Here is a 72,089-nt window from a genome sequence, read left to right as displayed (position 1 = left end):
TGTTGATTCTTACAATCCAAGAACATGGTATGTCCCTCTATCTCTTTCTATCGTATTTGATTTCTTTTATCAGTGTCTTAAAGTCTTCTGCATACAGATCTTTTGCCTCCTTAGGCAGGTTTATTCCTAGGTATTTTATTCATTTTATTGCAGTGGTAAATGGGAGAGTTTCCTTAATTTCACTTTCTGTTCTTTCATTGTTAGTGTATAGGAATGCAAGTGATGTCTGTGCATTAATTTTGTATCATGCTAATTTAGTAAATTCATCAAATACTGCTAGCAGTTTTCTGGTAGAATCTTTAGGGTTTTCTATATATAATATCACATCATGTGAAGAGGGTGATTATTTTTCTTATTTTTTTCCAATTTGGATTCCTTTTATTTCATTTTCTTCTCCAATTGCTGTGGCAAATATTTCCAAAACTATGAAGAATAATAAAAGTGAGAGTGGGCACTCTTGTCTTGTTCCTGTTCTTAGAGGGAATGCTTTCAGTTTTTCACAATTTAAATGATGTTGGCATTTGGATTCTCATATATGGCTTTTATTATGTTGAGGTAATTTCCTTCTATGCCCATTTTCTGGAGAATTTTTATCATCAGTGGATGTTGAATTTTGTCAAAAGCTTTTTCTGCATCTATTGACGTGATTATATGCTTTTTATCCTTGTTTGTTGATATGATGTATCACATTTATTGATTTGCATATATTGAAAAATCCTTGCATTCCAAGGATAAACCCCACTTGATCATCTTTTTAATGTGCTATTGGATTCTGTTAGCTAGTATTTTGTTGAGGATTTTTGCACCTATATTCATCAGTGATATTGGCCTGTAATATTGTTTTTTTGTGTGACATCTTTGCCTATCAGGGTGATGGTGGCCTTGTAGAATGCATTTGGGAGTGGTCCTCCTTCAGCTATATTTTGGGAGAGTTTGAGAAGGATAGGTGTTATCTCTTCTCAAAGTGTTTGATAGAATTCACCTAAGAAGTCAACTAGCACTGAGCTTTTATTTGTTGGGAGATTTTTAATCACAGTCTCAATTTCCGTACTTGTGATTGGTCTGTTCATATTTCCTATTTCTTCCTGGTTCAGTCTCTGAAGATTGCACTTGTCTAAGAATTTATCCAATTCTTCCAGGTTATCCATTTTATTGGAATATAGTTACTTGTAGTAATCTCTCATGATGTTTTGTATTTCTGCAGTGTCAGTTATTACTTCTCCTTTTTCATTTCTAATTCTGTTGATTTGTGTCGTCTCCCTTTTTTTCCTGACATGTCTGGGTAATGCTTTATCAACTTTGTTTATCTTCCCAAAGAACCAGCTTTTAGTTTCATTTATCTTTGCTATTGTTTCCTTCCTTTATTTTTCATTTCTTTCTGAACTGATCTTTATGGTTTCTTTCCTTCTGGTCACTTTGGGGTTTCTTTGTTCTTCTTTCTCTAATTGTTTCAGGTGTAAGGTTAGATAGTTTATTCTATATTTTTCTTCTTTCTTAAGGTAGGACTGTATTGCTATAAACTTCCCTCAAAGAAGTGCTTTTGCTGCATCCCATAGGTTTTGGGTTGCTGTCTTTTCATTGTCATTTGTTTCTCGGTATTTTTTGATTTCCTCTTTGATTTCTTCAGTGATTTCTTGGTTGTTTAATAGCATACTGTTTAGCCTCCATGTGGTTGTAAATTTTACATTTTTTTTCCTGTAATTGATATCTAGTCTCATGGTGTTGTGGTCAGAGAAGGTGCTTGATATAATTTCAATTTTCTTGAAATTACTGAGGCTTGATTTGTGATTCAAGATGTGATCTATCCTGAAAAATGTTCTGTGTGCACTTGAGAAGAAAGTGTATTCTGCAGTTTTTGGATGGAATGTCCTATAAATATCAATTAAATCGAGATGGTCTAATGTGTCATTTAAAACTTGTGTGTCATTTATTTTCTGTTTGGATGATCTGTCCGTTGATGTAACTAGGGTGTTAAAGTCCCCTACTATTATTGTGTTACTGTCAATGTCCATATTTATGGCTGTTAGCATTTGCCTTGTGTATTGAGGTGCTCCTAGGTTGGGTGCATAGATATTTACAATTGTTATAAGTTCTCCTTGGATGGATCCCTTGATCATTATGTAGTGTCCTTCTTTGACTCTTGTAATGGTCTTTACTTTAAAGTCTAATTTGTCTGATATGAGTATTGCTACTGCAGCTTTCCTTTGGTTTCCATTTCCATGGACTATCTTTTTCCCTCACTTTACTTTCAGTCTATATGTGTCCCTTGGTCTGAAGTGGGTTTCTTGTAGGCAGCACATATAAAGCTCTTGATTTTGTATCCATTTAGCCAGTGTTTATCTTTTGGTTGGAGTAATTAATCCATTTACATTTAAGGTGATTATTGACATGTTTGTTCCTATGCCCATTTTCTTAACTGTTTTGGGTTTGTTTTTTGTATGTCTTTTCCTTCTCTTGTGTTTCCTACTTAGAAAAATTCCTTAAGCAATTGTTGTAAGCCTGGTTTGGTGGTGCTGAATTCCCTTAACTTTTGCTTCTCTGTAAAGCTGTTGATTTCTCTGCTGAATCTGAATGAGATTCTTTCTGGGTAGAGTATTCTTGACTATAGGTTTTTCTCTTTCAGGAATTTCAGTATATCCTGCCATTCCCTTCTGGCCTGCAAATTTCTGCAGAAAGATCAGCTGTTATCCTTATGGGTTTTCCCTTATATGTTATTTGTTGCTTTTCTCTTGCTCCTTTTTTATATTTTTTCTTTGTGTTTATTTTTCATAAGTTTGATTAATATGTGCCTCGGTGTATTTCTCCTTGGGTTTACTCTGTATGGGACTCTCTGTGCTTCTTGGACTTGATTAATTATTTCCTTTCCCATGTTGGTGAAGTTTTCCACTGTAACCTCTTCAAATATTTTCTCAGATCATTTCTTTTTTTCTTCTTCTTCTGGAATGCCTGTGAATCGAATGTTGGTGTGCTTAATGATGTCACCAAGGTCTCTGAGATTGTTTTACATACTTTTTATTCTTTTTTCTTTTTCCTGCTCTGTGGCAGTTATTTCCCCCATTCTATCTTCCAATTCACTTATTCATTATTCTGCCTCAGTTATTCTGCTGTTTATACCATCTAGAGTATTTTTAATTTCAGTTATTTTGTTACCCATTACTGTTTGTTTGCTCTTTAGTTCTTCTGAGTCCTTATTAACTGTTTCTTGTATTTTCCTTATTTTGTTGTTGAGATTTTGGATCCTTTTTACTATCATTACTCTGAATTATTTTTCAGCCAATTTTCCTATTCCCTCTGCATTTATTTGGTCTTTTTTTTTTTTTCTTGCTCCTTTGCCTGCAAGCTGTTTCTTTGTTTTCTTGTTTTGTCTAATTTATAGGTTGTGCTGTCTCCTTTCCCTATGCTGCCTAGTAGGAATTCCTCTTTTTCTGCCCTCTGCCCCCTGTGGTGGGGTTTGTCTAGCATCTTGAATAGGCTTCCTGTTGGGGGGGTCTGGTGTCTGCTTTCTGATATGTGGCTCTGTGTCTTTTCTCTCTGATGAGCTGGACTATGTCAGGTAGTCTGTTTTAGGGTATCTGTGATGTTAATATGGCTTTAGGTAGTCTGTGTGTTAATGGGTGGGTTTGTGTTCCTGTCTTTTCTGTAGTTTGCTGTGAGTTGTCCAGCACTGGCAGTTGCAGACAGTCAGATGAAGCCAGATCTTAGACTCTGATACAGGGCTTCATGAGAGTTCTCTGCAGTTAATCTTCCCTGTGAGTGAGGACTCCCTAGTAGTCTAGCATCTGGGATTCAGTGCTCCCTCCCCAGAGCCTCCTACTTGACTTCTGATGGAGTAGTCCAGACTTCAGAAGTTGTTTGTCCTGGCAATAAAGAGATTTAAAGAAGACAGTCCAAGCCTCAGACTAATGGCAGAGTGCTGAGTCAAACAAATACCAGTTATGTCAGGATCTTTGCAGTCCTTTCTGGTGTCCGAGGTCATCCGTTGCTGTTCAGCTTGCTCTCTGTGGGAATTATTATCTCATTTGATGTATTCCTGATGCATCTGTGGAGAGGGATGCATTCCACATCCTTGTGCTTCACCACCATATTTTTTCTTTCTTTTGATGTCAACCAACGGATGTGGTTATCTCCTGCTCACCAGGGATGGGCCTAGGCCGCACCAGATGATGGATGGAACTTCATGGTGAAGAGGGCCACTCTTCTCCTTCTGCCTGGGGCCCCTCACCTCTCCCTCCTGCACATTGGTGGTGTTGGAAGATAGGGGTTGGCGTCTGGCCCAGCCCGCAGTCTCTGGACCCCCGCCTCAAGGCCTTGACAGGGCAGGATCTCTGACACTCCTGCTTTGCCGCCTCAGTGTCTCAATGTAAATTTTAAAAAAGAGAGTACAGTAATTTAGAACATTGAACTTGACTGGTCAAGGATAAGTAGAAATCCTAGATATCTTTTCTGTAAACACTAGTAAAAATGGTTTATCCATCTAGATAGGTGACCTTGATTTTTTCCATCTGCCAGAAGCCCAATTTGAATCCAATCTCTTGTAACTGGTAGGGTTTATGGTGTACCTGACTCAGGACTGAAATTTTGGAATGGGAATGCTGATGCCTCAGTGTTTCTGTGTGTTTATATGTACGTATGTGTGTGCCATAGATGTACGGTAGTGCCAAAAATTAATTGGTAAAACAGCTGTATTTAATTGACTTAAATGAAATTAAGTGCTTATATAAATACTCAGAAATAGAAAATAATCTGGTTGGAATGCATTTCAGGTTCATGTCACCTGGAAAATATTCAGTACTAGAGTGATATCTGGTATTGAAGGTGACTTAAACTTGTTGGTGTGATTAATATAGACGTGTCTTTAGAGTCATCTATATTGAGTATCATACTTTCTTTGTATCTAGGTTTACTAAATGTCAAATAACACCTTATTCTGCTTTAAATTTGTCAACCAGAAAAGTAATAGTATATGAAAAAAAAAACTTTTAAGGAAAGTAAGATGTATGTTTTAGGTAAAAGAAGGTGACAGGAATGAAAAATATTGTTCTGGAAAGAGGAGTGCATAATTAGGATTCTCTGAGATTGGAGTAAATTTCCTTGATAAATTGATTTTATTGCGAGTATGCTGGGCCAAGACTAAATATGGTTTCTCCCTCCAAAGTTGTCTTGAAATGCTGCTTTTAATAATAGATAGTATGAGTGTCTCTGCCTTTAAGTGATGTGTATTTGCTTTTGAGATCTTTTGTAATGTTGGTTAAGTGGTTCCTAGATCAGGCATCCAGAGATTTTTCTCCCTAACAGTTGGAGAGACATACCATGTTCTTGGATTGGAAGAATCAACATTGTGAAAATGACTGTACTACCCAAAGCAATTTATAAATTCAACACAATCCCTATCAAATTACCAATGGCAGTTTTCACAGAACTAGAACAAGAAATATTATTTGTATGGAAATGAAAAAGACCCTGAATACCCAAAGCAATCTTGAGAAGGAAAGATGGAGTTGGTGGAATTAGGCTTCCTGGCTTCACACTATACTGCAAGGTCACAGTGATCAAGACAGTATGGTACTGGCACAAAAATAGAAAGGAAGATCAATGGAACAAAATAGAGAGCAAAGAGGTAAATTCAAGTACATATGGGCACATTATCTTTGACAAAGGAGGCAAGAATATACAATGGAAAATAGCCTCTTCAATAAGTGGTGCTGGGAAAATTGGACAGCTACATGTAAAAGAATGAACTTTGAACACTTCCTAACACCATACACAAAAATAAACTCAAAATGGATTAAAGACCTAAATCTAAGGCCAGACACTATAAATCTCTTAGGGGAAAACATAGACAGAACACTCTATAGCATAAATCAAAGCAAGATCATTTTTGAGCCCTCTCCTAGAATAATGGAAATAAAATCAAGAGTAAACAAATGGTGCAAGAATTCATGGGAGCAGTATGTATAGTTTTGGAAAGTTGCGACCTAAGAATATTTCCCAAATTTTCTGTCTTTAAAGAGAAAATTTTTCTCAGATTGAAAAGGGCCTCCCTTTAAAAAAAATTACTCGACTGTGCACGACACTAAACAGACAAATGAAGTCATAGCAGGAATTCTAGAATGAAGATTTCAAGTTATAAAAAGACTTGAAAGTCATACCTTTCTGTTTAGCCTATAAACTCCAGATCCATTTGAATTATATTGCTACACTGTCAGAGGGATATTACAGCCTGGGGTGAGGATGTGGCCTGCATTAAGCTGTAGCTTATTTCTACTTCCTCTCTTTTGTAAAGAAGAAGAAGCATTTTCTTTAGCCATATTCTTCCTTCCCTCCTTCAAAGGGCATAACTTAGCATCTTTGATGTATGTTTAAAACAACTGTATAGCCCATCCAAAATGGTTGTTATTTACATGTTTTAGACACTGCCAGGATAATTAATAAATAACCTTTTTTTGTTAAAAAAAAAAAGGATAGACAAATGGGACCTAATGAAACTTAAAAGCTTTTGCATAGCAAAATAAATCAAAAACAATACAAGAAGACAACACTCAGAATGGGAGGAAATATTTGCCAAGGAAGCAACTGACAAAGGATTAATCTAAAAAAATATACAAGCAGCTCATGCAACTTATTACCAAAAAAGCAAATAACACAATTCAAAAATGAGCAGAAGGTCTAAATAGATATTTCTCCAAAGAAGACGTACAGATGGTCAACAAACACATGAAAAGATGCTCAACATCTCTAATCGTTAGAGAAATGCAAGTCAAAGCCACAGTGATGTATCACCTCACACTGGCCCGAAAGGCTATCATCAAAAATTCTAGAAAGAATAAATGCTGGAGAGGGTGCAGAGAAAAGGGAAGCTTCCTGCACTGTTGGTGGGAATGTAAATTGGTACAGCCACTATGGAAAACAGTATGGATGTTCCCTGAAAAAATAAAAATAAAACTACCATATGACCCAGTAACCCTGAGCATATACCCAGAGAAAACCATAATCCTAAAAGAAATATGTACCACAATGTTCACTGCAGCACTATTTGCAATGGCCAGGACATGGAAGCAACCTAAATGCCCATCAATAGATGAATAGATAAAGAAGATATGGCATATATAAACAATGGAGTATTACACAGCATAAAAACAAATTAAATTGGGTTACTTTTAGGGAGGCAGATGGACCTAGAGTGTGTTGTAGAGAGGGAAGTAAGTCAGAAAGAAAAAAACAAATACTGTATGTTAACTCATATATATGGAATCTTAAAAAAATGATGCTGATGGACCCAGTAACAGGGCAAAAATTAAGATGCAGATGCAGGAAACAGACTTGGGGACATGGAGTGGGGAGTGAAGGGGAAGCTGGGATGAAAAGAGAGAGTAGCACTGACATATATACACTACCAAGAGTAAAATAGATAGCTGGTATGAAGCTGGTGCATAATACATGGAGATCAACTCAGTGATGGGTGATGACTTAGAGAGCTGGGAAATGGGGAGGGGAGGGAGTCGTGGGAGGGACAGAATATGTGGATATAATTAAAAATACAGATGATTCACTTTGGTGTACAGCAAAAACTGGCACAGCAGTGTAAAACAATTATATTCTAATAAAGGTCTTAAAAAAAAAAGTAAGAGGTGGTGAAGTCATTAATATAGGGCAGTTTTCCTGGTTTTGTTTATGGTTAGTCAACCATCTGGTTTCTTTCTTCACTCCTGACGTGTCCCAGAACACTCCCCATCATGAGTGCACAAATTTTTTCCAAGATCGATTTCAGCCCAAAGGCCTATGGGAATGGCTTACCATGGCATATGATGGTGTAGCTCCTCTTGACCTCCAAGGAGCCTTTCTGTGCATGTGAACTCTCTCCCTTGTCTCAAGAATGGGGAATTTATGACCTCTTGATCTCTTAACAGGGTTTAACCCCTCTCTGCCAATGCCAGAAAAGTGTCCAATATTCAGTTATTTACATTATTTGTGTTGCTCTTTCTTATATCCTAGTGCAGATATCAAAAATATAGACAGGTGTCTGGTCATAAATACATAGTCCTGAAGCCCATTTGTCTCTTGCCTCATGAGATGTAAATAGGGAGCCAGTTTTAAATGCCTAGCCTGGAGCCCATCTATCTTGTACCTCAGTACATCACATGCCAGGTATGCTAGGGGGAATGCTCTGCCGATGTCTGATCTTCTTCGGCTGACGTGTCAACCCTCTATGTGTGTACACATTCAACAGCAAGTTCAGGAGAAAATTGTTAATCTGTATACTCTTCTCCTTGACTCTGAGGTTTTTCTCCTACATTCTTACATGCTTATGCATTCCTGCTCCCTCTCTTTCTCATTCTTTGTCTTCCTTCCTTCCTTCCTTCCTTCCTTTCATTAACATCAGAAGACCTGTGTGACCACCAAGGTGTGCTCTATATTGCTTTTACTCCCCTCCCTCTGACCCTTACAATGGTGACCCTTTATTCCCAACTTATACCTAGCATAACTCTTGCTTGTCATCAACACCATTGGGGACATCTTCTGTTCCATTTTTTTGTGAAGCTTTTGACACTAATACCTGTTTGGGAGACTACCTTGGAAGGCATAGCATCTAAAATCATAAATGCCAAACTTGACAATATCGTGTGGTTCATTGTGACTTAAGAGGGGAATTTCGGATAGCTCGGAGGTCAGAGATGTCACTTCAGGCTTGTCTGAAGTGGACTAGGCTGCATCAACCCCAACCAATACTGCTCTGGTCCATATACTCCAGGATTGGGAAAGATTTGGAAAACAGGAATTCAAAGAAAAAAATCTTAATCAGGTATGGCACCAGGTTTGGCCACAATATAAGCAAATAAGTTTAAAATGCAGTGAAGTACCCTACGTTCAATTTTTCAGGGCCTTGTATCTAGACAATGGATTCCCAAAGGAATTTAAGATGTGTGTAGCTCAGAGGCATAACTCCAGGAAGGACACTGAGGACAGTTTAACTTACAACCCCCGCCCACCCCGCCACAGGGCGATGGATCCTGAGTAATAGTGGATCCTTCCTCCATTGAGGTTCAGGCCTTTTTAGCTATGAATTTCCTAGCCCAGTGTGTCCCAAACTTCAGGTGCAAAATTCAAGTAACAACGGTGATCTTCAGAATTTGTGGAACAATTTGTTCCAAAAGGCTAATTTGGTTTTCAGTTACAGGGATATGGTGCAAAATGTTGAACACAGCCAGAGAAATATGCAAATGGCCCAAATGATGGCTGTGTTATCATCTGCTCAGAATCCACTAAAGAGGAAGCTGTCTGTTCCATCCAATGTGGCCCTGGCAGACCATAAGGCCTATGGGGTATACATACAAGGCCAGTAAACTCTATGTGACAAAAGGGACACTGAGGAAGGATTATGATCCAAGTGCCCATTGCAAACAGCCAGGGATTGGAAGAGGGAATGCCCAAGAGACCAGAAAGTGATGGAGTCCATTCAGCCATTGATGGATTTGCAATCAGAAGACTGTAGGGGCCCAAGACCAAAAGTGGCTCTGACTAGAGCTACCATGTATATAACTAATGTCGAGCCTCCTGTGTTCATTGTTGTGGTGCATCAGTTGATAGAATATCTCATAGACATTGGCACAACCTTCTCAGTCTTAATCAAAAGGATTGGAAACCTTAGCTGTCATTAGGAAAACATAATGGGGTTGTTAGGAAAGAGACAGAGGACAATTTCCTGGAACCCCTTTTTTTGCAAGATCAATGGCCAACTGTTTTTACATTCCTTTCTTTTTGTGTTTGACCATCCCATCCCTTTAATGGGAAAATATTTATTAACTAAATTAGGGCTCAATCTGTTTCTTGAGGGGCAAGGGAACCACCCTCATCACCAAATGGTTCTAAAAGAAAGCAAAGGGGAATGGATAAACTCTGAAGCTAAAATAGAAGTTTTAATAAGGAACTTGGAATGTGGAATATCAAGGTTCCAGCCTTGGCCAAAAATATCCATCCAGTGATTATTAAGTAAAAAGGGTTATATAGTGTCTAAACATGAGGTACAGACTTCTTAGATCTAGGGAAGTTCCTCAAAAATATTTGAAAATACATTACCAAAATAAGAGGCCACTGGTCTGACTAAGCTGACCATGTCTGATATTTACTTCCTGACAGGTATTTTGGAAGAGGCCTTGTCCCCAAAGCTAAATGCAGAAAGGTAAGTGTTACAACATATGTGAATGGGTATGTCAGGCTTTCAATATCATTTAGGTAACCATCCAATTCTTTGGAAAAAAAAAAAAAAGGAAAGAAAGAAAAGCCAAAACTCTCCTTGTTATGCAAATGTAGTCTTTACAGGACCAGATGTGTGGCTCCAAAACTCATCTGAAGCTCACCAATCCTTTGACCACTTACCAAATCTTCCCTATTTATCTTAAGAGGCCTGTAAGAATTTTCCTTCAATATACAATTTTTCTATCCATTCATTGGCTATATTGTGTCTCTGTTGCTACACACAGTCTTTGTCTAATTTTGATGAGCAGGGGCTAGTCTTCATTACAGTGCACTGTCTTCTTAATGCGAGGGTTTCTGTTGTTGTGGACCCCAGGCTCTCCGTGTGTGGGCTTCATTATTTGTCACACATATGCTCAGTAGTTGTGGCTCACAGGCTGTAGAGCACAAGCTCAGTAGTTGTGGACCATGGGCTTAGTTGATCCACGGCTCATAAAATCTTACTGGATCAGGGCTCGAATCCATGTCCCCTGCATTGACAGGCAGATTCTGAACTATGAACCACCAGGGAATTCAAGAGGCTTGGAAGTATTAAACAAAGGGGAAACAAAGTCAAATTAGGAGGAACTGGGTTGTATTTTGAGGTCCAAATGTCCCATTAGGTCTTCTCGGGAACACTTATGTCTGCAATCATAAACACAAATTTTTAAAAAAAGAGGGTAAATGCATTTAGAACTTGACTTGTCAAGGATAAGTAGAAATCCTAGGTGCCTTTTCTGTAAACACTAGTAAAAAGGGTTTAGCCATCTAGATAGGTGACCTTGATTTGCTCCCTCTACCAGAAGCCCAATTTGAATCCAACCTCTTGTAACTGATAGATTTTATGTTGTGCCTGATTCAGGCCTGAAGTTTTGGAATGGGAACTCTGAGGCCTCAGTGTTTGTTTGTGTTTGTGTGTTCATATGTCTCTCTGTGAGTCATAGATGTGTGGTATTGCCAACAATAAATTGGTAAAAGAGCTCTATTTAATTGATTTTCAGGAAATTCAGTGCTTATATAAATCCTCAGAAATAGAATATAATCTGGACAGATTGGATTTCAGGTTCATGTCATCTGGAAAATATTCAGTACTAAAGTGATATCTGGTACTGAAGGTGGCTTAGCCTTGTTGGTGTGATTAATATTGACGTGTGTTTAGAGTCATCTGTATTATCATACTTTTGTTGTATGTAGGTTTACTAGAGATCAAATAACACCTTATTCTGTTATAAATTTGTCAACCAGAAAAGCCTACATTAAAAAAAAAATAGCTTTTAAGGAACCTAAGATGTATGTTTTCAGTAAAAGAAGGTGAGAGGAATGGAAAAAAAGGTACTGAAAAGAGTTGTGCAAGATCAGGATTTTTTAAGATTGGGGTAAATTTCCTTGGTAAATGGATTTTGTTGGAAGGGGCCTGAGCCAAGACTGAATTTGGTTTCTCCCTCCAAAGTTTTCTTGAAATGCTGCTTTTAATAACAGATAGTGTGAGTGTCTCTGCCTTTAAGTGATCTGTATTTGCTTTTGATTTCTTTTGTAACTTTGCTAAGAAGTAACTATTGTTTCACAGTGACCAATGATCTTATTTGACCAAGTGTTTTAAAATCTTTTGACAAACTTCACAAATATCACATTTTAATTGTTTCTTTTGCTTTCCAGCTAATTGTTGGGTGTTTCAGAGGGCCCCTGAGGCATCTTAAAGAGAAATATTTAACTAGGATTATTTACTGTGTTAAGTGTAATCATTCACAATTCTGATTATTGTAAACAAGTTTATTTTTTACACTCAATTGAGGTTTTTAACCATTCCTTTTAAGTCTTCTGTCATTTATCGATATTTTTGTACCCTAATGCAGGTATAAAAAGTGCTTCTTCATTAAGGACATTCATAGACAGGCTATGGAAGCAACTACAACAGTTCCACACAAAGATGATGGCTACATGAGGATTTCAGTGTATACTAAGTTAAAATAATAAGCTGTCCTGTTGTGGGGGCTTCTAGATTGGGCATCCAGAGATTTTTACTCCCTGACTGGTAGGGTCAATGCCCTATTCAGACTTGAAATGGTTACAGGGGATGGATCATTGCCCTTCTGCTTCACATAAGTATATGGGAGTAGGGCCTACCCTCATGGCACAGAGTTTAAGAACCTGCCTGCCAGTTCAGGGGCACAGGTTTGATCCCTGGTCCAGGAAGATCCCATGTGCTGTGGAGCAACTGAGCCCATGTGCCATCACTACTGAGTCTGTTCTCTAGATCCTGGGAGGCAAAACTATTGAGCCATTTGTCAAACCAAATGAAGGCCCCTTGCATAGAGTCTGTGCTCCACAGCAAGGGAAACAACTGCAATAAGAAGCCTGTGCATGGCAACGAAGTACAGGCTCCACTCACCGCAATTAGTGAAAGTCCATGTGCACCAACAGAGACCAAAAAGCAGCACAGAAAAAAAATGTATTAATAAAAAAGAATACATGAGTAAAATCACTGTGGGTGGAATGATACAAGAGAGAAGGGGGCAGGGCAAAACTCTGAAAGAATGACATAGCTTGAGGACATGAAATAAATTGAGTAGAGCCAAATAGGTCCAAGATGGTGAACAAGACAATTTTGACTAGACCTTAAGCCTCAGGAATACAACCATAAGGAACAAGAATTGGGTGGTGGCCCAAATCCTGGATATCTTTGCCCTTTCCTCAAATAGCTGGAACACTCCTCCCACTCATTATCTTATGAAATTACCCACCCCTTAAAAATTGACAACCCCATGGTCTATTTCCTTTCTCATCTTCTGAGATGGCACACTGCTGTTTGTGGAGTGTGTTTCTGTGTAAATAAATTCAGTTTTTACCTATCAGATTGTCTCTCACCAAATTCTTTCTGCGATGATATATCAAGAAAATGAGCTTAAGTAAGTCCTAAGACCAAGTGTGTGATCTCAGTTGGGAGACCTTGTGTTTGGGCTGGATTTGAGTCCCAGCCACCTGGGTTCAAGTCCTAATCTGAGGTGCAAGGTGTCAATTTTAGCATTATATCAAATTGATTAAAATAAATTAAATATATAAACATCCATGACTGTGAATTTCCTGGTGCACAGTGCAGAAGACTCCAGGCTCCCAATGCAGGGAACCTGGGTTTGATCCCTGGGGAGGGAAGGAGATCCCACATGCCACAACTAATAGTTCAAATTCCACAACTAAAAATCCTGCATTTCACAACTGAGGATCCCAGGTGATGCAAATTTGACCTGGCAAAGTAAAGTAAATGTATAATTTTTTTCTTAAAAAACCCGAATGATATTCCTTTTTACATCTCTACCAGTTTTTCTATATCCATTCAACTGTTGATGGACCTATGTTGTTTCTTCATCTCAGCTATTGTGAATGATGCTGAAAGGTACTTGATAGGACACATGTCCCTTTGAGATCATAATTTTAAGTTTTTGGGATAAATACCCAGATGTGGAATTGTTGGTTCAACTATACATACTCTTTTTAATTTCCTGAGGAAATTATGTTCTCCAGCAGCGACACCATTTTATATCCCCACCAACAGTGTACAGGGTTCCACATTCTCGTCAACACTTGTTTTCTTTTGTTTACTGACAACGACCATCCTAATGGTGTCTTACTGTCATTTGATTTGCATTTTCCTGATGATTAGTGAGGGATGAGATATCCTTATGTCAAATTTACAAAATAGGAAACTGATGTGCAGAAATGAAGTTATGAAGGTCCTGTGACTGGTAGGTGTCAAGGGTGGGATTTGAACCCAGGTAGAAAAGCTACAGGATGTACATGCCTGGCAAGTATGCTGCACTGACTTCACTGTGCTTAGCAAACCTGGAAACATGCTGTTTTGTACTCTTTTCTTTTCTCTGAATGTCATATCAAAATGATTTTTCTTTACATTAAATTTTCTCCTCAAACATAATTTCAAAGCGGTTGTTTGCATGATGGGCTATCTGTGTTGTGGATGCTTTATGTGTAATGTTTCTTGGGATTCCCAGATTTTCCCTTCTGTCAGAGATTCTGAGGACTACATCCTTGCTTTTTTATATCTTTGGGGGCTCCTGATCCTTGCTTAAAAAAAAAAAAAAAACTTAGGAGCAAAATTCCTGGGACAAAGACCACACATATTTTGAGAACAATTCTTCTCCAAGAAGATTGTACTAATTTACACTGTTTCAAGAAGTATTGTGATCTATCTTTTTCCTGTTTTTCTTTACCTTTTCTCTCACTGGTGGCTTTTCCACTCTCTGGTCTGCAATGGGGAAATGATAAAAAGTGGAAGGTGGGGGAAGATTGTTGCTTTGAAGATCAGACTTTGGGACATTCTTGACTGTCCAGTGGTTAAGTCTCTGTCCTTCTAGGGGACGTGGGTTTGACCCCTGGTCAGTTAAGTGAGATTCCACATAATGTGTGGTGTAGCCAAAAAAAAAAAAAAAAAAGAAAAAGAAAAATTGATAAAGATCAGAATTTATCCTGATGTTGGTAGCAGAGGCTACAAATATAGAATCTCAGGAACAGTGGGCTCACTAACAGACACAGCTCCAGTCTCAGCCATCTGCTCATTTGGGGCAGCAAATCCTGAGTTTCTCTGGTTGATGTTATCCAATATGCCATGTTGGCACCATATGTCTCCCAAGAGGGAGGCAGCAGTGTGTTCTAGTGGAAGTATCTACGGATTCATCCATTTAATTATTCAACATGTATTTATTGAGGGCCTACTATGTGCTTTTCACCAGTCCTCAGACCAGAAGTCTAGGGGAGACTTCCTTCATCTCTATCAGGGGGTCATGCCCTGCAGCAGCTCATGGGGAGAGAGTGACATGGCGTATGTAATTAACCAGAGCTGTTATTCTTACTCTTATTGGTGGTTTCTCACCAACAGGGAGAGATTGCTTATGCTTCCATGAAGAACACTTGGAAAATGAGTTTGAGAAGCTGTTCATGTGAGTCTTCATGATGTCCAGATCATGATCTTTAGTATTAAAAAAAAGTACTGTTTCTTCTCTCATCTTTCCTCCCTTTTTCAGCTCTGCAACTAATCTTCTTACACTCCCCTTAAGCCTATCATATCCCAGCCCTCTATCCCTGGGATCCACCACAGCACATCACACAGAGTAGGTTCTCAGTGAATTTGTTGTGAATGAAGAAATGAAGACGGAAGGGAGATGTCCCTTTCCATGATGTTGGTCTTGCCTAGTAAAAACCTATACTATGTAATGTGTTGGAGTGTGTTTTCCACCTTTTGTATTGTTTCCTTCTCCTTCTCTCCTCTGGGTCTCCCTCCACCTCTGACTATTGCTATTACCAGCCTGGGCATCCTCCTAGGGTCTCCATGTGGATAGAAGTGATGCTTCTACTCCAAATGTGCCAAATCATGTCAGCTTGATCCAAATGGTTTGTGGATCTCCTCACAGAGGATGCTCAGAAAGGCTGAAGACTTTGTACACCCTGGGTCCCCCTTTACATGCAGGGCATCCTCCCCAACAGCATTGGAGGCCAAGGGAAGGGCCATTTGGGCCCTGGAGTGGGGTGCTGGCTTAGGGACTCACATGGTCTACCTCTTGGGAAGTGGGACTGGAAAGGACACTGCAGGTGTGGGTGGCAGAGAGCTTGTGACTTGGGTGTGCGGACATGGGGAGCTATGTTAGGTTGAAGGACCTCAACCAGAACTCTGCTGGAGGAGAAGCCCATTGCCAAATGTCCTCTGATATTGGAAGAATAGAAACTATTTTTATTACCCCTTATTATTCTTATGAGTGAGGAGGTCATGGAGTTGGTGGTGGCATCACTATGTCTTCCATGGTGTAAAACATCCTGCTGCCACTTCCTTTGGGGCTGCCTCTCCCCAGCCCTGTCCACTAATGCTGGAGGAAACTGTCAATCACATTGGGCAGGGACAAGTAACCACGTAAAGCCAATCATAATACTCCATGGCCCTACCCAGGATGTTTGGTCCAGGGCTGGACACATGACCTGAGGAGGATCCATCAGAGCCCTCCCTTGTACCTTGATATTTTCTGAGTTTCTCTCCTTATGGGTTAGACCACATGGGGATATATGTGTAGAACCCTGAAGGAGGAATGCTGTCAGGCTAAGAGAATCAAAGATGGTAGTGGGAAAGTGGGAGGGAGAGAAAGAGTGAGCCGATGGTTTCTGATTTATTGGCTCCATTCACTGAGATGTGTGGATCTGCTCTTGTGTGTGTGACCCAGATTCCCAGCATCCTTCCCAAAAGTCTCCCCTTCCTTGAAGCCAGCTGGAGTTGGGCTCATCTCACTAGTGTTTCATACGAGGTTCTAGATCCTGCTGGATTATGAAGCAGCTTCTGAACACAAAGAGAGGCACCTATTTGTACTAGCACCATTGGGAATGATATCCCTTATTCCTTACTGAAAATAGGGCTTTGCAGAGCACCAAACACAGTCCACCACCATTCCTGGGCAGGAGTGCCCTACATGTGAGTGAGAGTGTGTTTTGAGTGGGACTGATTGATACCTGAAGCAGCCCCAGCATTTACACAGCAGGAGCCAGGCCAATCCTGTTGTTTCCCTGATCATAAACCAGGAAATACAGTCTCAGAAAGACATCACAAAGAATCCAGGTCTCTGGCTGGTTTGAGTGCTCTGGGTGCTCTTGAAAGTTGCAGACACAGAGGCCCTGAGGACTCTGGGGGAGATGGCAATACATCCCTGCCAGCCTGAGTCCTCACCTTCCAAGCTCCTCATTATCCAGAGATGGCAGCTTCTCAGATTTATCTACCTTCTTTACTAAGAACTAAGTGGCTTTGTTAGAAGGTGAGAAAAGGGGGGGTGCCCATCCAAGAACAAGAATGGCCAAGATATGTGGTTCCCCTGAAGGACAGGGTTTGAGCTGGAAAGGATTGGAGTTTTGGATTAGCAGATGCAAGCTACTCTTCAGAGGATGGATAAAAAACAAGGCTATCCTATATGGCACAGGGAACTATATTCAATATCCATTGAAAAACATAATGGAAAAGAATGGAGAAAAGAATGTATATATGTATATATCTGAGTCAATTTTCTGTATAGCAGAAAGTAACACAATGTAAATCAACTATACTTCAATAACATATATTAAAAAAAAAAAAGGACAAAGATGGCCAGTAGTTCCCCTGTTTCTTTCTTTCTGACATATGCTCTGTGTTTCCTCTGTGGAGAACGCCTTTTCTTCTCCGTCTTCCACACAACCTTTCCTTTAAGATTCCTCTCCCTCTAGGAAGACTTCCTGGACCCATGCTCACCTTCGCTGGTCAATCCAGGCCTGGTTGTGTGACTTACCCTGGTGCTCCCCTTGTCTGTAGCCCTCATCACCCCTAATGTGGACCAGGCACCACTTGGCATCCCGGTTTTGCCATTTGTATGGACTCCAGTGTACATTTTCCTCAACCCAAGCATCCCCCCTCATACCTCCATGAGGCTGGGAGTTTCAAATTACTGAATTTCCCTCTGTTCCTCAAAGACTTCTTTGATCCCATTAGCCTCCTCTGAAGTTCCACAGAGAGCCGACATTAAGCCTCAACCCTGCATCATGGCTGTGCAGTCACTGTGCACCCTTTACCCACGTGAGCATCCAGCCTCCCCACAGAGGGGTCTGGTAGCCCAACTCACAGAGGGGGAGCTGGGGCTTAGCAAGGGGAAATAACAGCTGATTAAAGGGGAGCCATGTAACTGGTAATCCACCAGGACCCTCTTGAGATGGGAAGGGAGACTATAAATCATTATGGTGGGACAACACTCTGAGACTCTCCCCAACCAGCACCACTGCTCACGTGGCCTATTTCAGGGATTGCCCTAGCTGACTTTCTGTGTTCATCCACGTGAGGGCTCTGGTGGAACTGAGGCTGTTTGAGGGCAGAGGCACTTAGTGTTCCCCTCTCCTTGTGCCTCACATCAGGCCTGCACAGGATGATGTCTCAATGTATTTCAGGTTGATGGATATTCAGACTGCCCACTACTCTCAAGTGGTTAGTTTTGTGGGAGGCACTGGACCAACCACAGGGGCTCAGTAGCATCTGCAGGGGTGTGGCTTGGCCTGCAGAGGGCCCCCTCCTCCCAGCAGTAGCCCAAAGGTTCCTGCCATCCCAGATTTGAGAACTAATCCCCCAGGTTTAGCCTCTCACCTTCCAGATGTAAGCTTCAGCAGTTACTGAATAGTCAGTGCCATTGATGTTTAGGGTGAAAGTAGGCAGTTTAGTGATAGAGACACATGGAACCAAGTACTATTAAAGAAAGAGGAGAGAATTTGGCCCAGCTGATCCCTGATATGTGGAGAGCCCCAGAGTGACCCTGTAGCATGTCACTGCACCTCTCAACCAAAAGTTATGGCCTTGATGATTTTCTGGATGGTGGTGACCAGTGTAGTTGGGTGAACAGCAATGATATACTGGTATCCAGAACGGTCTGGCAGCCATTGAAACATCTTATAGCCATTCCATTCATGGAAATTCTGAGAGACAGTGGGACAAAGTGGGCACCAGGATCACTCTGAAGTCTCCTCCCACGACTGCCCCCCTCCCTGACTGTCTCCAGAATAGCCCTTCTGCTCATGCCTTGACACTGTTTTCCTTTGCTCTGGTCATGTAATCTTCTTTGAGTTCCTTTCAATTCTTGAATGCACCAGGCTGTTTTTTACCTCCGGGTCTTGGCATTTGATGGTCGCCCTTTGAAGGAGACTCCCATGTTCCCGATCTGTGAGAGAGGAGTTGTTTCCCACTTAAAGGTGTGGAAATTGGGGCTAGCAGTGGGCTGGGCTGGAGATGCCATGATGACCACAGAGAAAATCTGAGGCCTGGTGACATCCTGGGTGGATCTCAGATGGATAGACCCAGCTGGGAGAGGAATTCAATTTCCATTTGCACAAGGCTGTGCATTGTAACAAACAGCTGCTCGTCCTGCACACACCATCTGAAGGGAGTCAAATTGGCCTCCTGCCTTCTGTAAAGGTGAGGAAACTGAGACTCAGGGCAGGACCAAATGGTTCCCACTTGAGGACAAAATGAGTGGAGAGCAGGGTAGTCTTGTCCTTGGCATCAATATGATCAGATGACAGAAATGGAAATAATTCATTACAATGCGTTATGGATTCTGCACCTGCCCAGGAACACAGAAGCCCATTATACCATGTTGCTGTGAGACTTATGAAAATTCTGCCTGATAAACATCTTTTTTGGGGATATGTGTGCCTTAGAGAGAAAGAGAGACAGACAGAGAGAGACAGATACAGAGAGAGACAGAGAGTGGAGGGCACTCAGACCCATTGGTGGAGGCAGGCCATAGATTTTATTGGACTCTCATAAGCCGCCTAGAGTGAGAATCAATTTATCAGGCCCCTCCTCTGGCCCCTGCTTTCCCTGCCCAGATGCCTGAAGACCTCAACTGCCCCAAGGAGCCCAAGATCAGTTTTATGCTCTCTCTCAAATAACCCACAGCTGCATGAATCTTAACTGGACAGCACAGCTCTACCACTTACCAGATGCCTGCTCTTGAATAGGCCCTGGCTCTCTGCACCTCAGCTCCCTCCTCTGTATAACGGAGCTAATCATAGTCTTGCTTTGTGGGGTTGTTGTAGGATTAAACATGTTATTTCCATGAAAGTGCCCAGCAAAGTGTGAGAATAGAAATGTGGGTGCTTTTCCTCTCTGTATTCTTCCAGCAAAATGAACCTTGAGCTGCTCATGGGCAAAGGAGCTGCAAATCCACACCCCAAGGCACTCTCTGGGTTAGCCATTCTGGGAGTTAGTGTGTCAGCAGGAGTGCTCTCTCCCCAGGGACAAGTTTTATAATGTGGAGGCCAGACACTAGGGGACTTTGGGAAAGATGGGGCTTCCCAGGTGGTCCTCCATGTGTTTCCCAGAACTAGTCCTGACTCAGCTTCTGATTTCTAGTTACCCGTATGATGTCATAGCCAAGAGATCCAACAATCATCCCACTGCGGTATTTGAGGTTGAAGAGCCGGCTTGTACACTGGAAGGTTTTGGACAAGTGAGGGTTGAAGAGCTTCTTTGCACCTGAAGACACAAGAGATGTGTCCCTCAGTGCCAATGATGGGTGGATTGAAGAGTGAGTTTAAGATGTGTGGGGGTGTGTGTTCACATCAGGTATTCTCAGCAGGGGTGACTGGAGCAGAGGATGGAGGGCACGCACAAGTCAAATGAGCTGGTGTCAAAGACGACCATGAACTCCTTAGAGGGTGTTCCAATGGTGCTGTTTCTGAAGTAGACCAGTTATGGGGGTGGGGGGATCATTAGGGCAGGCCTGGCTGCCCTAGCCACCTTCGATTCTTGAAATGCTGCCTCTGTCCAGGCACCCCAAGTCTCCTGAAATCACGTTCCAAACACCCCAGCTCTCAGACTCTGCTCAGCCCAGTGACTTCATTTGATTTTTTTTTTTTTTTGCCATGTGTGATCTTACTTCCCCAACCCGTGATTGAATGTGACAGTGCAGTTTTATCACAGAGTCTTAACCACTATTCCTCCAGGGAATTCCTCGTGCCATCATTTGAAAAGCTTTACTGTCTCCACTTCAAGGTGCAGCCTGAGTGTCTCCTTCTCCAGGTGTCCCTCCTCGGTCACCCAGGCCACTTCCTCTAGACTCGGACCATGTCCTATCAACACCACGCAGTTGGCCCTTTTGTTGTGCATGTATTTACTCTTTGCCTATCCCTCAGGCTGGCCTACGCATTCTTGAAGAATAGAATAGACCCTTTTAAAAATCAATAACAATAAACATAGTGTTATATTTTTATGGCTTCACAGCCCATAGGGGTCCATAACATTTTTCTGGTGTCCTTCTTGGATCTATGGAAGCTGATCTTCCTCTGCCTGGGGTTTCAAAGCTAATGTGCATTGGGCAATATCTTTTGATCAGCCATGCCTCACCTTTCACCTGTAACACCGTGGCTCTGATAGTTCAGAAAGAACAACCTCCCTCAAACTAATGACATAACTTTAGCACAGAAATGAATGTTTACCTGCTGCCTGGTCAATGTTGGGCTGAGTCACCACGGACCCAGAGTTCAGGAGGAGAGTGCCTTCTCCTCTGACAATGGGGTCCTTGTTCCCCAGTGGTTCTGCTTCTTTCAGGAACCCTATCACAACATCTAGCCTGGTACTTCCAGGTGAGCCCCAGTGCTAGGGCAGGGCACCAGCAGGCACTGTGGAGTGGCATCTTCCCAAGATATTCACATTCAGGTGGTTCTTCATGGGTAAAGAGAAATTTTTGGGTCACCAGTGGCATTTTGTGACCTGTCGTCAATGTTTGCCTCCAGGAAATTTGTCAGCAGGTTTTTCTCCCTGAGAGTTTCTTGCAAGGTCTTGATCTTCGTTAAGGGGATATTTTCACCAAACATTGGGAAAAGGAAACAAAGAAGGGGGAACAATCAGCTGTTCATGTTATTTTATGAATGTCAGTCTTTGCATCATCGTGTATTTTCCCAGCATTTTTATGAGTGTCATGTTATTATCAGGCTGCCATGCAAAAAGTAGGGCAAAGACCTCTGTTTGAATATTGGTTCTGTTGTGTAATCTTGGGTCAGACATATGACCATTTGAAGTCTCAGTTTCCCCATTGGTAAAAAGGTGGAATATAATAACTCCCAACTCTACATAGAATGTTTTGAGTATTAAGTGAGATGATGGATATAATGTACCTGATATGTAGGAAGTCTCAACAAGGACAGGCATTACCATTGCTATTGTCATCCCACTGTATCTTTTACAAAGAAACTCTGGGAAAGAGGTAGAAGGAAGATCATTATCTTCTTTTTAGAGGGGAGGAAATGGAAATGCAGGGTACTTGTGACTTGGCTGTGGTCACCCTGTTTGTTAGAGGTAAAACAGCCTAGAAGTAGCCTCCCTGACCTTTCTCCAGGGCCCAAGCAGAAGAGAGGGTTGAGAGAGGAAGCCAGGAGATGTGGTATAAATTAGGAAATTAAGAGGATAGAGAAGCAAGGAAGAACCAAAAGAAGAAGAGAAAACTCAGAGATTTCTGTACGCACAGAAACAGCCAAAGAGTTGGAGAGATGAAAGAGAGACATACAGAGATGAAGATACAGACACATTCACACAGAAATGGAGAGGGAGCAGATAGAAGACCTAGAAGCAAATACAGAAGAAGTGCTCTTCCATTGGACCACACTTACAGTTGCAGGTGTGGTGCACTGAACAATTCGGAGTAGTACCATTTTCACATAGGTCTGGATGTGACTGACAACCCCAGAGTTGTGCAACCCTGCAGGCCGACCCCAAGCCCCTTGGGCCTTTCTGTGCTCAAGGCAATGTACTCATTAATAAGTGTGAATTGAACTTGAAGAGTGTAAGGCAATAAGTATATTTTCTTCTAACTCTGACCAGTGGAAGAATACAAGGACAATGAAAACCACAGAAAGAAAGGTGATGACACTTATAGTCCCTGTACTTACATGACTAGGTACTCTGAGAGGGCCAGCAGCCAAATAATTGCAAGTGACTTCATGTTCCTTTCCTGGCTGCAATTACTCTGGAAAGAGCATCCAGTGATGGCTAAGAGCTCCTAGTTTTATATGCTCTAAACTGCCTTAATTGTACCTTTTTGGCCACCAATGGATCTGAAAAGAAATATGAACCAGTTGATAAAATCTTTACCCCCATTGGTGTCCTACAGGTGTGCATGTATAAAGTTCTCAGAATACAGAGGTTTCTAGTGTAATTTCTTCCTTGGGCCTTTGCTGAAAAACCAAAATTAACTGCATGCACTAATTAAGAGTGGGGAGACTCTTGCCAACTTGACAATGAGGCACAGGTAGTAACGTGATAAAAGTAAATGCTAGTGGCCATGCTTGACATTTGTGATTACATGTGGTCTTCCTAGCAAATTCATGAGATGCGCATTGCTGCCCTCAGTTTGACAGGAGATGCTAGCATACAAGAGGTCAAGTGGCAAAGTGAAGACTTGAGGGGCAGCCCAGTCGCATGAGTGAGTGGCTTTAGGTAGTGGGACAGATAACATAGATCAGGGCCCTTATGATCCTAATCTGCATCAAAAATCTAGGCTAGGGTAGTATTACAATTGCAGAATTTCACTATTGGAAGAACTATGATGCATGCATCCACAAGGTACGTCATATCACTGAAAAAAGATATATGGAGCAACTGGTGTGCTGGGTTTTGGGTTAGATGCTGGAAAGTTAAAGTTGAGTAAGGCACAGGTGGGCCTTATCTTCAGGGAGACAACAGTCTAGGGCAGTTCTCACAAACTCATAGAGGGAAAAGAAATGAATGGAAGGGCTAGGAAGGCATCATGGACATGGGGCAGGACACACACAATAACCACTTAGCTCAGTCATTCTAATTCTAGGCCTTTTTACCAAAGATACACTGGCAAAAATCCAAAATGACATATTCACAAGGTATTCACTACAACATTGTTTGTAAAAGCCAATGATTAGAAACATAGCTGAAGTGCCCATCCACTGGGGAGCTTTGAATATGGCATAGGGCAACTGAACAATTGGGTATAGTGGAAATAGAGGGAGGCCTGGAATGGGTGAGATCTTCAAGGTAGACTGTTTAGTTTTGAAAAAGAGGGACCAAAATGGTGCTTATAGTTTGTTGCTTTTCCATATACATATATGTCTATTTTCAGTAAGAAAGAGTGGGAGAATAAACCAAAAGCTAATAAAAATTGTAATTTATGGGGAAGGGACAGAGACAGAAGTTATATATTTCTTGTTCCATAGTTTGACTTTGCAACCATATAAATGTGTTACAGAATCAAAAAAAAAATAGATAAATAAACACATCTACAGAACTTGAGATCTAAGACAAACAAACCTAATTCTATCAAGTTGGTGATATAACCACACAGAACAAAATATTACTTTAGTGGCTTTAAATTGCAGAATTTTGACTCTATATTCAGAGTGCAGTATCTTCTAAGGACAAAGACAAAGAAACAAACAAAACATCCTCCCTAAAATACAAAAACGAAAGAAAAAGCCAAAGAAATCTGAAACTGTATCGAACACCTTATTGTTGGTGATATTGCTGCTGTTGTTTTGAAACTGTCCTAAGTATGTGCATGCAAGTTAAAGAAAGTAATTAATTAACCCTCATGTATTTATGAAGCAAGACTTTCACTGGAAGAGACAAAAGCGATTTAAGTGCAAAATTAAAAAGCTTAAGTAAATCCCTGTCATCTTAACACTTGGAAGTATATGCTTGTTCTAATGAATTGTTTTCCCTTTTTTTTTCTTTTTTTTTTTAAAGGAAATATGTAGTTCTTGGCTTCTACCAGTAAAAGCCTAGAAGCAATGGCAACTTGATAACAGTGAGTTTTTCTGATTCCTTGGGTGTTTGATTATAGGAGAAAGTCCTGAACAATAGAGAATCTCATTCCATTTTCCCATTCTGTGGCAATAAAGATCTAATTGTAAGAGACACATTTTCAGTCCATTTTTCCACCCCCCTACTTTAAAAAAGGCCAGGCACTGCTAAAGTGAAATCTAAGATTTTCCTTTTTCTCAGCCCAACTGGGTTAGAAAAGGGATCCTCCCATGTCAAGTAACCTGCAACCCAGAACAAGACAACATTCATAGAATGAAATCCAGAGTCCTAGAATCACTTATCAGGAGGCTCATGCATGAAAGGATTTGGGGTGGCCACTAATTCCTTTTGAACCTGGTGGGGTTTTAAGTATATTTGCTCACCAAATCCTGACCATATATCTCTGGACCCCATGAAAGACTCATGTAAGACACCCAACCCACCAGGGACAGAGACGGGCTTTTGAACCAGTGCAGACCGCTTGCCAGAAATTTTCTTAGGAGGGATCCCTTGTCTATAGAGCTTACTACACTGGAATGTATTCCTAGAGACCGAGAATCTATAAAGCCTAGTATGTCGGCTGTTTGGATGTGACCAGCATGGTAGGTATTCTGTTATAGGCTATGTGCTCTTAAGGCCTGGAGTGAAGGTGGAATTCCTGGAGGACCTGGAGTTGGCCACAATGGAAAGTGCCACAGTGGTCAGGATTTGAGGGCTGAGAGATAGGAATATTTACATAGAGGATCTTTGGACACAGAGTAAGATGGGAGAGTAATCAGCAGAGGAACCCAAAGTTTTTCTGTTACTGTGTAGAGTTAAATTGGATTCCATGTTGGATCTGTTCCTTTGAATTTAACCTTTGCTTTTCATTGCTTTAATCATACACTATGGCCTGCCTCAGGGAACCCTACCCACTAGTGAAATTAACACATCCCTTCCCCTGAGGCTAGTCATTCCAAGAGATGTTTTGCAAGACTGATAACTCTTTTTACTTTACTTCCCAGCCCCTCCCTCTCTGATTCTATAATATAAACTGGCATCCAGAGCCCAATAAGATTTTTTTTTAGGAGACTTTTTTCTGCCATCTGCATGGTTTGCTGGCTTTCTGATTAAAGTCATATTCCTTGCCTCAACACCTCATCTTTCAGGCATTGGCCTGTCATGCAGCAAGCAGAGCGAGCTTGAACTCAGTAGCAAATCTGGTGAGCCAGCCAGGAGACTTGCTGCTCATGGCTAGATGGTCCCATTCAGGGTATATTGGGGCAAGGCCCTAGCAGCTGCCAGTACCATTTATCCTGAGGTTCTTCCTTTCAAAGTTCCCTGAAGTGGCACCAGCTACCCCAGTGCTTGGCAGTTGAAGCAAGGAACCAACCAACTTCTGTGAGCTCACAGACTTGATTTTGTAGGGTAAGTCTACCCAAGTCAGTAACTGGTTTGTTTGTCTTGATGTTTCCTTGATTTGGTTTTGTATATCCTTCTGTATTACGAGTCAAATGACTCGATTTGATTCTGGGACTTTGGTCCCATCTGGGGGATTTCAGTCCCATCTGGGGAACTTTGGTTCTATCTGGGGAACTTTGGTTCATCTGGGGGACTTTGATCCCATATGGGGGACTTCAGTCCAATCTGGGGAACTTTGGTTCCATCTGGGGGACTTTGGTCCCACCTGGGGAACTTTGGTCCTGTCTGGGGTACTTTGGTCCCATCCTGGGGACTTTAGTCCCATCTGGGGATATGAGTCAATGGACTCGATCCAATTCTGAGGGTAAATCACTCCAGCATACATGCAGGGAACATATTCCCCCTGAATCTGGGATTTTCCTTTATGGGAGAAGCAAATCTTCTTGGGGTACCCTGATGAAGGGGTGAATTGTTGTAGGACTCTACCTGATTCTGGGAGCTGGCTTGCTGGGAACTAGTTCACTTGGTTTTGTCTTGGTTCTATGTGCATCAATGCTAGAATTTGTTTAGACTTTTAGTGTTGGAATTTGTTTGCATCTTTTGTGTTTTGGTGTTATCATACTTATAAAAATAGGAAAAACTCCATCAATCCCAAAGGAGAGCTCTTTCGGGTGTATATTAGATAAATGGGCAAAGCATAGCCATGAGCCTATCAGAAGAACAATGGCCCCTGAATAGCTCACTCAATTATTATACCATCTAGCAGTCAGAAGTGTTTTGCAGCAGAGCAGGGAAAAGAGATGAGATTCCATATGTAGAAGCATTTATGCTATTGCATCAGGAAGAAAAAGAGTCAGAGGCCTGCCACCTCATGGTACAGTGGTCTGAAAGGAAACCCAAGAGGAAACCTGTTCTACAAGGAAAAGGAGAGAAAATGAGAGTGGGGACATGATATTAACCCTGGAACACAGGTACTTGGCAGGGCACCCAATTTGGACCAGGAGCCACTTCTACAGCAGGGCAATTTCCCTTGCCTGATATCTGGTAAGAGACCAGGAGACTCCCTTGGACTTGAGGCATCCAATTCTGATTTCCCCACAGCAGTCCTGGGTAACACTGACAGTGGGGAATGAGTTGATTAACTTTCTAATAGATACGGGTGCCACATATTCTGTGGTAAACACCAGTGTGACATGGAAAACATCTTAGTCTATCCTGATCATGGGAGTTTCTGGAGAACTACAACACTGTTCGTTCTTACAACCTCTAGAAGGCAAACTAGGGGACCTCACCCTACAGGGCCATGGATCCCAAACAAACATGGATCCCTCCTCCCCCAAGGTGTAGGCCCTTTTGGCTAGGCATTTCATGGCCCAGTCTGCCCCAGGCATCATGTGCAGAATTCAGAAAGAAACTGCCAGTCCTCAAGCTCTAGTGTCCAATTGGCTTATTCAGTTTTCAATAATAGGGATATGGCTGAAAAGGCTGAACACACTCAGAGAAATAGGCAAAGCACCCACATGATTGCAATGGCTTCGTTAGTCTCTGAATCTGCTCAGAGACCAACAAAGGGGAAATAAAGTCATCCTAGGAGACAGTAATTTAGAACTTGACTTGTTTCCCATAAATATTAGTAAAAAGGGTTTAACCATCTAGATGAGTGAGCTTGATTTGTTCCATCTGCCAGAAACACAATCTTAGTCCAACCTTTTGTAAACTGATGGGTTTTACATTGCTGTACCTGACTCTGGGCTGAAATTTTGAAATGAGAACTATGAGGTCTCTCTGTTTGTGTGTTCCTATGTGTCTTTAGATAAAATTGTTGAGGTTAATCTGTATATGAGCTCTATTTAATTGGCTTAAAGAAAAGTAAGCACTTAAAAACCAAATACTTCTAAATACAAGAGAAATTAAGCTAAATGAGTTTCAGGTTCACGTGAACTGGGAAATAGTATCTAATTTATATAGACATGTCATTAGAGCCATCAACATTAAGTATGGCACTTTCACTGCATGTAGGTTTAATAGAAGTTAAATGAAATAGTGCTATCTGTTGCAGATTTGTCAGCAAGAAAAATAACTTGATAGTATAATGTGTTTTCAGTTAAGAAGTTATGAGAAATGAAATTACATTTTACTGATAATGTTTTGTATATGGTCAAGATTAAAGTTAAATTGAAGTTAACTAAGTAAATGGACTTTGTTAAGTAACCTAATACAAGACTGGAATTTTATCTGTTAAGAATGCTCTTTCTTTGATAACTGATTGTATGAGTTTCTGCACCCTTAGGTGACCTGTATTTGCTTTCTTTAAATCATTTTGTGACTTTGATTAAATGAATAAGTATTGTTTCACAGTAACCTATGATCCTGCTGTATTTTAAAACCCTTTTGATATTTTTAACAAACTGCCCAAATATCAAAATCTGACTAAAGCTTTTTAGCCTCCACCTGACTCTGGGATACTTGGAAAGAACATCTCTGAGACATCTCAGAAAGAGATGCCAAGCTAAGTTTATTTGGTGTTTCAAATTATTTCAAAAACATTGTCAAGTGATTGGAGATGAACCTTAGATTATAGTGTATGGATAAATGTCATTTATATGGATATTCCAAAATTTATATGGAATCCCTAACTTCTGATATGTCCTGATGCTTTAAAAATAAATTTTTAACAAATGTAAGTTTCCTTTAGATAGTATTACTAGACTGGGTAACAAATGACCAAAAAGCTTGATTATTTCATCCAGATCAATGGGAATTAATTACATGAGAGTGAGTAGACTGGAAAATATTGAATTATAACTTTATACGTTTGGGAAATATACTGGCTTTAATCCTTGTTTTTGAAAAAAAAGAAAACAACTTTTATGTTTTGACCTACAGCAAGGTGATAAAGTATGCCTTTGTAAACAAAGACAAAACATTTTTTTTTCTTTTTTCTCTGTACCTGATCCTGCCAGAATTTGGTGTCTCCAGCTGTCTCTCCTGTGGGCTTGGTATTTTATTGCAGCTGGATTACAACTAGTTATACTAATCATTGTTTTAATTTGTTCTTTGTTTACAAATTGTTTGTGTTTTGTGTCTCCCTGCTGCAGTATGTCTTTGTCAATGTTACTAGCTGGGTTGCTTATATCCTGCCCATTTTATGATTCTTGTCTCTTGTAGTACCCAATGTGTAACCAGGCCTCCAACAAAACTTCTATGGCTAAAAGTGTAATAATGTGATTATAGATATGGGAAGAAGCAACAAGGGTAAATGTCTCCTGGATCATAGTTAGATAGAGTCCATATAATTTTTATCAATAGGGTCTAATCTGAAATTAGCACCTGGAGTGGCATATCAAGAATATTTTCTTGACCTGGGATGAGACTCCCAGCACCGTGGGACAAAATTTCATCATGAAACATCTCCCAAATACTGGTCAAATTCCTGACCAAGAGGAGAGGATCTGTCATTGGTGGCTTCAGGCCACCAATGTGAGCTGGTGAACCCTGAGAAAACTCAGGAAGAGAAGACCTGCCATCTAGCAGCCATCAGACTGCAACCACTTTCTATGGTGAGTCCTGAGGAAACTCAGGATGTGAAAACACAGGATACAAGCCCTAGACAGCTGTGGTACATATGAAAAAAAAAAAAAAAAAAAAAAAGATTTCAATGAGCACAGCCTCTTGCATCTTCCCATACATAGAAAAATACTAGATTCTTTAACTTGATATGTGGCCACTTGGGTTCAAGTCCCAATCAGGGTTTTGGCCGGGTTGAATTCCCAGCCACTTGGGTTTGAGTCACAATCTGAGTTTAGCTGGGTTCGAGTCCCAGAAGGTCAGTTTTAGGCCTCAAAATTCCTGATAACTCTCAACTTTTAGGTTGTGAATATTTTTAAGTTTACAGGTTTACACTTCCAAAGTGGAACAAAAGACAAGTCTCAACATTTGGAATACTGACACCGATGGTGGACACTCCCCAAAAGATCCATCTGATGGAGGGGTTAAAACATTGCCACCTTTTGTCCACAGATTGTGGAGTGGACAATGACAGAGGGGAAATTTTACCCTGTAGAGCTAAATCAGACTCCATGTTGTATTTTTTTCTTTGACTTTAACCTTTGCTTTCCATTGTTTTAATCATACACAATGGCCTGCCTCAGGGAACCCTTTCCACTTGTGAAATTAACACATCCCCTCCTCCAAGGCTAGTCATTCCCAGGAGATGTTTTGCAAGACAGATAACCCTTTTTACTTTACTTCCCTGCCTCTCCCTCTCTGATTCTATAAAACAAACTGGCATCCAGAGCCCAATAAGATGGTTTTTTAGGAGACTTTATTCTGTCATCTTCATAGTTTGTCAGCTTTCTGAATGAAGTGATATTCCTTACCTCAATACCTCGTCTTTGATGCATTGGCCTGTCATGCCTTGAGTAGAGTGAGCTTGGACTCTGTAACATTTCACCCTTTTGTTTGGCATGTAAAGTACAAATGAAGGAGACATAGGCTTAGGTGAAAAAAAGACCTTGTTTCCTGAGTGGAGTAGGTTAGAAAATTGCAGGAAAAAAAAAGCAAAGGGAGGGGTTCACGCCTAACAGGCTGTTTGAGGAGAAAGACAATGGAAGGCAGTGGGACCTGTGGGAAGCAATTTTTCTCCCCCTCCCCAAATAAAATGTGTCATGCAGCAGGGCAAAACTGGTAGGTGACAGCTGCAGGCACTGAATCCCAGCTCCCTGCCCATTGCTGGCAAGTTTGATGATGAGGAACTGTTTGGGCATGGGGAATGCTGGGAGTTGTAGTTTAGGCAAAGAGAGAGAGAAACAGAGAGAGAGACAAAGGCAGAGACAGGGAGAGAGACAGAGAGACTGGGAGAGAGAAGGAGACGGGAGTTTTTGAGCCAATGAATGAGAGACTGAGTACAAGTGAAAGTCGGAGAGACTCCTTGGGCTCCTGAACTGAGAGAGCTGACATTAAGCCCTGAGAGTCCTGGAAGAGACCAAAGCAGAGAGGTGAGAGCAAGTAACTTCTCATGGGAGAGAGAGTGAAAGCCAGAAATCTCCAGCCAGCAGTTTGTGCAAGACCTGCCCTTTACCTTGAATTCCTGGGATTCAGCACCACCTGATCCCAGAGAAGCAAAAGTGAGTAGTGGGGTAACCTGAGGTCTTAATTTCATGCCCAGGAAGTGAACCTGGGTAGCCTGCATGGAAACTAGGCCTCCTAGGAACCAGACAAGCAAGGGCTAGAGGCTAGAAGGTAGTTTTCCCTGGCTCTTGCCCCCAGTGAGAAATGCATTTCTCACGCAGACTGAATGTATAAAAGCAGGTACAAAGTTTACTATTAGAGACATAGCATAACAACAAGTGGGAGAGCACACAGAGAAACAATTTGTTTAGTTAAGAAAGGAGCAAGGCAGGGATGCACACCCAGAGAGAAAGGGTGTGGGTATCCTCCTTAATGAGGAGCAGTGGAGTAAAGAGGCAGTTAAGTCATTTATATAGGGCAGTTTTTCCTGGTGTTTGTTAACTTTTGGCCAATTATCTGTTTTTTTTCCCCCCGCAGGTGACCTGTCCCAGGACCCTCCCCATCATGCGTGCACACCTCTTTTCCAAGATGCATTTCAGCCCAGAGTCCTATGGGAAAGCCTTAGCATGACATTATGGGGTGGCTCCTTTTTTACCTCCAAGGAGGCTTTCTGTGCATTTGTACTGTATCCCTTTTCTCAAGGGTGTGGATGATATGACCTCTTGATTGCTTAACAGCATTTAGCCCCTCTCTGCCCCTGCCAAAACAGTGTCCAGAATTCAGCTATTTACCCTATTCCTGTTATGGTTATGTATATGGAAGTGCAGATATCAAAATATAGACAGGTGTCTGGTAGTAAATATGTAGTCCTGGATCCAGTGTGTCTCTTCCCACAGGATAGGTAAAGAGGGGGCTGGTAATGGATGTCTGGCCTGGATCTCATCATCTTTTCTGCCCCCTGAGATGTAAACAAGAGGCCAGTTGTAAATGCCTAGCCTGGAGCCCATCTATCTCCTACCTCAGTACCTCACATGCCAGCTATGCTGGAGAGGACGCTGTGTCGATGTCTGCTTATTTTTGACTGACATGCCAAACCTGTATGCTTATACACATTCAAGAGCAGGTCCAGGACAACATTGTTAATCTCGTTACCCTTCTCCTTGACTCAGAGGTTTTTCTCCTTCATTCTTTTCTCCCTTCCTTCCATCCTTCCTTCCTTCCTTCCTTCCTTCCTTCCTTCCTTCCTTCCTTCCTTCCTTCCTTTCTTTCTTTCTTTCTTTTTTTCTTTCTTTCTTTCTATCTATCCTCTGTTAACCTCAGAAAATCTGTGTGACAACCAAGGTGTACTTTGTATTGCTTTTACTCCCCTCCCTCTGACCCTCACAAGCGCTGACCCTTTATTCCCAACTTATAGCTAGACCAACTGCTCGTCAGCATCAAGAATGTCTTCTTGATTTGGACTATTTGGAATGTCTTATGTGCCATTTCCTTGTAACAACTTTTTGGCACTAACAGCTAGTTGGGAGACTACCTTGGAAGGAGTCACATCTAATTATGTACATGCAAAATTTGACCATATTGTGTGGTTAATTGTGACTTAGGGGAATTTTGGATAGCTTGGGAGTTAGAGATGTCACTTCAGTCTTGTCTGAAGTGGGTCAGTCTGCCTCATTCCTAACCAAAACACCTATGGACCATATACTCCAGGAATGGGTAAGATTTGGACCACAGGAATTAAAAGAAAAAAACATAATAGATTATGTCATCAGGTTTGGCCATGATATGAGTTAAGAAATTTAAAATGGTGTGATGTACCCTATATTCAATTTTCATGGCACTGTATCCAGGCCATGGCTGCCCAAAGGAATTTAAGGCATGTATAGCTCAGAGGGATAACTCCAGGAAGGAGACAGAGGAGTGTTTAACTGACACACCCTACATGGCTATGGATCTTGAGCAATAGTGGATCCCTCCTCCCCTGAGGTTCAGGCCTTTTAGCTATGCATTTCCTAGCCCAGTTTGGCCCAAATCTCAGGCACAAAATTCAGGATAAAATGGCTGGTGCTCAGACACTGATGAACAACTTGTTCCAATTGGCTTATTTGGTTTTCAGTAATAGGGATATGGTGGAAAATGCTGAATGCATCCAGGGAAATATGCAAAAAGCCCATATCATGGCCATGGCTATATCTGCTCAGAGACCAGCAAAGAGGAAGCTGGCATTTCAGGGCCAATGTGGCCCTGGAAGATCACAAGGCCTATAGGTACCCATACGAGGCCAGTGAACCCTGTGCTGACAAAAGGATTGTATCAATGTGCCCCTTGCAAACAGCCAGGGCTTGGAAGAGGGAATGCCCCAGACACCAGAGAGTGATGGAGGCCACTTAGCCTTTGATTGTTTTGCAATCAGAAGACTGTGGGTGCCCAAGGCCTAAAGTGGCTCTGCCTAGAGATACCATATATATAACAAATATCGAGCCTCCAGTGGTCATTGATGTGGTTGGTTGCTTGATACAATTTCTTGTAAACATTGGTGCAACCTTCTCAGTCTTAACTAAAAGGATTGGAAAACTTAGCAGTCATAAGAAAAACATAATGGAGTAGTCAGAGAGGAGACTGAGGCACACTTTCCTGGAAACCCTTTTGTGAAAGATCAGTGGCAATCTGTTTTTACATTCCTTTCTGTTTGTTCCTGACTTTCCCATTCCTTTAATGGGAAGAGATTATTAACTAAGTTAGGGGTCACTCTGTTTCTTGAGGGGCAAGGGGAACACCCTTATCACCAAATGGTTCTAAAAAAATGCAATAAGGATTGGATAAACTCTTGAAGCTAAAACAGAAGGCTTAGTAACAACCCTGGAATGTGGAATATCAAGGTTCTAGGCTTGGCTAAAGATATCCAGCCAGTGATTATTAAGTCAATAGGTTTCTATAATGTCTAAACATGAGGTACAGATAATTTTTTTTTATCCCAAAGCATTTTATTTTATTTTTAAGCTCTTTATTAGAATATAATTTCTTCACACTGTTGTGCCAGTTTTTGCTGTACAACAAAGTGAATCAGCTTTATTTATATGTGTATCTCCATATGCCCTCCCTCTTGTCACTCCTTCCCACCTTCCCTATCACAGCCCTCTAAGTCATAATCCAACATCTATTTGATCTCCCTTTGTTATGCAGCAGCTTCACACCTGGTATATATTTTATATTTCATAATGTATATATGTTAATACTATTCTCTCACTTCATCCCAGCTTCCCCTTTGCCCCCCTCCCCTGCCCCTTGTCTTGAAGTCCATTCTCTACATTAGCACCTTTATTCTTGCCCTGTCACTGGGTTCACTTGAACTGTTTTTTCAGATTCCATATATATGAGTTAGCTGAAAATATTTGTTTTTCTCTTTCTGGCTTACAATGCTATGTATGACAGACTCTAGGTCCATTCACCCCACTGCAAATAACTTACTTTCATTCCTTCTTATAGCTGGGTAATATTCCATTGTATATATGTGTCACATCTTCTTTATGCAGTCATGTGTTGATGGGCATTTACATTGCTTCAATGTCCTGACTATTGTAAATAGTGCTGTAGTGAACATTGTGATACATGTATCTTTTTGGATTATGGCTTTTTTCAGGGTATATGCCCACAAGTGGGATTGCTGTGTCACATGGTAATTTTATTTTTAGTGTTTTAAGGAACCTCCATAGTGTTTTCTAAAGTGGCTGTACCAATTTACATCCCCATCAGCAGTACAAGAGGCTTCCCTTTTCTGCACATCCACTCCAGCTTTTAGTACTTCTAATTATTTGATGATTGCCTTTCTGACTGGTGTGAGGTGATACCTCATTGTGATTTGGACCTGCATTTCTTTAATGATTAGTGCTGTTGAGCATCTTTTCATGTGTTTGTTAGCCATCTGCATGTCTTCTTTGGTGAAACATCTATTCAGGTCTTTTGCCCATTTTTGGACTGGGTTATTTGCTTTTTTGATATTAAGCTGCCTGGGCTGCTTATATATTTTGGAGTTTAATTCTTTGTTGGTTGCTTCATTGGCAAATATTTTCTACCATTCTGAGGGTTGTCTTCTTGTCTTGTTTATGGTTTCTCTTGGTATGCAAATACTTTTAAGTTTCATTGGGTCCCATTTGTTTATTCTTGATTTTATTTCCATTAACTAAGACGGTGGATACAAAAGTGTCTTGCTTTTATTTATGTCATAGAGTGTTCTGTCTATGTTTTCCTCTGAGTTCTATATTGTCTAGCTTTAGATTTAGGTCTTTAATCCATTTTGAGTTTATTTTTGTGTATGGTGTCAGGAAGTGTTCTAAGTTCATTCTTTTACATGTAGCTGTCCAATTTTCCCAGAACCACTTATTGAATAGGCTGTCTTTTTTCCATTATATTTCTGCCTCCTTTGTCAAAAATAAGGTGCCCACGTGTACATGGGTTTACCTGTTGGCTCACTATTCTTTTCCATTGATATATGCTTCTGTTTTTATGCCAGTACCGTACTGTCTTCATCACTGAAGCCCTGTCATATAAGGTGAAGTCAGGGAGTGTGCTTCCACCAGCTCCATTTTCCATCTCAAGATTGCTTTAGGAATTTAGGGTCTTTTGTGTTTTCATAAAAATCTTAAAATTTCTTGCTCTAGTTCTGTAAAAAATGACATTCTTAATTTGATAGGGATTGTGTTGAATCTGTCAATTGCTTTGGGGTGAATATTAATTTTCACAATGTTGATTCTTCCAATCCAAGATCATGGCATGTCCCTCAGTCTCTTTGTATCATCTTGATTTCTTTCATCAGTGTCTTATAGTTTTCTGCATACAGCTCTTTTACCCCTTTCATCAGGTTTATTAGTAGGTATTGTATTCCTTTTGTTGTGATGGTAAATGGGAATGTTTCCTTAATTTCTCTGTCTGCTGTTTCATTGTTAGTGTATAGCAATACAAGAGATTCCTGTGCTTTAATTTTGTATCCTGCTACTTTAGTAAATTAATAGATTAGTGCTAACAGTTTTCTGGTAACGTCTTTAGGGTTTTCTACGTATAATACCAAGACATCTGCAAGGAGTGACAATTTTACTTTTTTTTCAATTTGGATTCCTTTTATCTCATTTTCTTCTCTGATTGCTGTGACTAAAACTTCCAGAAATACGTTGAATAATAGTGGTGAGAGTTGGCATCCTTGTCTTTTTCCTGTTCTTAGAGGGAATGCGTTCAGTTTTTCACCATTTTGAATGCTGTCTTTTTTTTTTTTTTTTTTTGTCATTTATCGGTTTTATTATGTTGAGGTAAATTCCTTCTATGCCCACTTTCTGGAAAGTTTTTGTCATGAATGCTTGTTGAATTTTGTCAAATATTTTTTTCTCTATTGAGATTATCATATGTTTTTTTATCCTTCAATTTGTTAATATGATGTACCTCTGATTGATTTGCATATATTGAAAAATCCTTGCATTCCAGGGAGAAACCCCACTTGATCATGGTGTATGATCTTTTTATGTGCTGTTGGATTCTGTTTGCTAGAATTTTGTTGAGGATTTTTGCATCTATATTCATCAGTGATATTGGCCTGTAATTTTCTTTTTTTGCAACATCATTGCCTGGTTTTGGTATCAGGGTGATGGTGGCCTTGTAGAATGAGTTTGGGAGTGTTCCTCTTTCTGCTATATTTTGGAAGAGTTTGAGAAGCATAGGTGTTAGCTCTTCTCTAAATGTTTGATAGAATTCACCTGTGAAGCCATCTGGCCCTGGGCTTTTGTTTGTTGGGAGGTTTTAAGTCACAATCTCAATTTCAGTACTTATGACTGGTCTGTGCATATTTTCCATTTCTTCCTGTTTCAGCCTTGGAAGATTGTACTTTTTAAAGAATTTATCCATTTCTTCCAGGTCTCTGTTTTCTGACTGTGTGTCAAGCCAGGGAGGATAAATAAAGCAGGTTTTGAGTCCATCTGATTTTCTCTCATATTTGGTTCTGTGATGGGATCCCTGATTAAGGCCATGATCCAATTGAGAAGCTGTGCTTCATGGGGTTTCTTCTGAGGGAGATTGTCCAGCTCTGTTAAGGGGCTGATCCTCGCAGGAAGATCATATCCAGCAGCCATCTCTCTTAACAAGGAGAGAAAATGAGGGTTCCAGCGCCAAGTTGACCTAGGACAAGGGCTGTGGATTTAGCCAGCCATAGCTTGGGGCCTAATTATCTGGCTGTGAAAGCCCTGGTGACAATGAAGTTCCCTATCAACCTTGAAATACCCTCTGCTACCTTCCAAGTTTGAGTTTCCTAAGCTTTGGTATTGCCCTTGCTTCTCTGTATGGTCCAACTGCCAGAGTGTGGTCCTGAGACTTCCTTGGGGCTCTTTGGGTCTGCTTCAGTGAGGGTTTAGTTTATTGTTCTTCTGCAGACACAGCTGTGTGGGGAGAGGGAGGCTTTGATAGTGGCTCCTCTCCCTGCATATGACTCCACAGTAGTGCCTTGCTTGGATCACAGAAGCCCCAAGGATGATGCCAAATGTGCCATGATGCTGGCAGCCATGGGTATAGGCAATCTGGCCCTAGTGTAATTCTTTACTGGTAGCTGGCACAAGGCGCCTGGTGAGCAACCCTTGGGGGCTTTTTGTATTACTCTGTGACCAGCAGAGCTTCCTTTATTGTCTGTCTATAGGCACTGGTTTGTGGGGAGAGAGGGGGTAAAACATTGGCTCCTTCTCCTGCATGTGAGCCAGAAGTAGTGCCCTGTATGTGTCACGGGAGTGCTGGCAGCACCAGCAGTGCCAATTGCATAGGGAAGCTTGTGGGCTCAGGTGTAATAGGAATGTCTCCAGAAATGTCCTTCTCTGTGACCTTCTTCTGGCTCTCAGCAGCAGGCACACCAGGCCATCCCTCCACCCCTGGAGTGTTTTTCTATCCCTTAACAACTGTTATAGCTAGGCTCAGAGGGGGCCTCCCTGTGTTCATTGCAGGTGCTGAAAGAGAGGCTGCAACAGTGGCTCCTTCCCCTGCATGTGAGTCAGCAATAATGCCATTCTTGGTTCATGGGCAGGCTGGAAGCAGCAGCAACAATTACAAAGGGTAACCAGTGGGCTTGGGTGTACCAGGGATGTCTTCAGAGATGTCTTTCTCTGTGGACTTCTTCTGGCTCTCGGCTGCAGGTACACCAAGCCAGCCCCACCGGGGACTTTTTATATCCCTTGTTGACTGTGTCATCCAGGTCCAAAGGGGGCCTCCCTTTGTTTCTTGCAGGTGCTGAAAGAGAGGTTACAATAGTGGCTCCTCCCTGCTGCGTGTGATTCAGCAGTAGCACGCCACCACCATAGCAACCCCACTTTCTGTGGTGGGCATTCTCCCTGTGGATTTCTTCCCTCCTGTCCCCGCAGTCCATCTCCGCACAGCCAACAAGATCTCCAGTTCCCACATTCCAGCTCACAGACCCCTGTACAGCTGTGAATCCACCTCTCAATCGGGACATGAAAAGCCATGGTACGGACCCTCTGTGTGTTTCTCAATCTTTGCTGTCTGCTACAGATAGGCCACTTCACCCTCTTTGAACAGTCCCAAATCAAATTTCCCATTGGAGAGGGGATTTCCCTGTCAGATTAGGGGTGTTTCCCCCAATTTAGCAATCTCTCCTCTGTTTCAGCTCCCCCAACCCAAGGGTATAAGACTCGTCCCTTTCCTTTCATCCACTCCTCTTTCTCCTCCCCTCCCCCTTTTTTCCTACCCAGCTATGTCAGGATCTTTGCAGTCCTTTCTGGTGTCCAAGGTCTTCTGCCTGTGTTCAGCCACTTTTCTGTGGGAATTATTGCATCTTTTGATGTATTCCTGATGCAGTAGAATTCCAGTTTATTACACAAAGATATAACTCAGGAACAGCCAGATGGAAGAGATGCATGAAGAAAATATGTCGGATGGGATACAAAGATTTGATGCTCTTTCTAGTTGTGCTAATCTCCCCACATTTCAAGGTACAGATTTCTTAAACCTAGGTAAGATCCTCAAATATGATTGTAAATAGATTACCAAAATAAGAAGCCACTGGTCTCACTAAGATGACCATATCAGATATTCAGGGCCTGATAGGAATTTTGATTGAGGCCTTGTCCCCAAAGCTAAATGAGGGAAAGTAAAATATTCCAACATAGGTGAATTGGTGTGTCAGGCTTTCAATATCATTGAGGAAACCAATGAATTCTTTGGAAAAGAAAACAAAACTGTCCTTGTTTTGCAAATGTAGTCTTTATAGGACCAGATGTGTTTCTCCAGATGTAATCCAAATCCCACCAATCCTTTACCATTCAATCCAACTTCTTGAAACTGATAGGTTTGTATTGCCAAAAATCAATTGGGAAAACGGTTCTGTTTAATTGACATAAAGGAAATTAAGTACTTATATAAATATGCAGAAATAGAAAATACTCTAGTCAGAATGTGTTTTAGGTTCATGTCATCTGGAATATATTCAGTACTAAAGTGATGTGTGGCATTGAAGGTGGCTTAAACTTGTTGGTTTGGTTAATATAGATGTATCTTTAGAATCATCCATGTTGAGTATAATACTTTTGTTGTACCTAGCTTTATAGAGGTCAAATAAACCTTATTCTTTTGTAAATTTGTAAACCAGAAGTAACTATGGAAACAAAATAAGGAAAGTAAGAAATATTCATCCAGTAAAAAAAAGGTGTGAGGAATGAGGAAAATAGTAATGAAAAGAGTTGTGTATGATCAGGGTTTTCTAAGAATGGAGTAAATTTAGTTTGGTAAGTGGATTTTATTGGAAGTGGATGGGTGAAGACTGAATTTGGTATCTCCCTCAAAAGTTTTCTTGATATGCAGCTTTTAACAACAGATAGTATGAGAGTTTCTGCCTTCAAGTGATCTGAATTTGCTTTTGAGATCTTTTGTAACTTTGTTTGCAAAATAAGTATTGTCTCATAGTGACCCATGAACATATTCGACTAAGTGTTTTAAAAATTTTGACAAGCTTCACAAATATCAAATTTTAATTAAGTTTCTTTTGATTTCCAGTTAACTGTGGGGTGCTTCAGAGGGCCCCTGAGACATCATAAAGAGCAATACTTAACTAGGGTTATTTGGTATGTTAGTTGTAATCATTCATAATTCTCGTTATTGTAAACAAGTTTATTGATTATCATGTAAAGAGAAGCTTAACCATGCTTTTTAAATATTCTGTCATGTATAGATATTTTTGCACTCTGATGCTGGTAATAAAAGTGCTTCTTTATTAAGAAGATTCATGGACAGGCTATGGAAGCAATTACAATAGTTCCACAGCAAGATGATGGCTATGTGAAGATTCCAGCTTATACTGACTTAAAACAAGGAGCTGTCCTGTCCTGGGAGCCCCTAGATCAGGCACCTAGGGATTTGTACTCCCTGACAGGCATGGTGGATGCCCCTACTCAGCCATGAAACAGTTATAGGAGGTGGATTATTTCCCTTCTGCTTCCCATAAGGATATGGAAGTAGGGACTTCCCTTGTGGCCCAGAAGTTAAGAGTCTGCCTACCAATGCCAGGGACATGGGTTCAATCTCTGGTCTGGGAAGATCCCACATGCTGTGGAGCAACTGAGCCCATGGGCCACAACTACTGAGTCTGTGCTCTAGAGCCCATGAGCCACAACTACTAAGGCATTTGCCAAAACTACTGAAGTCCATGAGCTTAGAGCCTGTGGTACACAACAATGGAAACCACACTGCAATGAGAAGCCTGCGCACTTCAACAAAGTGTAGCCACCTCTTCCACAATAATAGAAATTCTGTGCACAGCAACAGATACCCAGTGCATCCAATAAATAAATAAATAAATAAATAAATAAATAAATAAATGTATATAAAAAAGAATATGGGAGTTACATCTCTGAGAGGGGCATGAAACAGGAGGGAACTAGACCAGGCACAAGCTTTGAAAGAATGACACAGCCAGAGGACATGACATAAACTGAGTTGAGCTAAATGGGTCTAAGCTGTTGCAAAAGTCAATTTGCTCCAGACAATAAGCCTCAGTCATACAATCATAAGAATCAAAAAGTGGGTGGTGGCCCAATTCCTGGAAATCATTGCCCCTTCCTGAAATAGCTGGAATACTCCTCCCATTCATTAGTCTATGAAATTACCTACCGCTATAAAAGTTGACAACCCCATACCTGCTGGCTTCCTCACCTTCTGAGATGTCACATAGACTGTGGGGTGTATTTCTGTGTAAATAAATCCACTTCTTACCCTTTTAATTTGTCTCTCATTGAATTATTTCTGTGATGAGATACAAGAACCTGAGTGTAATTAAGTCATGAAACCAGGTGTATGATCTCAGTTGGAAGACCTTGGATTTGGGCTGGATTTGAGTCCCAGCCCCCTCGGTTCCATCCTAATATGAGGTGCATGGTTTTGATTTTAGCATCGCATCAAATTGATTGAAAGAAATTAAATATGTAAACAGCTGTGACTGGGACATTCCTGGTGGTGCAGATGAGAAGACTCCATGCTCCCAGAGTAGGAGGCCTGGGTTCCATCCCTATAGAGGGAAGTAGATCCCACATGTCATAACTAATAGTTCATATGCCACAACTAAGGATATTGCCTGCAGCAACTGAAGAGCCAACATGATGCAACTATGACCCAGTGAAGCCAAATAAATGTACAAATTTTTTCCTAAAAAAGCCCGAATGATATTCCTTTGTATGTCTCTACCACATTTTATTATCCATTCAACTGTGTATGGATTTAAGTTGCTTCTACATTTTGGCTATTGTGAATGATGCTGTAATATACATGACAGGACGAACATCTCTTTGAGATCGTGATTTTAAGGTTTTGGAATACATACCCAGTAGTGGAGTTGCTGGATCAAATCATAATTCTCTTTTTATGTTTTTTAGGAATCTGCATTATGTTCTCTAGGGGCTACACCATTTTTCATCACCACCAACAGTGTACAGGGTTCCATATCCTTGTCAACACTTATCTTTTGTTTTTTGACAATGACCACCCTAAAGAGTGTGAGACAGTATCTTATTGTCATTTGATTTGCATTTTCTTGATGATTAGTGAGGGACAAGCTATCCTTATCTCATTTACAGAATAGGAAACATGTCCAGAAATGAACTTATGAAAGTCATATAACTGGTAGGTGTCAGAGGTGGGTTCTGAATTCAGGCAGAAAAGCTCCAGGATGTACCTACATGGTGAATATGCTGCACTGTCTTCCATGTGCTTAGCAAACCTGGGCTCATGCTGCCTTGTATTCTGTTCTTTTCTCTGAAGGTCATATTGGAACAATTTCTCCTCACATTAAATATTCTCCTCAAACACAATTTGAAGGCAGTTGTCTGCATGATGACCTATCTATGCTGTGGACACTTTATGTTTAATGGGCCTTTGGATATCCCAGATTTTCCATTTTTTAAGAGGAACTGATGACTCTATCCTTGCTTATTTATGTCTTTGGGTGTTTCTGATCATCACTTTAGCATAAACCTTAGTAGCAAAATTGCTGAGATAAAGACCATGCATATTTTAAGCAGGAGTCATCTCCAGAAAGATTGTACCAATCTACACTCTTTCAAGAAGAGTTGTGATCTATGTTGCTCCTGTTTTTCTTCTACGTTTTCTCTCACCAGTGGCTATATATGTCTCTGTCTGCAATGGGTAAAGGATAAAAGTGGATGGTGGGGGACGACTGTTGCTTTGAATATCAGACTTTGGGACTTCCCTGGTTGTCCAGTAGTTAAGACTCCTCACTTCAAAAGCAGAAGAAGCAGGTTTCACCTCTGTCGGTTAAATAAGATTCCACATAGTGTGTGGTGTGGCCAAAAAAATAATTTTGATTAAGATCAGAATGTATCCTCATGTTGGGAGAATAGGCTATAAATATAGAGTCTCAGAAACAGTGGGCTCATTAACAGACACAGGTCCAGCCTCAACCTTAGGCTCATTCAGGGAAGCTAAACCTGACATTTTCTGATTGATATCATCCAATAAGCCATGCTTACACCATATGTCTCACAAAAGGAATGCAGCAGTGTGTTCTAGTGGAAGTATCTATTAATTCATCCATTCAATTATGCAACATGTATTTATTGAGGGCCTACAATGTGCCTATTACCAGTCCTGGGGCCAGAAGTTTGGAGTAGACTTCCTTCATCTCTATCAGGGGGTCATGCCCTGCAGGGGCTCATGGGGAGACAGTGAAATAGCAATATGTAATTAACCACAGCTATTACTCGTACTCTCATCGGTGGTTTCTTACCAACAGAGAGACATCACTTATGGTTCCATGAAGAGCACTTGGAAAATGAGTTTGAGAAAATATTCACATCAGTCTCCATGAAGCCTAGATCATGATATTTACTATTAAAAAATTACTGGTTCTGCTCTCACCTTTCCTCCTTTTAACAGCTCTGCCACTGGTCCTCTTTCAATCCCCTCAAGCCTATCATAATCCAATGCCATCCCATAGGGATGAGGCACACGTAACCAAGGACATATGGCAGAACAACACACACAAGGTAGAGGTAAGGCTTAGGGTAGGGTTGTGTTTCAGGGTGGGGTGGCAAGACTGAAATAAATGCCCCCCTTGCTCTAACTCAGGCTTTCCATGGCTCCCTGAAGAGGAAGGCCCTCACTCCTCTGGCCTCCTACAGACACCTCTCTGTTATCTCCATCTGGACCTCCCCATTGGGGGCTGTCTCTTTATCTGTCTCCCTGAATCAGTGGAGGGTTCCTAACACAACCCTCTATCCCTGGGGTACACCACAGCACGTGCCACATAGTAGGTGTTCAGTCAATTTGTTGATGAGGATGAGAAGATGAAGATGGAAGGAAGACATTCTTTCAGTGGTGTTTGTCTTGCCTGAGTAAAGGCCCATATTATGCATTGTGTTGTGGTGTGTTTGCCACCTTATATAGTCTTTCCAGTTCCTTGTCTTATCTGGGTCTCCTTCTACCTTTGACCCTGCTGTCCACAGCCTGGACCTCTGCATACAGTCTCCATGTGGGAAGAAGTGATGCTTCTATTCCAAATGTGTCAGATAATGTCAGCTTGATCCAAATGATTTGTAGCTCTGCCCCTAGAGGATGCTCAGAAAGGCTGAAGGCTTTGTGCACACTGTGTCCCCGTTTACATGAGTGGCATCCTCCCCTATAGCATTGGAGGCCAAAGGAAGAGACATCCCAGGACCTGGAGGGTTGGGGCTGGGTCAGGGATTCACATGGCCTGTCTCATGGGAAGTGGGATTGGAAAGGACACTGCAGGTGTGGGTGCCAGGGAGCTGGTGCTTGGAGTGTGGGGACAAGGGGAACTATCTCAGGTTGAAGGGTCTCATCTGGAAATACCCTGCAGGAGAAGGGCACTGCCAAAGATCCTCTGAGATGGGAAGAATAGAACCTATTTTTATTACCCCTTATCATCCCTATGAGTGAGGGTGTGGTGGAGTTGGCTGTGCCATCACCTTGTCTTCCATGGTGTAAAACATTCCCCTGCCACTTCCTTTGGGGCTGCCTCTCCTCAGCTCCAGTCCCGTGATACCAGAGGAAACTGTCAATCACATTGAGAATGGACAATTAACCAAGTAGAGCCAATTATAATACTCCATGCCCCCAGGCAGGATGGATTTTCTAGGGCTGGACACATACATGAGGTGGATCAATCAGAGCCCTGTTTGGTACCTTGATTTTTTTCTGAACTTCTTTCCTTATGGGTTAGACCCCTTGGGGACATATGTGTAGAAGCCTTAAGGGAGAAACCTGTGAGACTAAGAGAATCAAAGCTGAGAGAAGGGAAAGCAAGAGGGAGAGAAATAGTGAGCTGATTACTTCTGATTTCTTGGGTCCATTCACTGAGATATGTGCATCTGCTCTGGTGTCTGTGTCCTGGATCCCCAGTATCCTTCCAATAAATCTCCCCTCTCCTTGAAGTCAGTTGGAATTGGGCTCCTCTCACTAGTAGTTCACACGAGTTTCTAGATCCTGCCGGATTATGAAGCATCTCCCCAACCCAGAATGAGGCACCTATTCGTATTAGCAGCATTGGGAATAGACTCCTTTATTCTTTACTGAGACTAGGGCTTTGCAGAGCAGCAAACATAGTCCATCACCGTCCCTGGGTGGGAGGGCCCTATGTGTGAGTGAGTGTGTGCTTGAAGTGGGCCTTATTGATTCCTGAAGCAGCCCCAGCATTTACACTGCAGGAGCCAGGCCAATCCTGTTGTTTCCCCGATCATAAATGGAGAAATACAGCCTCAGGAAGACTTGGCCCAGGATCCAGAACTCTGGCTTCTTTGAATAGCCCATGTCCCCTCGAAATGTGCTGAGGCAGCGGCCCTTGCGATTCTGAGGGAGACGACAATACACCACAGTCACCATTAGCCCTAACCTGCCACCCCCCTCATTATCCAGTGGCAGCAACTTTTGAATTCTATGTCCCCTCTTTAGTAAGAACCAAGTGGCTCTCTTGGAAGCTGAGGAAGGGTTGTGCACATCCAAGAACAAGAAAGGCCAAGACATGTGGTTTCCCTGATGAAGGAGCATAGGAGAGGGAATGATTGGAGTTTGGGATTAGCTGATGCAAGCTACTATATAGAGGGTGGATAAAAAATAAGGTCCTCCTGTATACCACAGGGAAATATAGTCAATATCGCATGACAAACCATAACGGAAAAGAATAGGTAAATGAATATATATCAATATACCTATATCTATATCTATATCTATATATATAACTGAGTCATTTTGCTGTACAGCAGAAAGTATCTCAACATTGTAAATCAAGTATAGTTTGAAATGATCAAAAAAAAAAAAAAGTAAAACAAGAATGGCTCCTAGTTCTCCTGTTTCTTTCCTTCTGACTCATGCTTTCTGTTTTCTCTGCAGAGAATGCCTTTTCTTCCCCCACTTTCCACACCCTTTTCTTTAAAACTGTGCTCAGCCCCCCTAGGAAGACTTCCTGGACCCATGCTTACTGTCCCTGGACACTTAAGTTTGGGTTGGGAGACTTACCCTGATTCTCTCTTTCTCTGTAGCCCTCATTACCCCTAATCTGGCTGCTGCACTTCTTGGCACATCTCCCAAAGGTTCTATTTGCATGGAGTCTACAGTAGATTTGCCTCAGTTCAAGCAGGCCTCCTCATGCCTCCATGAGGCTGGGGGTTTCAAATTACTGAAATTCCCTGTCTTCCTCACAGCCTGCTTTGAGCCCATTAGCCTCCTCTGAACTTCCACAAGGAGCTGACATTAACCCTCAACCGTGTGCTGGGGCTGCTGCAGTCACTGGGCACCATTCACTCACATGTGAGCATCCAACTTTCCCACAGAGGGGTCTGGTAGCCCAACTCACAGAGGGTAAACTAGGGCTTAGCAAGCAGAAGTTGCAGCTGAGGACTAGGGGAACCATGTAATTGATCATCCACCAGGACACTTTCAAGATGGGAAGTGAGACTGTTCATCATTACTGTGGGACAACACACTGAGACTGTCCCCTGCCAGCGCCACTTGTCACTGGGTCCATTTCAGGGATTGTTGAGCTGACTTTCTATGTTCATCCATCTGAGGGCTCTGGTGGAACTGAAGCTCTTTGAGGGCCGAAGCACTTAGTGTTCCCCTCTCCTTGTGCCTCACACCATGCCAGCATGGGGTGGTGTCTCCATTTATTCCAGGATGATGGATGTCCCAGACAGCCCTCTACTCTCAAGTGATTAGATTTTTGGGAGGCACTGGACCAACCACAGGGGCTCAGCAGCATCTGTAGGGATGTGGCTTGCCCTGCAGATGTTCCCCTCCCCTTGCAGCAGCCCAAGGGTTCCTGCCAGTCCAAGATTTGAGAACCAGCCCCCAGGGCTGGCCCCTCACCTTCCGAATGTAGGCCTGAGCAGGCACTGGATATTCATTGCCACTGATGTTGAGAGTGAAGGTAGGCAGTTGAGTGATGGAGCTACATGGAACCTCGTACTGTAAAAGAAGCAGAGAGAGGTTGGCCCAGTTGATCCCTGGTGTGTGGTGAGTCCCAGAGTGACCCTGCCACATGTCCCTTCACCTCTCGATCTGAAGGTGTGGCATTGATGAGATTGTGGATGGTGGTGACAGGTCTAGCTGGGCCAAGCAGCAATGTGGTCCCAGTATCCAGAATGGCCTGGCAGCCATTGAAACAACTAACAGCCACTCCATCCATGGTAATGCTGAAAAACAGTGGGAGAAAGTGGGAATCAGGATTATTCTGATGTCTCACACCATGACTGACCTTCTTCCCCTGACTATCTCCAGAACAACCCTTCAGCTCCTGCCCTGACTCTGTTTTCCTTTGCTTTCGTCACATAGCCTTCTTTGACTTCCTTTCAGTTTTTGAATGCACCAGCGTTTTTTTTTTTTTTTTGCCTGAGGGCCTTGCCTTGTGCTGGTCGCCCTTCCTAAAAGACCCCCACCCATTTACCTAGCTAATTTCTCCTCCTCTTCCATGTTCCAGCTTAAATGTCACTTTTTCAGGGAAATCTTCCCCCAGACTAGATCAGGCTCCTGTCTTGGTCACTCTGTCTAGACTCTATCTCATTTGTAGCATGTATCAAAGTGGTAATTCATTATGTATGTGACATTTCATGCACATCTGCCTTCCTAGATGTGAGGGCATGTTGTATCTGCAGTGCCTCCCTCAAGTACCCAGCATGCAGTGGATGCACAGTGTATGTTTGTGGAGTGAATGAATGAGTGAGTGAGTGAGTGAAGAAATTAATGAGGAATAACCAGAGACCTGTGTGTGGTGTCTGAACAGCAATGTGTCACCCCACACAGTGAAGATGGATGTTTTCTGGGGCAGCAGATGCTCATAGTGTTGAGGAGGGGAAAACAGGCTGCCCTGGGAGAGGTTGGTTCTCACCACTGCCCTCTCATCTGGCTCAGACACTGAGACTACTGGCCAGGAGATGCCCATCTTAAGCCAGGGGGCATCCAAAGGAGACGTAAGCTTGTGTTTGAGGGTATCACACAAAATCCCATCAATTATTGCCCCTTGTTCTCAGGCCACTCCTGGATACCAGCTTCCTGATTCTTTCTGTCACAGCCCCTGCCCCACTCTGTGCCCGGGATATGGGTGTGGATGGCAATGGTTAGGGGGTGTGTCTCTTTGTGTGAGCTGCTTTCAGGTCTCAAGAATGCAGCCAACCTCTCTCCACTGCTGGCAAGCTTCTCCCTAAGGAGACCACTTTTCCCAGTTTGTCCAGGACTTTCTGTGTTTTTAAACTAGCAGTTTTGTGTTATATGAAATCCCTCAGTTCTGGGTAGCCCTGGAGAGTTGGTCATCTTATGACAAGCATGTTTATGCTGGTGAATTTCTCCCTGATCCTCTTTTCCTCACACTTTAGGGTCCTCACACCATACCACCTGCCTCAAAGCACAGTGCGTGCCGGCCTCTTCAGGCTGCACATGTCTCTCAGGACCCTGTTCAGGATGCTTGTCATAGTCATAGGGGGATATCTGGGGTGATAAAAGCCCATGGGTCATGTGTGTATCTCTGTGTTTATGTGTCTGTGTGTGTGTCTGTATGTGTATCTGTGTGTGTTTGCATGCCTGTGTGTCTCTATCTGTGTCTGTTTGTGTTTCTGTGTGTGTTTAGGTGTGTATCTGTGTTCCTGTGCATGTTGATATGTGTGCCAATGTGTGTGTCTATATTTGTCTCTGTGTTTGTTTATATGTGTGTTTTTGTGAGTGTAGCCTATGTGTCTAGTGTGGCTGTGTGTATTTGTGTGCATTTGTGTGTGTCAGCATGTGTCCGTGTGCACGTGGGAGTATATCTTGGGGTGACCCTCAGTGAGAGAAGCTTACCGGCTCATGGTTATCTGCCAGAAGTGGGGTTGGGACACTGGTATCCAATTGAGCTGTCCTCTGTGGTAGCTGTGGTCCACACCTCCAAACATCACCACACTGCCATTCTCCTTCTGGCTGAGGAGAGAAGGAAGAGGGAGGGCTCTTTGTCAGAGAATAACAGCACTCACTGTCTGAGGGCTGTGCTTATCCAGCCATTGGAGGCAATAGTATGGATCTTCCATTTTACAGATGTGGATATTGAGGCAAAGAGGGATTGATTAGGCCACCAAGCAGGTTACCCACTAATGAATAGCACAGAAGAGGTTTGAAGCTTGGCAGTCTGGCTGGGCTCCAACTACTCACCCTTCTGAAGAGAGTCTGGTCCTCTCCAGCAACCAGAATGCTCAGAGATACCCACAGAGGACACCTTGCTGGGGAGGTCTTGTCTCCCATTTGTGTAGCCTGTCATTTTTCACAAAAGCCAAGCCTGGAAGGCTCTAAGGGCATGGGTTCAGGCTAACTTAGTGTTGGTTTCACGGGCCTTGACCATGTATGGGACCCCAGGCTCAGCAGGGATGCACATCTTTGCTATCCCTTTCTTGAAATTCCTAATACTTTTTGAATAGGAGGTCCCACATTTTCATTTTGCACTGGCTTCTGTCAATTGTGTAGCTGGTCCTGGTCTCCGGGTTAAATATTACTGAGAAGGTAAACAGTCCCACCATACCTCTCCTTCCTTCCATACAAAATTCATGGAGAAATCCTGTTGCTTTTTCCTCCAACCTGTATCTTGACACCTTTCATTGCTCTCCTCTTCTTACCTCCCCATCCTAGACCAAGCCACTTCCCTTGAGCCCATGACCATGTTTGTGTTCCCATACAGGTTATTTAGGGAAACCAGTGCCTGGGCCATATGTGGCCCGGGGGCCATAGTTATGTTGGTCTAGGCAGTCTCTGGAGACTTCTGGGTCATAAAGTCTATAATTTTTCATGCAACTGAGAGGATCTTACAGCTGATTTAGACAGAGTGCTTGTCCAGGTGAGACTTACTTGCTCAAGTAGAAGGCAAAGATAGGCTTAGAAATGATGCCTTGTATCTTCATGTTGTCAAAGACGGGGGTGGTCCCTTTAAAGGCGAGGCTGGGGTAAGCCAGGCCCAGGATGCCATCAAAGGGTGCATCATCGAGCCCAATCTGTCTCTCGCTCAGGCCAAATGCCTGGCCCAGGTTGACAAGGTTCCCGATCTGCAGAAGGGGAAAGGATACCCACACAAGGATTTGTGATGTAGGGTTGGGACTGGCCTGGAATGAAGATGCCATGATGACCACAGTGAATACCTGAGACCTGGCTGTGCCCCGAGTTTACCTCAGATGTTTAGACCAAGCTGGGACAGGAATTCATGTTCCATTTGTGTAGGGCTGTGGATTTTAACAAACACCTGATCCTCCTGCACACACCATCAGAAGTGAGTCAAATTGGACTCATGTCTTTCGTACAGGTGGGGAAACTGAGACTCAGGACAGGATCAAATGGTTCCTACTTGAGGACAAAATGAGTAGAGAGCAGGGTAGTCTTGTGTTTGGCATCACTATGATCAGATGACAGAAATGGACTGAATTCATTGCAGTGCACTGTGGATTCTTCACCTGCCCAGGAACACAGAAGCCCATAATACAGTGTTGCTACCAGGGTTCTTATGAAAATTCTGCCTGGGAAACATAATTTTGGGGATGTCTGTGGCTTAGAGAGAGAGAGACAGAGAGACAGAGAGGGAGAGAGAGAGAGAGAGAGAGTACTCAGACCATTTTGGGGAGGCAGCCCATAGATTTTATTGGACTCTCAAAAGCCCCCTAGACTGAGAAACATTTTATCAGGCCGCTCTCACATCTGTGCTCCCCTGCTTTCCATACGCAGATGCCTGAGCTCTGGGTTGCCTCCAGGAGCCCAAGATCAGTTTTATTCTCTCCCCAAATACCCCACACCTGCATGAATCCTGATTGCCAGCCCAGCTCCACTGCTTACAGCATGCTTGACATTTACAAGGCCTTGGCTCTTTGCACCTCAGCTCCCTCCTCTGTATAATGGAGCTAATCATAGTACTTGCTGTGTGGGGTTGTTGCAGGATTAAATATGTTATACCCATGAAAGTGCCTGGCACAGTCTGAGAATAGAAAAGTGGGTGTTTTTTTTCCCCTCTCTCTCTGCTCCCAGCAAAATGAACCTTGAGCTGCTCATGGGTAAAGGAGCTGTGAATTACACCCCAAGCAAATCTCAGTTAGCCATTCTGGGAGTTTGTGTGTCAGCCAGGAGGCTGTCTCCCTAGGGACAAGTTTTACAGGGTGAGGGTCAGCCACTAGTGGCTGCTGGGAAAGACAGCCCCTCCCAGTCGGTCTTGTATGTGTTTCAGAAGCAGAGGTCACTTCCAGGGCCAGTCCTGACTCAGCTTGTGGTTTCCAGTTACCCCAACGGTGTCATAGCCAAGAGATCCAATAATCGTCCCAGAGCCATATTTGAATTCGAAGACTTTGCATGTGCGCTGGAAGGTGGTGGACAAGTAAGGGTTGAAGAGCTTCTTTGCACCTGCAGACACAAGAGGTTAGCGTTCCTCAGGTGCCAAGGAAGGGTGGGTGGGAGAGTAAATATAAGATAGGTGGGGGTGGAGGGACAGGTCAGGTACTCACGGCAGGTGGGACTGGAACAGTAGATGGAGGGCACCCACAAGTCTGATGAGCCGGTGTCAAAGATGACCCTGAACTCCTGAGGTGGTGTTCCAATGGTAATGTTTCCAAAGTAGACCAGCTATGGGGACCGGGGAGGGTCATTAGGGTAGGCCTGGCTACCCTGGCCTCCCTCAATTCCCAGACTTCTACCTCTGCAGGTGTCCCATGTTTCCTGAAATCACTTTCCAAACATCCTCCTTCACAATTTCTGCTCTGACTGGTGCCTGCATTTGATTTATTTTTTCCATATGTGATCTTTCCTCCCTGACCAGGGTTCGATACTGCATCAGTGCAGTATTACCACAGAGTCTAAACCACTGGACCTCCAGAGAAGTCCGGGTGCCTTCATTTGAGAAGCTCTCCAGTCTTGTCTTCAAGGCCCAGCCTGAGTGTTTCCTTCTCCAGGTGGCCCTCTTAGGTCACCCCAGGCCACTTCCTCTAAACTCAGACCACGTCCTATCAACACCACAGAGTTGGCCCTTTTATTGGACATGTGTTTACTCTTGCCTATCCCTCAGAATGGCCTATGCATTCTTGAAGGAGTGACAAGACATTTTTAAAAATCAATAACAATAACCAGAGTGTTAGCTTTTTGTGGTGTCACAGGCTATAGGGATCAGTAACTTTTTTCTTGTGTCCTTCACGGATCTGCGGAAGCTGATCTTGCTCTGCTTGGAGTTTCAAACTTGATGTGAAATTGGCTTTATCTTTTGATCAGACATGCTCACCTTTCACCTGTAACTCTGTGGCTCACTTAGCTCCAAAAGAACAACTCCCTCAAACTAATGACATATCTTTGGCACAGATATGGATGTTTGCCTTCTACCTGGTCATTGTTCGGCCATGTCATCACAGACCAAGATCCAAGGATGACAGTGCCTTCTCCTCTGGGAGTGAGGTCCTTGTTCCCCATTGTGTCTGCTTCCCGCAAGAGCCCAGCCCCAACATCCAGCCTGGTACATCCCAGTGACCCCTAATGCTAGGCCAGAGCACCATAGGGCCCTGTGGAGTGCCATCCTCCCAACACACTCACACCTCGGATGCTCCTCAGTGGATGAAGGGAAAATGTGGGGTCATCAGTGGCATTCTGGGACCGTACATCTGTGTTTTCCTCCAGGAAATGTGTCAGCAGGTTTTTCTCCCTGGGGGGTTCTTGCAAGGTCTTGATATTCATTAAGGGGATTCTTTCACCGAGCATTGGGAAGAGGAAACAAAGAAGGGGTTGTAATGCTCTGTCCTTGTTATTGTATGACTGTCATACCTTGCATTGTAATTGTGCTGTGTATTTACCCAGCAATTTTATGATTGTCTTGTTATTATCGGGATACACTGCAAAGAGCAGGGCTAAGACCTCAGTTTCAATACAGGTTTCATTCTGTAATCTTGAGTTATATAAAATATGCATTTGGAGTCTTAGTTTACCCATTGGCAAAAAGGTGGAATACAATAAGCCCCATCCCCCATATAGGATGTTGTGGGTATTAAATGAGATGACGGATATCATGTTCCTAATATGTAGGGAGTCTCAACAGTGACAGCCATTACCATTGCTATTGTCATCCCAGTATATCTTTTTCAGAGAAGCTCTGGGAAGGTGGTAGAAGGGGGATCATTAACTCTTTTTACAGGGGAGGAAACTGAAATGCAGGGAGTTTCTGACTTGGCTGTGGTCACCCTGCTTGTTAGAGTTCAAATAGCCTAGAAGTAACCTTCTTGATCATTCTCCAGGGCACAAGCAGAAGAGAGGTTTGCAAGAGGATGTCAGGAGATGTGAAGGAAATGAAGAGGCTAGGGAAGGAAGTGTCATAAGAGGAGGAAAAAGCTCAATGATTTCTGCATGCACAGAGAAAACCAAAGAGATGGAGAGTTAAAGAGAGTGATACAGAGATGTAGAACAGACACTTTCACACAGAAACACGAGAGAACAGAGAGAAGACATAGATGTAATCACAGGAGAAATGCTCTTCTATTGGACCACACTTGTAGTTGCAGGTGTTGTGCCCTGAACAATTCCAAGGAGTGCTATTTTTACATAGGCTGTAATGTGACTGCACCTCCATAGTTGTGCAACTCTGCAAGCCAGCCCAAGACCCTTAGTCCCCTCGATGCCCATGGCAAGGTACTCAATAAGTGTGACTTGAACCTGAAGACTCTCAGGGAATGATTAAATTTCCTTCAACTGTGACGGTTAGAAGAATAAGAGGAAAAGGAAAATCACAGAAAGGGATAAGATACCACTTAACAGTCCCTGTACTTACATTACTAGGCACTCTGAGAAGGCCACCAGCCCAAGGATCCCAAGGCACTTCATGTTTCTTTCCCAGCTGCAATTACTCAGGAAAGAGCATGCTCTGGTGGCCAAGAGCTCCTAGTTATATATGCTCTGACCTGCCCTAATTGCCCCCTTTGGGCCCACAATGGATCTGATAAGAAGTATGAACCTGTTGATAAAATCTTTACCTCCATTGGTGTCCTAGTGTTGTGCATGTAGAAAATTCTCAGAATATAGAGGTTTCTACTGTAATGTCTTCCTTGGGGATTTGCTGCAAAACCAAACTGAACCACATTGACTAAGATTGGTAAGACTCTTGCCAACTTGAAGATAAGACACTTACAGTAATGGGATAAAAGTAAACACTAGGGGCCATGCCTGACATTTGTGATCTCATGTGGTCTTCCTAGCAAATTAATGAGATGTGCATTGCTGTCGTCAGTTTGACAGGAGATGCTAGAAGAAAAGAGGTCAAATGGCAAAGTGAAGACTTGAGGGGCAGCCCAGTGGCATACGAGTGAGTGGCTTTATGTAGTGGGACAGGTCGAACAGATCGGGGGCACTTATGATGCCAATCTGCATCAAAAATCTAGGCTAGAATAGTATTATAATTGCACAAATTCACTACTGGAAGAAATGTGATGCAAGCATATCATCTGACAAACATTTGTGGAGCACCCTGTGTGCTGGGGTCTGGGTTAGATGCTGAAAAATTAAAGTCCAGTAAGACACAGGTGGTCCTTATCTTCAGGGAGATAACATTCTAGGGTAGTTGTCACAAACTCATGGCCAAGGACACAAGACAAATCAGTGGAAAATCTGGGCAGGCATCATGGACATGGGACAAGAAGCACATGTTCTACCAGCTGGGACAGACTCTGTTTAGGTCCAACCAGTGACTGCCATGCTGGAAAGCAGTCTGGATGGGCACATTTTCCAGATAAGGCAGAAATCTTGATATTTATGTAAAATGCCCTGATTTTAGGTGTTAGCATGCATGTTTTTTTCTTTCTCACAAAACATAGTGTGAGCCAAACCTGAAAAAATGTTTTCTGGATTCAGCCTGCTGACTGCACAGGTTTTTATTTTTGCCCTTGAGTTGGGAATAGAGAGGGGACAGAGAGAGGGTTCTATTCAGGTTGGTCGAATGAATAAGAGATTGAATGCAACTTAAGCATGTTAATTTCCCTTCCATTTGTAAAGAAAAATCACCAAGAGTCATATAAGCCAATGAATTGAATAATGTCCACTTGCTGAGCATCTGATATAGTTCCTCAACAGAATACATGCCTTGATATATTTTGTCTACCAAACCAAACATAGAAAGAAAATATTATTCAGAGTCTAATTTCTCAAAAGAGATAGAAAAGACCACTCAGAGGTTCTGCTCAGCCTGAGATGAGCAAGCTACCTGTTAAAGTGTTATTCCAGCCAATGTAAAGACAATGGAGTTTTATGGCAGCTTCTAGGATTTCCAGGGCCCAGGTGTTCCTGTGTGTGGTCTATCCAGGCCTGTCCCTTGGGTAGAACAATGGGAATCTGGCCTGGTCACCAGGTAGGTGATTGATGGAGTGCTGCATCTTCCTACTCATTTTTGCACATTGTTAAAGTTCAGTTTTGGTGGTTCAACCCCCATGGAGGGGATTTGACAGCATCTAGCAAATGACACACACAAAAACCATTTAGCTCAGCCATCTTAATACTAGGAATTTTTCCCAGAGATGCACTGGCAAAAATACAAAAAGACATACACACAAGGTATTCACTGCAACAGTTTGTGAAAGCCAATGATTAGAAACATACCCGAAGTGCCCATCCACCAGGGAGCTTTGAATAAGGTATAGGGCAACTGAATAATTGGATATAATGGGCATGGAGGGAGGCATGGAATGGGTGAGATATTCAGGATATACAGTTTAGTTTTAAAAAGAGAGGGACCAGAATGGTGCCTATAATTTGTTGCTTTTCCATATACACATATGCTTATTTGCAATAAGAAAGAGGGGAAAAATATACATCAAAAGTTAATAAAAAATTTAATTTATGGGGTAGGAACAGGGACAGAGGTGAATTTTTTCTTGTTTTCTTGTTTGATTCTGCCACCATGTAAATGTGTTACAGAATCAAAAAATAGATAAAAACACATCTGTGGAACTTGAGAACTAAGATAAATGAATCTAATTCTGTCAAGTTGGTGATATAGCCACACAGAACAAAACATTACTTAAGTGGCTTTAATTGCAGAATTTTGACTCTACATTCAGAGTGGGATATCTTCTAAGGACCAAGACAAATAAACAAACAAAATGCCCTCCCTCAAAAACAAAACCAAAAGAAACAGCCAAAGATAATTGAAACTATATCCAACACCTTCTTGCTGGGGATATTGCTGCTGTTGTTTTGAAAATATCATAAGTATATGCATACATGTTAAAGAAAGTAAGTTATTAACCCTCATGTTGTTATGAAGCAAGACTTTCAGTGGAAGAGACAAAAGAGATTTACATGTACAACCAAAAAGCTTTAGTAAATCCCTGTGGTCTTAAATGTTGAATTGGAATATATGTTTGTAACAATGAATTTTTTTCTTTTTTTTTTAAAGAAATTATGTCATTCTTGGCTCTGACCACTAAAAGCCTAGAAGCAATGGCAACTTGATAATAGTGAGTATCCTGAGGCCTAGCTTGTGGCCTCTAAATACCATTTCCCACCGGAGGATCCAGAGATTCTTGAAGACTTCTGATATCAGGGCTGGGTCAAGGATGATAAGCCTGGGAATCTTGAAGGACCAGAAAGTCGAGGGCCTTCATAAACCACTGGAGGCCAGACAAAAAGTTCAGGAATCCATTTGAACAGGCCAAAAGTGGGACAAGTTTGAAAGAGGAATGAAGGGGATAGGGCATAAGCTTTGAAGGAATGACATAGCCCAAAGATATTACATAAACTGAGTAGAACAAAATGAATCCAAGATGGCAGACAAGTTGATTTCCAATAGAAATTGAGCATCAGTAATACACGCATAAGGATTAAAGAGTGGTCTGTGGCCCTGTTCTTGGAAAGCCCTGGCCCATCCTGAAATAGCTGGAATACTCCTCCCACTCATTAGGGTATGAAAGTATCCACCCCAGTGAAAACTGACAACCCCATACCCTGGTGCCTTTCTCATCTTCTGAGATGGCCCACAGTCTGCCAGTGGAGTGTGTTTTTGTCTAAATATATCCACTTCTTAGCTATCAGTTTGTCTCTCACTGAATTCTTTCTGCAATGAGACATCAAGAACCTGAGCTTCCTTGAGTTTTGAAACCAGGTGTGTAATCTCAGTTGGATCACTTTGGGTTTTGTCCAGGTTCAAGTCCTGGCCACATGGGCTCAAGTCCCAATAAGGGTTTTGGCTGGACTTGTGTCCTGGCATGTGGGTTCAAGTTTCAATCTGATGAGTAGAGTTTTAGCTGGCAACCATGAAGTGACAAGGATAAGGTAAGAAAATGGTGAATGTTAGGTCTTGGTCCTAAAGAGGCCTGGGGTACTGATCTTAGAGAGGCATTAGTGAGTGGTGGTGTGAAGTAAGATGTTAATTCCCTGCCCAGGATTTGAACCTGGGTAGCCTGGGTGTAAACCAAGAGTCCTACCCACCAGACCAGCCAGGTAGAGGCTAGAAGCTATTTTCCCTGGCTATGACCTCCCAGTGAAAAATGTATTTCTCAAAGAGGCTAAAATTGTAAAAGCAGGTGCAAAGTTTATTATTAGAGACATATATAAAAAGTGGTGGGAGAGCACACATAGAAACAATTTATTAAGACAGAAGCAAGTCAGAGATGCATACCCAGAGAGAAAATGTGTTGGCATCATCCTTAATGAGGAGGAGTCTACTAAAGAGGCGGTTATGTCATCTATACACAGCAGTTCTTCCAAGTCTTTGTTTACATTTACCAATTATCTTGTTTATTTTTAAAAATTTAGTTATTTATTGGCAGCTTTGGGTCTTCGTTGCTGCATACAGCATTTCTCTAGTTGCGGCACAGGGACTACACTTCATTGTGGTATGTGGGCTGCTCATTGTGGTGGCTTCTCTTGTTCTGGTGCACAGGCTCTAGGCATGTGGGCTTCAGTAGTTGTGGCACACAGGCTCAGTAGTTTTGGCTTGCAGGCTCTAGAGTACAGGCTCAATAGATGTGGCACACAAGCATAGTTGGTCCACGGTTGTGGGATCTTCCTGGAGCAGGGATTGAACCTGTTTCCCCTCCACTGGGAGGTGAATTCTTAACCACTGCACCACCAAGGACATCCCCAATTATCTGGTTTCTTTCTTCACACCTGACCTATCCCTTGACCATCCCCATCACGCATGCACAACATTTTTTCAAAATGGATTTCAGCCCAAAGACCTATGGGAAATCCTTACCATGATATATTATGTGGTGCCCCTATCTGTGCATGTGTAATATCTTCCTTGTCCCAAGAATGGGGAGTGTATGACCTTTTGATCTCTTAACAGGGTTTAACCCCTCCCTGTCCCTGCCATAAATGCATTGAATATTCAATTATTTACCCTATTCCTGTTACTGTTTCTTATATTGAAGTGCAGATATCTAAATAAAGACAGGTGCCCAGTTATCACTATGTAATCCTGGAGCCCGTTTGTCTCTTACCTCAGGAAATGTAAAGTAGGGACTGGTAATGAACGTCCAGCCCGGATCTCATCTCCTTCTCTGCCACATGAAATGTAAATGGGATCCCAGTTGTAAATGCCTAGCCTGGAGCCCATCTATCTCCTACCTCAAGTTCCCCCTGCGAGATGAGAACCCCAATAATTCTTTATTAAGAACATGAGAGGCGAAGGTCTGTCTTCTGCAGCTTCTTCATGCTGGTGTGCAGCTTGTAGACCCTACCTAGTTGGGGTTTCAGAGCTCTCCTCCTGTCTTATTAAGGGTCCCAGGGTAACTTCTGTTATTTTTTCAGCAGGATCTGTTCCAAGGAGTGCCTGAAATCTCTGCATCACCATCATCTTTTCTGGGAACACGTTGTGTCCTTAGAAAGAACAAATTACACAAGTATATTAAGAAGGCAGTTGCCAAATATCAGTAAAAAAATTATTGTAACCAGTGGTCCAAGCAGGAGCAGTAAAGGTTGGGATATGCTGTTCAAAGGAATGGAGTCATTTGGCGTGGTTGTATACTTTTTGGATGTCCTCTTCTATAGCCCAGAATAATTGATGTAGGTATAACAGAACCCATTCAAAGTATTTGAAGGAGAGACCACCTGAACATTAATAAACAGAATAGATCTTATTTTTTTTTCTTTTTAGGAGAATAAGCCTGAAAACTACTCTGGACCTGCTGCTTTGGGGAAATGTATAGCCAGGGAGCCAGATGTCTATTTTCACCTTAGTAGGTTTCAACCTTTGGTATGGTATGAACACATAGACAACAGGATATATTGCTCTGAAAATTTTCTCATTAATAGCAAAGCGGACCTGACTGTTAATGATATTAGTGTTATTCTAGGTATGAGAAGATGCAAGAATTTGAGCTCACAAAATCTTTTTCTGAAAGTATCTACCTATCTGGAGACCTGTTCTTCCAGGCTTTTGCAGAGCACAGAGTGCCTCCTTTTTTGATTTTTACACTGAACTCCTATCAGGGGGTGGTAAATGTCAGCAGATACAGGGGCTGTGATTTAGTCTCTGTAGAGGTGGATGGCAAGCATCAGTTTCCAGTATGCAGGACCCCTTCATGGTCACAATTTTACCCATAGCTTGATGTCATTTCATGCCCATTTCATCCGCGATGCTAGGACAGCTCATTCCTACATCTGGTGAAATTTCATTGAAGGCCACTCGATGTGCTGTTTTTTGACTTGGCCCTGCTAACAATAGTCAAAAACTTCTGGACCACCTGTCCAGTCTTTTATGCTCCAGGAAAATATTCCCTCTTGTTGCCTGTTTCCATATCTAGTTTTACACTCTTACCATCACTGAGCTCACATGGAACTATATATCCTTATTTTATTAGAGGCTCAATCACTCATTTGGTAATGCAAGAAACAACAATTTCTTGAGATAGGTGGTATAGAAAATAATATAGCTAGCAATATTAGTGAGGTCATAAGTAAGAATTGAAGTCAAGAATATCCATTAGTTGCAGCCTAGTATATACCCACATTATCTGACATCATCTGTTCTGTAGTAATCCTTATTTTTCAGGAAAATTGTATATGGGTATTGTTCATAAGATATTAAGTCCAATCTTCTAGTGTAACTAGACTGATGATCCTTAGTATGATTTAATTGTTCCCAGCACAGAGGAACTGATAATGCTGCTGAGAATCTAAATGTTTTTAATCTCAGGAGGGAGGAGGTAGAGAGAAAAGTTAATGTTTTAACCTTACACACAGATGTGAATTATCAACTTGTTGTAAGCCATAAGTAGCTTAAGGTGAAGAGCTTTTATATATGTGATAAAAACAAATCAAAAGCCAGCAATATGTCAGACAAAATCTTAAAAATTATCTCATAGTTAACAGTATGCTTAATGCCATGTAATTAACTTTTGCTCTTTGAGTCTACTGAAGTGGGTACCGTGATCACTGGAGATTGTAAAAGGTATATCCCAAGTGGAAAACACAATTTTATCCATATTTCTTTTTTCATTATAAGTGCATCAGTCATGTAGGCAGAAAAGGCTTTGACTCAAAAATTAAAAAAAAAAATTTGTCAGGGAGCCGGCAAAAGCCAAATGGCCATTTTTGATTTCCCATAGCCCTGACTGTTTATTTTACAGCCTTTCTTGACCCATTTTAAATTCCCTGATTTAAGAGTAGACTGTTTTCATGCTTTAAGGACTTCAGAATGGCAAAAGTCTGAAAATGAGGGATTCATTTTTGTAGAAACAGAATGAACTTTATCTACAGCTGCCATAGTCTTTATACATCACTGTGAAATACTACTTATTCACTCAACCAAAGTAACAAAAGATCTTAAAAGCAAATGTAAATCACTTAAAGCCTAGGTAATTCACACAGTTTGTTATCAAAAGCCAGTGTTCCAAGAAAATTTTGTTTTCTTAACACAAAGTGAGAGCCAAATTTCAGTCTGGTACCAATGTGTTGTTAATAACATATTTATGTACCTAATTCATTTTAATTTAATCCTGGAAAATTCTTTTTATAAATCTTGAAAAGGTAGGATCTTTGCAGAGGCATCACATTGAAACCATAGCTGTCTATAATGATCAAAGACATAAGAAGGCATGTTTAAATTTGATTAAAATGCAATTGACAAAGTAACTTGGTTACTGTTTGGACATACAGCATTTTTAGATAATACCTAGGAATGTGACTGATAACGTTTTATCAGGACATTTCAGAATTTTAGGAGCTCCATATGATTTCCAGAATACCCACATTAGCAAACAATTACCATACAATATCAAAAGGGTTTAGAATACTCAGTCTGTTAGGATAAAACAACTCAGTGTGGCACCAAACTCATTTATTAATAGTTTTAAACCTTTTGTTTATGTGTAAATGGAATCCAATGTTCAGTAATTAACATTTTAGTATCTTGTTTTATTCCAAAAAGTTCACCCAAATTTATTTTCTCACTTGCAGTTTTTCCCTAAAAGCTTCTTTACATTGAATTATCTTCTTTGCTTACAAATTTGCAAAAAGTAGCTAATATTAAGCCTAGGCAAAATAAAAGTGTTATAATTAATGCTGATGACTTTAAAGACTTCCATACTTATTAGATTAGTAAACACTGATATCAGATATTAATGTGATTTTGAATATATCCCATTTCACATCAACCTGAAATTTATTCAGCTTAATTTATGTTGTATTTACAACTGTTTGATTTGTAAGTGCTTACTTTTCTTTAAGCCAATTAAATAGAGCTCATTTACAAATTAACCTCAGCAATATTAACCAAAGACAAAGACTCATACTGAGTCATACACCTATATCCAGGAAGACAGAGATCTCATAGTTTCTGCTACAGATTCAAAATGCTTCTTGCCCCCCTCCCCTCCACCCCTTTTCTATCCCTTGGATTGAAATTGTATTAATTAACCCAAGGCTGAAATCTCAAGGAAAGTGGGCTGTGATTACATCCAAAGAGACTGATAAGATTTAACTTTATGCTTTCTCTGGCATATTTTTGTTCTGCCAGGGTCAGCATTCTAAAAAAATGCATTTTAACAAGTAAGCTGTTTTTTTTATTGCATTTGCAAAAAGAACCAGTTTTGTCATGTAAAAAAAATCTTAAACAATTTTCTCTGGATCTAAAGAATATTTAGACTTAATATTAAATTAAATGCTTAATTTAATTATTTAATTTAATGTTTAATAGTCCACATTATTAAAAGTGATCCTTCTCTTTCTGTAGTGATGTTTTCATAGTAAAAATTTTAAGAAGATGATACTAAATTTGACTGTGATAACAAGGGTTACCAGGCTGATAAAATGTTGTTCTGACAGAAATCGTCACTCTGGGGAGGTGGGGTCTTTGTTTGATCATAAGAAATTAAATGAGTAAGAGAAATTTCAGGAGTGCGGGAAGCTGGGTCCCCACCACTGAGAGTTGGAAGAAGTTAGAAGGGGATTCTTTAGAATTTTAGGAGAGTTTTCCCTCATTCCTCAGGCTTTTGATTATAGGAGAAAGTCCTGAAGAGAAAAGAACCTCAGTCAATTTTTCCATCATGTGACAATAAAGGTGTAACTGTAAGAGACCCATTTTCAGGCCAGTTTTCCATCACCCAACTTAAATAAGGGCTAGGCAGTGCTACAGTAGAAAATTAGATTTTCTCTTTTCTCAGTCCATCTGGCTGAGCAAGGGAATCCTCCTATGTCAAGTAACCTGCAAGCAAGAACAAGGCAGTGCTCCTAGAATGGAATCCAGCATCCTGGAAATGCTTACTAGGAGGCTGGTGCCTGAAGGGATGTGGGATGTCCCTTTAATTCCCTTTAAACATGGTGAAGTTTTAAGCGTATTTGCTCACCAAATGCTGACCAGATGTCTCTGGCCTCCACTGAAGCCTTACGCAAGTCACCCAACCCAGCAGGGGCAGAGAAGAGCTTTTGAACCATTGCAGGCAGCTTGCCAGAAATTTTCTTGGGAGCGATCCCTTGTCTATAGGGCTTGCTATGCTGGAGTGTATTCCTGGAGACTCAGCATCTAAATGGCCTAGGACATAGGCTGTTGGGAAGTGGCCAGTCCAATAGATAGTCTGTTACAGGCTATGGGCTGTTAAGTCCTGAAGTGAATGCGGACCTCCTGGAGGAGGTGGAGTTAGCCACAATGGAAAGTTCCACAGTGGTCAGGATCTGAGGGCTGAGAGATGGGAATATTCCCACAGAGGATCTTTGGACACAGAGTAAGGTGGGAGAGTTATCAGCAGAGGAACCCCAAATCTATCGCCATATTTGTTTGGCATCTAAGGTCCAATTGAAGGAGACATAAGGCTTAGCTGAAAAAGAGACCTTGTTTTCTGAGTAGAGTAGGGGAGAAAATCGCAGGGGAAAAAAAAAGTAAAGAGTGTAGTTTGTGTCTGGCAAGCTGCTTGGGGATAAGGCACTGGAAGGCAGCAGGCCCTGTGGGAGGCAATTTTTCTTCCCTGAGAAATAAACTGTGGTGTGTAGCAGGGCACAATTGGTAGGAGACAGCCGCAAGCACTGAGCTTGGGCTCCAGGCACATTGTTTGCTGATGAAGAACTGCTTGGGTGTGGGGCATGCTGGGAGTTTTAGTTTAGGAAGAGAGAGAGAGAAGGGGATTGGGGAGTTAAGAGATTTTGAGCAAAGGAACAAAACTGGAAGTATGAGTGAGAAAGAGGAGGCCCCTTGAGCTCCTGAACTCAGAGAGCCCAGATAAAGCCCTGGGGTTCTAGGAAAGGAACAAAGCAGAGAGCTGAGATCAAGCATGTGCTCATGGGAGAGAGATTGAATGTCAGAATTCTCCAGCCAGCAGTTTGGGTGAGACCTGCCATTTACCTTGAATTCCTGGGTTTCAGCACCACTTGATCCCAGAGAGACAGCTGTGAGCAGTGGGGTGAAGGAAAATCTTAATTCCCTGCCCAGGAATTGAACCCCAGTATCCTTCATTGAAACTAGGAGTTCTAGCCACCAGACCAGCAAAAGCTAGATAATAGAAGATATTTTCCCCTGGCTCTTGTTCCCAGTGAAAAATGTATTTCTCATGAAGGCCAAAACTCGAAAAGCAGGTACATAGTTTTTTATTAGAGATATACCATAACAATGAATGGGAGAACACACATAGAAATGATCTATTTACCTAAGACAGAAGCAAGGCAGAGATGTACACTGGGAGAGATAGCATATGGGCATCCTCCATAATGAGGAGTGCAGTAAAGAGGTGGTTAAAAAAGTCCAGGGCTGGATGGATTCCAAGGTGAATTCTATCGAACATTTTGAGTAGCACTAACACCTATTCTTCTCAAACTCTTCCAAAATATAGCAGAAGGAGGAACACTCCCAAATGCATTTTACAAGGCCACCATCACCCTGATACCAAAAGCAGGCAAAGATGTCACACAAAAAAAGAAAATAACAGGCCAATATCCATGATGAATATAGATTCAAAAATTCTCAACAAAATTCTAGCAAACAGAATCCAACAGCACATTAAAAAGATCATACACTATAATCAACTGGAGTTTATCCCTGGAAAGCAAAGATTTGTCAACATAAACAAATCAATCAGTGATATGTCATATTAACAAATTCAATGATAAAAATCATATGATAATCTCAATAGAGGCAGAAAAAGCTTTTGACAGAATTGAACAAACATTTATGATAAAAACTCTCCAGAAAATGGGCATAGAAGGAAATTACCTCAACATAATAAAAACCATATATGACAAACCAACAGCCAACATCATTCTAAATAGTGAAAAACTGAAAGAATTCACTCTAAGAACAGAAACAAGACAAGGGTGCTCAGTCTCACCACTATTATTCAACATAACTCTGGAAGTTTTAGCCACAGCAATTGGAGAAGAAAATGAAATAAAAGGAATACAAATTGGAAAAGAAGAAGTAAAACTGTCACTCTTTGCAGATGGCATGATATTATGCATAGAAAACCCCGAGGAAGCTACCAGAAAACTGCAATTGCTAATCAATGAATTTAGAAAAGTAGGAGGATACAAAAGTAATTCAGAGAAATCTCTTGCATCCCTATACACTAACAACGAAAGTGCAGAAAGAGAAATTAAGGATACACTCTCATTTACCATCACAAGTGAAAGAATAAAATACCTAGGGATACACCTGCCTAAGGAGGCAAAAGATCTGTACACAGAAAACTATAAGACACTGATGAAAGAAATCAAAGACGATACAAAAGAAGGGACATACCATGTTCTTGGATTGGAAGAATCAACATTGTGAAAATGACTATGCTACCCAAAGCAATTTACAGATTCAATGCAATCCCTATCAAATTACCAATGGCATTTTTCACACAACCACAGCAAGAGATTTTATGTTTTGTATGGCAACACAAAAGATGCCAAATAACCAAAGCAATCTTGAGAATGAAAGATGGCTCTGGAGGAATCAGCCTCCCTGACTTCAAAGTATACTACAAGGCTATAGTGATCAAGACAGTATGGTACTGGCACAAAAACAGAAATTTAGATCAGTGGAACATAAAGAGATCCCAGAGATAAATCCACGAAAATATAGGCATCTTATCTTTGACAAAGGAGGCAAGAATATACAATAGAAAAAAAATTCCTCTTCAATACGTGGTGCTGGGAAAATTGGACAACTAATTGTAAACTTTTCCCAACACCATACACAAAAATAAACTCAAAATGGATTAAAGATCTAAATGTAAGGCCAGACATTATGAAACACTTAGAGGAATACATAGACAGAACACTCTAAGACATAAATTAAAGAAAGATCCTTTTGAACCCACCTCCTAGAATAATGGAAATAAAGTCAAGGATAAACAAGTGGGACCTAATGAAACTTAAAAGATTTTGCACAGCAAAGGCAACATAAAGAACACAAGAAGACAGTCCTCAGAATGGGAGAAAATATTTACCAAGGAAGCAAATAACAAAGGATTAATCTCCAAAATATACAAGCAGCTCATGCAGCTTACTACCAAAAAAGTAAATAACCCAATCCATAAATCTGTGGAAGACCTAAATAGACAGTTTTCCAAAGAAGACATGCAGATGTCTAACAAAGTCATGAAAAGATGCTCAACATCACTAATCATTAGAGATATCAAGTCAAAGCCACAAGGTGGTATTACCTCACACCAGTCAGAATGCCATAATAAAAAAATCTAGAAACCATAAATGCTAGAGAGGGTTTGGAGAAAATGGAACCCTACTTCAGTGTTATTGGGAATGTAAATTGGTACAGCCACTATGGAAAACAGTATGGAGTTTCCTTTAAAAACTACAAATAAAATTACCATATTACCAAGCAATCTCATTGCTGGGCGTATACCCTGAGAAAACCATAATGTAAAAAAAAAAAAAAAAAATTGTACCACAATTTTCATTGCAGCGCTATTTACAATAGCCAGGACATGAAAGCAACCTAAATGCTGATCAACAGAAGAATGGATAAAGATGATGTGGCACATATATACAGTGAAATATTACCCAGCCATAAAAATGAATGAAACAGAAGTCCAATTGGAATCCAATCTCTTGTAACTGGTGGGTTTTATGTTGTAGCTGAATCAGGACTGAAAATTTGGACTGGGAACTCTGAGGCCTCGTGTTTGTTTGTGTTTGTGTGTTCATATGTATCCCTGTGTGTCATAGATGTGTGGTATTGCCAAAAATTAATTGGTAAAATCACTCTATTTAATTAACTTAAAGGAAATTCGGTGCTTATGAGAGTTCCAGGGCCCAACTTGGTGGGCGGTGGGGGTGGGTGGGTGGAAGAACTAGAAAAATGTGACTTATCCTCACTCATACTTTAAGATTGATTCCTATGACTCTCCCTTGTGATCTCAATTAACAACTAGGGTGGTGGTTACATGGGACTTCACAGATCACTCAGTAACAAAATTTTTTGTTCTGATGAACATCATGAATGTTTCTAAAGAAACAATCAATCCTAATGTTGGGACTTTAATTAACTCTGCTCTGAAGGTATATAACTTGCTCATGTAAGACCTCTTCTCGGGTGTCTCTACCACCTTCTGGTGTCTGTGCCGGAAGCTGTTGTACTTTCTTATTAATAAACTGTTATTCTGTGACTTAAACCTGAGTGGTGGCTTGCTATTGATCCCGAGGAGAAATTCTTTTCCTTCAGAGATCACCAATCCACTCCCTAGATGGACTCTATGACAACACCTATATAAATGCTTAGAAATAGAATCTAATCTGGTTGGAGTGTATTTCAGGTTCCCATCATCTGGAAAATATTCAATACGAAAGTGATACCTGGTATTGAAGGTGGCTTAACTTTGTAGGTGTGATTAATATCAACGTGACTTTGGAGTCATCCATATTGAGTATCATACTTTTGTTGTACCTAGGTTTACTAGAGGTCAAATAACACCTTATTTTGTTAAAAATTTGTCAACCAGAAAAGTAACTCTATATCAAAAACAAACAAACAAACAAACAAAAAACTTTTAAGGAAAGTAAGTTGTATGTTTTCAGTAAAAGAAGGTGAGAGGAATGAGAAAAAAGGTAGTGAAAAGAGTTGTGCAAAATCAGGATTTTCTAAGATTGGAGTAAATTTCCATGGTAAATGGATTTTCTTTGGAGTGGGATGGGCCAATTCTTCGCTCGTACCCCAGAGGTAGATCCTGTGCTATAGATTCTGTGAAGCAAAATGACTGAGACATTTGCCAAACCTACTGAAGCCTGTGCACCTAGAGCCCATGCTCTGCAACAAGGGAAAGACTGTAATAAGAAGTCTGTGCACTGCAAGCAAGTGTAGCCTCTGCTCACCACAACTAGTGAAAGTCCATGTGCACCAACAGAGAACCAAAAGCAGCCAAGAAATAAAAAGATAAATGTATTAATAAAAAGAATACAGGAGTGAAATCTCTAAGTGGGTAATGAAACAGGAGGGAAGGGGACAGGGCACAACCATGAAAGAATGACATAGCCCAAGGACATGACATAAACTGAGGAGAGCCAAATGGGTCCAAATGGTGGACAAGTCAATTTCCATTAAATATTAAGCCTCAGACATACAATCATAAGTATCAAAAAGTGGGCAGTGGCCCAATTTCTAGAAATCACCATGCCTTCCTGAAATAGCTAGACTACTTCTCCCTCTCATTAACCTATGAAATTACCCACCCATCTAGAAACTGACAACCCCATAGTCTGGTTCCTTTCTCACCTTCTGAGATGGTACACCATTGTCTGTGGAATGTGTTTTTGTGTAAATAAATCCACTTCTTACCTATCAGTTTGTCTATCACTGAATTCTTTCTGTGATGAGATATCAAGAACCTGAGCTTAATTAAGTCCTGAAACCAGGTGTGTAATCTCAGTTGGAAGACCTTTGGTTTGGGCTGGAATTAATTCCCAGCCACCTGTGTTAAAGTCCTAATCTGAGGTGCATGGTTTCAGTTTCAGCATCACATCAAAGTGATTGAAATAATTCAAATATAGAAACAGCCATGACTGGGAATTTCCTGATGGTGCAGTGGAAAAGTCACCACCCTCCCAATGCAGGGGGCCTGGGTTCGATCCCTGGGCAGGGAAGGAGATCCCACATACCACAACTAATAGTTCACATGCCACAACTTAAGATCCTGCATGCCATCACTGAAGAACCCAGGTGAGGCAACTTTGACTAGGCAAAGCCTAATAAATGTGTAAACTTTATCTTAAAAAGCCCAAATGATATTCCTATGTACATCTCTCCCACATTTTCTACATCCATCTATGTTGTTCCTATCTACATCCATCTATGTTGTTCCTATATCTCGGCTATTGTGAATGATGCTGCAAGGTTCATGACAGGACAATTATCCCTTTGAAATCATGATTTTAAGTTTTTGGGATAAATACCCAGAAATGGAATTGGTGGATGAAATATAAATACTCTTTTTAATTTTTTGAGGATTCTCCACTTTGTTCTCCAGTAGCTACATCATTTTACATCCTCACCAACAGTGTACAGGGTTCCATATCCTCATCAACACTTGTTATCTTTTTTTTTTTTTTTTTTTTTTTTTTGCGAGGAGGTTGACAGCTTTATTGATTTGGGGAAGGGGATAGATCACTCAGGAGCTCTTGGTGGGGCAGGTCCGCTTCTTCTTCACCATCACAGGCTTCTGGCTGAGCAGGATGGCGCTGGCTCTGCGAATGGCGGCCATGTGCAAATCCGGGCGGTACTTGTTCTTCCGGATCATGTGCCGGATGCTGCTGAGGGTGGCCCGAGCATTCGTGTTGATGGTGGTCCGCACATAGGACGTGGCTGGCTTTCGCTGGCCGGATCTCCGCTTCATTACCACCACGACGCCTTTGCCGTCCGCCGCCGGCTCCAGGCCCACAGTCTTGCGGTGGATGAGCCCATTGTAGCGGAAGGAGTTGCGGGCCTTCAGGTTATTGGGTTCGGTGCTGTACGTCTGCTTGTTCCTCTTGATCAAGAAGCTGGAGCAGTTCCTCACCACCATCCACTGCAGATGCAAGGACATGGCGGCAACTCCTCTCGCAGCGGCGGTCGGAGACGGAAAGACACACTTGTTATCTTTTGTTTATTGATAATGACAATCCTAATGGATGTGAGGTGGTGTCATATTGTCATTTTATTTGCATTTTCCTAATTATTAGTGAGGCCTGAGCTATCCTTATCTCAAATTTACAGAATAGGAAACTGATGTCCAGAAATAAACTTATGAAGGTCATATGACTACTAGGTGTCAGAGGTAGGATTTGAACCCAGGTAGAAAATCTCCAGGATGTCAATGCCTGGCAAGTATGCTGCACTGACTTGCATGTACTTAGAAAACCTAGGCTCATGCTGATTTGTTTTCTGTTCTTTTCTCTGAATGTCATATTGGAACAATTTGTCTTAAGATTAAATATTCTCCTAAAACACAAATTGAAGGTGGTTATTTGCATTATGGCCTATCTGTGTTGTGGATAATTTATGTGTAATGTGTCTTGGGATTCCCAGATTTTCCCTTTTGTAAGATATTCTGAGGGCTACATCCAAGCTTTCTTGTGTCTTTGGGCCCTTCTGGTCATCACTTTACAATAAACTTTAAGAGCAAATGTCCTGGCACAAAGAACATATATATTTTAAGAACAATTCATCTCCAAAAAGATTGTACCAATTGACACTGTTTCAAGAAGTGTTGTGATCTAACTTCCTTTTTTTTTTTTTTTTTCCTACCTTTTCTCTCACCAGTGGCTATACCTCTCTCTGGTCTGCAATGAGTAAACAATAAAGGTGGAAGGTGGGGGAAGACTGTTGCTTTGAAAACCAAAATGTTGGTACATTCTTGGTGGTCCTGTGGTTAAGCCTCCATGCTTCTAACGCAGGGGAAGAGGGTTTGACCCCTGGTCAGTTAACTGAGATTCCACACAGTGTGTGCTGTGGCCAAAAATAAAAATTGGATGAAGGTCAGAATTTATTGTGATGTTGGTAGCACAGGCTACAAATATAGAGTCTCAGGAACAGTGGGCTCATTAACAGACACAGCTCCAGCCACAGCCATAGGCTCATTTAGGGAAGCAAAACCTGACTTTTTCTGGTTGATATTATCAAATATGCCATACTGATATATGTCTCGCAAGAGGCATGCAGCAGTGTCTTCTAGTGGAAATATCTATGACTTCATCCATTCAAGTATTCAATACGTATTTATTGAGAGCCTAGTATGTGTCTGTCACCAGTCAGGGACCAGAAGACTAGAGGAAACTTCCTTCACCTCTATCAGGGGGTCATGCCCTGCAGGGGGTCATGGGGAGACAGTAAAATGGTACATGTAATTAACCAGAGTTATTAATCTTACACTTATTGGTGGTTTCTCACCAACAGGGATATGTTGCTTATGGTTCCGTGAAGAGCACTTGGAAAATGAGTTTGAGAAACTGTTCATGTGAGTCTCCATTAAGTCCAGACCATGATCTTTAGTAGCAAAATAAAAATACCCATTTTGGTCTCACCTTTCCACCCTTTATCAGCTCTGCAACTGGTCCCCTTTCAGTGCTCTCAAGCCTATCATATACCAGCCCTCTATCCTTGGGGTCCACCAAGTACGTCACACAGACTAGGCTCTAGTGATTTTGTTCTGAATCAAAAGATGAGGATGGAATGGAGACGTCCCTTTCCCTGATGTTGGTCTTGCCTGAGTAAAGGCCCATACTATGCATTGTCTTGGAATGTGTTTCCACCTTATGTATTCTTTCCTGCTCCTTCTCTTATCTAGGTCTCCCTCCACCTCTGACCCTTGTTATCCCCAGCCTGGGCCTCCTCCTAGGGTGTCCATGTGGATAGAAATTATGCTTCACTCCAAACGTGCCAAACCATGTCAACGTGATCCAAATGGTTTGTAGATATGCCCCTAGAGGAAGCTCTGGAAGGCTAAAGGCTTTGTGCACCCTGGGTACCACTTTACATGCATGGCATCCTCCCCAACAGCACTGAAGGCCAAGGGAAGGGACATCTTGGGACCTGGAGGGGTGGGGCTGGCTTAGGGATTCGCATGGTCTGTTGGAAAGTGGGACTGGAAAGGACACTGCAGGTGTTGGTGGCAGAGAGCTGGTGACTGGGGTGGGGCAACATGGGGAGCTATCTTATGTTGAAGGCCCACACCTAGATCTCCCCTGGAAGAGAAGACCACTGCCAAAGTACCTCTGAGAGTGGAAGAGTAGAATCTATTTTTATTTTATTCCCTCTTATTATCCCTATGAGTGAGGATGTGGCATTGTTGGTGGGGGAGTCACTGTGTCTTCCATGGTGTAATACATCCTGCTGCCACTTCCTTTGGGGCTGACTCTCCCCAGACCCAGTCACTGATGCTAGAGGAAACTGTCAATCATTTTGGACAAGGACAAGTAACCAAGTGAAGCCAATCATAATACTCCATGACCCAGGCCAGGATGGTTCATCTAGGGCTGGACACATGACCTGAGGTAGATCCATCAGTGCCCTCCCTGGTACCCTGATGTTTTCTGAGCTTCTCTCCTTATGGGTTAGACACCTTGGAGATATATATCTATATCTATATCTATATCTATATCATCTATATCTATATCTATATCTATATCTATATCTATATCTGTAGGAGAAACACTGTCCGGCTAAGAGAATCAAAGATGAGAGAAGGGAAAGAGGGAGGGAGAGAAAGAG

The 72,089-nt window shown here is 41.8% G+C and overlaps 2 protein-coding genes across 2 annotated transcripts; both read right to left on the bottom strand.

Annotated features, from left to right (window-relative positions):
- Positions 1 to 18,564: 18,564 nt before the first annotated feature.
- LOC130848766 (pregnancy-associated glycoprotein 2-like) lies at positions 18,565 to 53,809 on the bottom strand. Its single transcript, XM_057727166.1, has 12 exons — positions 53,754 to 53,809; positions 52,529 to 52,679; positions 51,457 to 51,574; positions 51,237 to 51,355; positions 49,826 to 50,019; positions 48,794 to 48,910; positions 47,016 to 47,157; positions 46,832 to 46,930; positions 45,236 to 45,316; positions 21,226 to 21,385; positions 20,145 to 20,263; positions 18,565 to 18,702 (listed from the first exon to the last, which is right to left on the bottom strand). The coding sequence occupies exons 1-12, from the start codon at positions 53,804 to 53,806 to the stop codon at positions 18,565 to 18,567; spliced, it is 1,491 nt and encodes a 496-aa protein (XP_057583149.1). The 5' UTR covers positions 53,807 to 53,809.
- A 15,203-nt stretch (positions 53,810 to 69,012) lies between these two features.
- LOC130849371 (60S ribosomal protein L28-like) lies at positions 69,013 to 69,465 on the bottom strand. The gene has a single exon (XM_057728213.1). It carries the CDS (start codon positions 69,424 to 69,426, stop codon positions 69,013 to 69,015), a length of 414 nt encoding a protein of 137 aa, XP_057584196.1. The 5' UTR covers positions 69,427 to 69,465.
- Positions 69,466 to 72,089: the final 2,624 nt, after the last annotated feature.

Source organism: Hippopotamus amphibius, chromosome 3 (genome assembly GCF_030028045.1).
Source record: "Hippopotamus amphibius kiboko isolate mHipAmp2 chromosome 3, mHipAmp2.hap2, whole genome shotgun sequence".
Lineage (NCBI taxonomy): Eukaryota > Metazoa > Chordata > Mammalia > Artiodactyla > Hippopotamidae > Hippopotamus > Hippopotamus amphibius.
This window is presented reverse-complemented; position numbering and strand designations above follow the sequence as displayed.

What these genes read in the sequence shown, in the direction of transcription:
- LOC130848766 (XM_057727166.1), bottom strand. Translation starts at nt 53,806, where the DNA reads ATGAAGTGCCTTGGGATCCTTGGGCTGGTGGCCTTCTCAGAGTGCCTA. An exon ending in CACTGAGGAGCATCCGAGGT is followed by an intron (nt 51,575 to 52,528) that starts GTGAGTGTGTTG and finishes CGGTCCCCATAG; the next exon opens with CTGGTCTACTTTGGAAACAT. An exon ending in CAACATTGACCAGGCAGCAG is followed by an intron (nt 20,264 to 21,225) that starts GTAAACATTCAT and finishes TTGTGTCTTCAG; the next exon opens with GTGCAAAGAAGCTCTTCAAC.
- LOC130849371 (XM_057728213.1), bottom strand. Translation starts at nt 69,426, where the DNA reads ATGTCCTTGCATCTGCAGTGGATGGTGGTGAGGAACTGCTCCAGCTTC.